This window comes from Paramormyrops kingsleyae, chromosome 25, assembly GCF_048594095.1.
Source record: "Paramormyrops kingsleyae isolate MSU_618 chromosome 25, PKINGS_0.4, whole genome shotgun sequence".
Classification (NCBI taxonomy): domain Eukaryota; kingdom Metazoa; phylum Chordata; class Actinopteri; order Osteoglossiformes; family Mormyridae; genus Paramormyrops; species Paramormyrops kingsleyae.
The window spans coordinates 4779606-4851694 of NC_132821.1; the positions used below are offsets into that span (position 1 = coordinate 4779606).

The 72089-nt window shown below is 42.4% G+C and overlaps 1 protein-coding gene across 9 annotated transcripts; it reads left to right on the forward strand.

Moving 5' to 3' along the window:
- The first annotated feature begins 946 nt into the window (after positions 1–946).
- LOC111834456 (glutamyl aminopeptidase-like) lies at positions 947–53826 on the forward strand. 9 transcript variants are annotated; one of them, XM_072707696.1, is made up of 22 exons: positions 947–1261; positions 3327–3418; positions 30325–30987; positions 33519–33660; positions 34247–34378; positions 36540–36660; positions 36913–37067; positions 41267–41380; positions 41472–41606; positions 42229–42294; positions 42514–42579; positions 42685–42845; positions 43445–43527; positions 43670–43803; positions 43924–43979; positions 44134–44284; positions 45060–45133; positions 45370–45471; positions 45839–46012; positions 46958–47098; positions 52902–52983; positions 53298–53826. In XM_072707696.1, exons 3-22 carry the CDS (start codon positions 30359–30361, stop codon positions 53445–53447), a joined length of 2868 nt encoding a protein of 955 aa, XP_072563797.1. In that variant the 5' UTR covers positions 947–1261; positions 3327–3418; positions 30325–30358; the 3' UTR covers positions 53448–53826. The 9 variants fall into 9 exon arrangements, with proteins under 9 accessions (XP_072563797.1, XP_072563801.1, XP_023649535.2 ...); XM_023793768.2 differs by lacking the exons at positions 947–1261; positions 3327–3418 and adding an exon at positions 13505–18527 and having other exon boundaries at positions 30325–30425; positions 30519–30987; XM_072707699.1 differs by lacking the exons at positions 947–1261; positions 3327–3418 and adding exons at positions 18608–19370; positions 19477–19617.
- The last annotated feature ends 18263 nt before the right edge of the window (positions 53827–72089 follow it).

A 72089-nucleotide genomic window follows, 5' to 3' on the forward strand; every position in this document is an offset into this window, starting at 1 on the left:
AGCTTCTGCTGGTGTAGCTCTTAGGGTCACTGAGGCACGCAAACCCCCTGACCACAGTAAGGTGGCAATCCCTCAGGGGGAAAACTGAAAAATAAAACAACAAAAAATAAAATAAAATATTCCTCATCAGATTAAAACAACTAAAAACATGACATTTACCTTAAATGGATGGCCTATATCAAACATATTTGAACCCAACAAAACACTTTTCACTATTGCCAATATTAACAAAACTAAAAAGGTAGGCTAAGTTATAAAAAAGAAAAAACCAATTCACCAAGTCTTGAAAAATAAAACTGAAAATAGAATAAAAAATAAAATAAAGAATAAAATATCCATCCAGATCTTTACAACCAACAACATAAAAATTTATCTTAATTGGATGACCTAATTCTCAAATAAATTTGCAAAATAAAGTAATAATAAAATAAGACCTCTCTATATAGCCAATATTTACAAAACTAAAAAGGGTTGGCATAGTAATTAAAAAAAAAACAATTCACCATGTCTTTTCATAAAATTCTCAAACTAATTTGTAGAACACAACTGATTTAGAACAGAACATTTGAACTTTTTTCTTCTTTTTTGTCTTTTTGTCTTCTTTTAAGCTTGTTTGTTTTGCAAACAACTGAACTCCCTGTTTGCAACTGAACAGCTCCACTCTTCTTTCTCCTCAATCCACTGTACAACAACAATCTCCTGTTTCCCTTTGCAAAAACTCTTACAAATTCATCCATATCCAAGTTATTTGTTATGGACTTCTCATGGGCCAAGATCACCAAATTCCTCTTTCTTATATGTAACATGGTGCGACGATAGGGGGTTAGGACCCTTGACAAAGTGGAGAAGGAACTCCTTGTTGGAAATATAATTTGACAATGTGTTGGAAGTGTTGAAATACTGCCATCTAGTGTCCAAATTTATTTTTGGTGTACTTCCGGTTCGTTGGTCACTCTCAATAAAGAAAACTTTAACAGGTTATGGGTCCAGTCACGAAGCTACTAAATAGTGTTTACACTGAATTTTGTGTACTATAAATAGTGTTGTGGGATTCACAATGGAAGATAACCTGTTTATTGAGAAGCTGAGTGGACCATAGAATTGGGCTACGTGGAAATTTCAAATGGAGCATTTGCTGAAAGCTAAAGGACTATGGGGCATGATAATGGAAACGGACAACTTAGCACCAGACGCAAACGCCCAGACACGAGCAGAATTTACAACACGGAAAGAAAAGGCATTTTCTGTGTTGATCCTGAATGTAAGTACGCCCCAGTTATACCTTGTTACAAACTGTCAGACACCGAAAGAAGCATGGAATACGCTGAAAGGGCATTTTGAGAGAGATACTCTTGCAAATAAGCTTTTTCTAAAGAAAAAATATTTCAGGTGTGAAATGAAACACGGAGAAACCATAACTGAGCACTTAAAACGAATGAAGGAGCTAACAGATAAGCTAGGCGCAATAGGTGCTGTGATTGAAGAGGAGGATCAGATCGTAACACTGCTAGGTAGCCTGCCACCAAGCTATGCAACACTCGTCACTGCGCTGGAAACAAAGATGGACAATTTGACATTGCAAATAACAGACCAATTTTTGCAAAAAAGAAACTACTCATAACTTAAATAAATATATTCTGTACAAACAAATGTTATTTAAAAAAACATATTTTAAATTATTAAGAATAATATACAAATAAAATATAGAATAAATCACACTAAAGAAAATTAAATTATTTATTTCACTGCAGAACAGAAAACACAAACTGAAACTAAAATCTGACATTTCTGGCCTTTCTAGATGCAAAGTCCTCGATAATGGCATCATATGAGATATGCTCCCCTATTGAATGATTAATGCTTATGACCGCAAGGCCAGTGAGCCGTTCCTGAGACATGGTTGACCTCAGGTATGTCTTGATTAACTTTAGTTTGGAAAAGCTCCTCTCTGCTTGAGCTACAGTCACTGGCAGGGTAAGTTCAAAGTTTACTGTACATTAAAGTTCTCCGTAGATTACATGTAAAATACAAGACAATTGTTTTCGACACAGATGCTTTTTGCTAATAACTTATGTTTGTGCAAATCGGTTGTTTAGCAAACTCAATTCTATCAATGAGTTAACTTACCCTATGGTTTATGGTCTATGGTTAAATCTTTAACCCCCAGGACAGCTTAATAGCTCTATACTTTACTGCAACCGTAACTAAATTGACCAATAAACAAATATTTCATAACTTACCGTGTATAAACCTTCTTCGAGAAAAGATCCGTTGGTTTTCTTTGCTTCTGCGCGCCACTTCTGACCCAAGGGAGCATGCGCATAGATTGCCTGGCTTCGTGGAGTAAGCTTTACTTGAGTTTGCCATTTTTGCATTAGTTCATTAAATGACAAAATACAAAGTAAATAATGCTTGGGAATTTCCATTTGAGTTTACTCTATTTGAATACTATGTATTAAAGTGCAATAAATTACATCAAAACCTCAAATAGTTTATTGAATTAAACGTAACATTTTCAAATAAAAAGACAAAATAGAATTTGTTTGTAAAATGTACTTAAATTATACTATATTTACAATCACAAAAAATATTTTTTTACAGTGTATATATAGTTCTTATTTTCTTTACTTAAGCCAAATTCATGTGCATGAGTATCAAGGACTACATCACAGTTAACAACAACTGCAATATTACCAATACAATCACACATACACATACAATGAGCATAGTAAACTTGCATACATTGTTGTGTAAACGTTAAAGTTAATAAATATCTTAGTTTGTTCTTGTTACGTTCGCTGCCCGAGCGGGGAGTGGGGAAGTAAATACGGGAGACGGGAATCCAAATGAACGGGGATTTATTCTACATAACGCAGCACAAGACAAACGTTATACTACGACAATGACGGATCTGGGGAACACTGACTCAGACACAGACTAAATACACAGGATACGCTGAACAGAACAGTGGCCTGTACTGCAAAGCTGGGTTACTGGCTTATCGGGGTAACTTGTTGGATTTAAGGTACCACAGTTTAAATGGACTTCATATTCGTTCACTTACATTTTGCCCAGACTACCTTAAATCCGACAAGTTACCCCGATAAGCCAGTAACCCCGCTTCGTAGTACAGGCCACAGGCAACAGGTGAATACAATCGGGAATAAACACTGGGTAACGAGGTGGGCGTGGCACACACGAGGATCGTACGAGCCGGGCGTGACAGTTCTTTGATGAAAGACATATAGTTTTATTATACAGAAATGCAATAATTTACTGTTGTGATAAATGATGAAGAGCTGTGTTTATTTTATTCCTTTTAACAGCGTAACTGCATTTCCGCAGTAAACACCGCGAGGGCTCTTGGGATCAGTTCGCGAACCATTCGTTTGAGTCACCGACGAGTGTCCGAAAACCCGTAAGTTCGATTCGTTCATCGAACGGGCTCTCAGGGAGTTGCTGAGAGCGTATATCAATAGACTAATACAGCAACCGGAGTCTTTAACCCACATTTTTGTAGAAAAAACGTGTAAATAAATTCGAAGGCATTTGAATTTAAGTGTTTTATTTGTTGGTTTGTGTTATTGTTTAGTATTACTTTATTATGTTACTATAAAAATATAGGTTTCACGCCCATGGGAGGAAGGGCGGACAGATGCAGCCCATCAGCATCTACGTAACAGCCCTTTAAAAGAAGGGCAAACCCAGAACACCTCGCAAAGTATTGCTCTGATGTATTCAAGCCTTACCAAGCACTCTTTTGTCCTGCGTCTACCTGCTTTCCCTTGCCTTGCCCGTCTTCCTGGTGTGCGAACCTTACCCTGTTTACCTTCCCTCCTCAGTCCAGCTCCCGTTCCTGATTCGCCCGTCCTGCTGAAGCCTGCTCCTTCTGTTCGTCTCCCCGTGTGTCTCCTTGTCCTGTGCATCCTCGTCGTACGGATCCTCTAGTTAACGACCCACGCTTACGGACCTCGACTACTCTTACCGCCTGCCGCTTCCACATCTGTTTGCCTGCTAACTTCTACGGTGACAGCTGCCTTGTCTCGTGTATCCGATCCGGTCACCCGGACGGCTACGCTACTCCTTCCCATCTTGTCAGTGCTGAAACTTACCTGTTTGTTCCGGGCATCTGGCTTATTAAAGCACATCTTTCCCTGCATTTCTGGATCCTTGTCTCCCTTCCTAGCTCGCCATAACAATAGGCCTATACTTGTGATAATTTGTTTTTAAAATATTGGCAATTAAGCACGAGTATAAGTGACTGAACCACAGGTATAATAACAATAATAATAATAATAACATTAGCACAAATAAAATATTTATTACAGGACATATGCCTTGTTTAAGTATGATTTGTTCTTACATTGTTGATTGCATTCAGTCTAGTCTTTGGAACCATTAATTTCGCTGGAGAAATATCACACATTTGCACTTTTATTTTAATACAGGAAAAGACGTGCAAGTAATTGGACCCTTGAAATGACATGAAAAGACAAAGTACAGTAATAATACTGTAAGCAGTCATACAATAAGCACAAATAAACGTGTACAAACAGTTGTATAAACGCCAAATGCAATAAGTGTGTTATTTTAATGATTATACATAAATGTAACAACTTACTGCTTTCATAAATTGGCAATAGATGCATTTATTTTACCCTATTCATTAGCGTAACTGCATTTCCATAATAAACGCCGCAATGACTCGGTTCGCAAACCGTTTGTTTGATTCACCGGCCGAGTGTTCGAAAACCTATAAGTTCCGATTCGTTCATCGGACAGGTTCTTTTGAGTCACCGAGTGTCCTAAAACCCATAAGTTCGATTCGTTCATCGAACAGGCTCTCGGGTTTTTTGGAGTCAGCGAGAGACCAGGTACTCGGCTGTTCGGGTGTTCTTGGCACCAGACGGAAGTCTACGAATGCAAAAGTGACGAAAGTAAGTGACGAACATAAGAATAAACCTAAAAGTGATGACAAGTGCAGACGGAACATGAAAAATAAATCCGAAATCACGGGGGATGCTTTTGGATGTTGAATAGTCAAAGATCAGTTTTAAAAACATTTTAAAATAATTTTAAAAATCGATTCGTTCAGACTTACGAATTGGTTCAACCCGTTCACTAAAAAAAACGAGTTAAAAAGAACGATTCATTCGCGAATCAGCCATCACTAGACGGAACCCCTGCTGGCCGCGTACGCGCTAGCTTACGTTCATCTTGCTATATGTTTTATTATTCCTTAAAACGTAATTAAATGTGTAATGTATTTTTATTCTATTAAAGTTTAACGGCAACCCAAACCATGTGGCCCCCTTCACGTAGCATAAGCATGTATGATACCATATATGGACATAATTCCCATATCCGCAACCATGGCATAAGCATGTATGATACCATATATGAACATAACCCCTCGACCAATCAGAATAAGGGACACGCCCCCTGACGTTAATGACGTCATAGGCGGGGTGATTAGGCCCCGCCCAAGGTACCAGGTAATATTTTTTATGGAGGACAGGTTGATAGCCATAATCAGAAATGATCCAATAATAATATGTTTTTACAGATTTAATTTACAGCTGAGCTCATGAATGGCAATTTTATGTAAAGCATCGGCAATTAAAATATAAATTGAACTGACCACAATTGCCAGTAGGTGGTACCCTCGAGCCAAAATAGTAGTCTTCAAAAATCAAAAAAAAAAATTTCTATCCTACCTGGCTTCTGATGAACCACACCAGTTCTCAGGTAAATACCAGGAGCAGGTGTGGCTCATCAGAAGCCGGGTAGGATAGAAAACCTACTGGATAGTAGCTCTCCAGTACCGGAGTTGGAGACCCCTGCTCTACACGGTTTACATCAGCTTCTTAAGAGTCCTAATGATTACATTCTCAATGCGTTATGAAGTGCTAAATAATATTCCATAAAGGTCGCCGGTTCCACAGTTCGGGCCTCAGCAGAACAGTTACATCTGTGGGCCCTTGAGCAAGGCCCTTAACCCCCAGCTCCAAGGCCCCCACTACAGGTGGCTGCCCTTCACTGCCAGGTTTGCACTCACCTATAAACTATACCACTGGGCTCATAGAGGGTGGGGCTTATAGCTCTAACAGAGCATTTGAGACAGCGTTAATGGGTGCGTTTGACTTGGGCTTAGGTCTGTCTGCAGATGACGGGACGTGGAGCAAAATCTGCCGGCGGCCGCAGGGGTGGAGTATAAACTGACTGCAGCCAAGTTGGACAACTTCTACTCCTCGTAGTGTGCGAGACCTGACTGCAATGACAGCACTGCCAGAAGGGTGTAGATAAATCTATACAAATATCACCTGCATGCACATTATTTTTTTTACAATAACCAACTCCTGATCTAAACTGTTAGCAGTGTATTGTGTATAGTGGCCCTGTGTAAAATGATAGCTGCCAGGAAAAAGATCAAGTACATGTATTTCAAGGATTCAAAGTTTTTATTGTCATGTACAAAGTACAATGCAATTCTTACTTGAAAGCCTTCTTCACAGACTGGACGATTAAACAAATAAAGCAGCGCAATATTATAATAACTAACGATAAATAAACCACTAACTTACGTGTACTATTGGAGCATTTATGTAATTTAGTTAAACTTTATTTTACCAGGTAAATTAACTGAAAACCAGATCTCACTGCTTTACATGATATTCTGGAGAAATAGCAGATAACGCATCAGAACTTCCTGGGATACAAATGCCATGCGTGTGACTAAAATCTTCAGCCAATAAGGGCATAGTTGTGTTGTCACAGGCGGTTTAAAACACACAGTGGACAGATTTCTGATTCTAACTCTGATGTTAGCTACGGCCAGGCGCGCAGTTAGCACCAGGGACGGATGGGATGGGTCCCCTTCAGATTCAGAGTGACTTTGATCCGTCCCCCCCACAGACAGATGGATGAAGGGCTAGCTGAGGGTTTCACAGAGGCAGAGGTTATACGTAGTGTGTTAAGAATAATCAAACCTGGTACCTTCAAAGACATGTTGATGACCAAACATACATTACCAGTCAAAAGTTTTCCCAATTTTTCCTTTTTTTTTATTGAAAATTATGCAGCTTAATGTCTCATTACACTCTGAAATGAAAGCATAGTACAAATAAGCAATTGGAGTTAAAAAAGAAATCATGGAATCAATTTATAGACCAAAATGTATTCTAAACTTTTGACTCATCAAAGTAGCCACCTTTGGCAGATATAACAGCTGAACAGACTCTTCGCATTCTTTCTACAATAGAAATCAAATATTTTTTAGAAAGTTCTTCCCATATCTGTTGCAGAAGTTCCTATAAATGTGTGGCACTTGTACAGTACACTCTAAAAAATAAAATTGACATTTACTTAAAATTTTTGATGCAACATTTTTACACTTATTACAATATTGAGTAGATTGGAAACCAGTCAAATCTCTTAAATATACTTCATCAATTGAATAACTAAAGCTTAAACAAAATAATTTGAAATGAATAATTGTACTTGGTACAGTAACATAAAAAATTGAGTAAATATAACTGAAATTATAAGTAAAAAAAAAGTAAGGTTAAGTGAAAACCACACAAAAAATGAGTAGATGATACTGAAATGCTTAGTAGATTTGTTCCATTTACTTAATTTTTTAAATTGACCTTAATCAAAATTGGCCTTAAAATTAAAAAAATTATTGTATTTCACTGGTAAGTTAAAAAACTAATTACATGTAGGTGTGTGTTTTATAATACATGTTTGAAAAATGACCACGTTAACATTTTTCAAAATGAAACATTTATTTTTATCAACATGGCAATAACTCCAAACAACCAAGTACTAAAAAGAAAAGAGCCTTTTCCCCTGTTAGCTCAAAGCCTTTCCTACTTGAAGGATAAATTGCAAACCAGGAGAGCAAACACAAAAGCTCAGATTATAAAACAAAATTAACAAAACAATGAAGGCAGCTCATGGTTTATGTTCCATCCCCCAGTAAAATACAGAAGAACTGTCATGACACAAGAACAAGCTTAGACCCTCCCTCAGGCTAATAGCCTGTATGAAAAACATCTTTCAGGTTATGGTTATTTTTTATAACAATTCCCTTTGCTTTTTTGACACATTTGAGATTTTGTTGCTCCAAAAATGCTTTTTTAATAATGGAAATGTCATCACATCAAGGCAATGCATTAATTAAACCTTTTCATGGATATCCATTTAAGAAGTCCCATTTTGTGAAATGTAGTCATCTACAACGCACAGAGGTGATTTTTCAGTCTCTGAACCTTGACTGAAAGGTTTGCAGGATCCAGCTCCAGGAACACTTTTTGAAATACCTCAAAGCAATATATTGAGACTCTTGGGGTATTTCAGTTCCAAAGCATAGGCTAGTCCCAATAGATAGCAACAGGCTCTGCTGAGATCCCCACTTTACGAGTGACCTCATTTAACTGGCGATAATCAACACAAAGCCGCAGCCCCCCATCCTTCTTTCGTACAGGTACAATCGGTGCTGCCCATGGACTACGGGACGGCTAAATAACATCTGCCTATAACATCTGCTTTATCTGAGCATCCACTTCTCTCTGTAAATGCAAAGGGACTCGCCGAGCCGGCATTTTAATAGGCCGGGCCTCCCCAGTGTCAACTGTGTGCATCGCCAGCTGCATTCTACCCAAATCAGCCTCCCCCATGCTGAAAACATCTGCACGCCGATGTAACATTGCCTGAACTGCACAAGATTCTGCTAAACTGAGTCCCTTTTTATCCAAGCCTAGATGTTGGAAAAGTTCCTCACCCGTCCACCACCGCTGGGGCCCCCCACCCTCTGTCTAACCCACTTCAATGTCTGTAACCAATGAACCCACTTTCATTCCCCGCCGAAGTTTACACTCATCTTCGGTCACGTTAATCACTCTTACAGGTACAGCTCCTTGGGTTACACGACAGACAACCCGTGCCACCAAAACATAATGTCGGCTGGCTAGTAATGGAGCAGGTTCCAGCATCCTCACTAGGGGGTGGGCAGAAACCACTTTGACTGTCCCCGGGATGACCACCTCACTCTGTGGGGGGACCGTAACATCAGTACTCAGGGTCACTATCCAGGGCTGTTTAATTCTACAATGAATTTCCCGATACTAGCTCAATAAAACCAAGGCTATGAATACCATCGATAATATCCCTCATCCCTAATAATATCCCTCATCTCTTTTAAAACTATAGGTAAGATGCCATCAGGCCCCTGCGATTTATTTATTTTGAGTTTAGCTAGGCTTAGTATCCCATCAACCTCAGTTATACATATATTGGTCATAGACGATGCTGTATTCGTATTAACTGGTGGTAAGTTACTTGTGTTCTCCATTGTGAACACCCTTGAAAAATAATCATTAAACTCATTTACTATGTCAATTTCATTATCAATTATAAGTCCCTTACTATCCTGCAAATTAGTGATTTCAGCTTTTAGTGCTCTCTTGGAGTTAAAATATTGGAAGAAACCTTTACTGTCATGCTTAGCCTCCAATGCAATTTTTCTTTCTACATCCCTCTTGGATAGCCTAATGTCATTTTTTAACTCTGCCTGTAGACTTAGATACTCCTGCTTAATTTTGAAATCATTAGTTATTTTCCAATTGTGCAACAGAGCCCTTTTCCTCCTGACTTTATTCTTAATTTCCTTAGTAAACCACCTTGGTTGTCGTTTCCTAGATTTAGTTTTGCTGGAAACAGGTATGAAGTCCTCTTGCACTTGCAACAATGTGCTTTTGAAAAATTCCCATGCCTCTTCAACTGTTTTGCTATTTAACTCTGTCCAGTTTACAGTTTCTAATTTCTGTCTCATACCATTAAAGTTAGCCTTCCTAACATTGAATACTTTTAATTTCGACTTTGCTCTTCTGACACTAAAATTAACTTCGAATTTAACCATGTTATGATCACTACCGTACAATGGGTCTCAAACCTCTAATTTTCTAATCCTATCCTGGTTATTACAGAAAACAAGATCAAGAAGGGCTTCTCCCCTGGTAGGAGTATTAACAAACTGAGTAAAAAAACAATCCTGTACTAATTCCACCATCTCAAGTTCATTTACAGAAGAGCCAGAGACTGTGTCCCACTGTATCCCAGGTAAATTAAAATCACCCATAACCACCACATCATTTTTATTACTCATAATCCTGATATCATCATATAACATTCTGCTTTCCTCAACAGCTACATTAGGTGCTCTATAACAAACCCCAACAATTAGGCCATTTGAATCTTTAGCATCAAGTTTTATCCATACAGCTTCTGAATTTTTATTTTTATCAGTGAGTTCCCTTGCCTGCAAGTTTTCTTTTACGTATACTGCAACACCACCTCCCTTCTTGCCTATCCGGTCTCTACGGAACAACGCATAACCATCCATATTATATTCATCACCAGGGGCGCTGCTAGAGATTTTGGGCCCCATGAAAGCATATCATATTAGGCCCCCCAGTCTAAACCAATCCAGTTATTTTCCTAATTTTTTAGGGCCCCTGTCGCTCGTCCTAGCTTTCCTCCCCCTTACGGCGCCCCTGTTCATCACCATCATTGTCACTCATCCATGTTTCAGTTATTCCTATAATGTTGTAATTGTCTGAAGAAATTAAAGCCTCTAAGTCATTAATTTTGTTTCTAATACTCCTAGCATTCAAATACAGACCACTAATGGTAGGCCTTTTACAGTGTCTACTTTTAATATTTATTTTGGCTTTCCGTCTCTCCCCACATAAATTCTTAACTGACCTCCCTGCCCCCCCCAGTCCCTAGTTTAAACATTCCTCAACTATTCTGCACATACGCCTCCCCAATACACTGGTTCCCCTATGGTTCAGATGCAACCCGTCCGGCTTGAACAGGTCCCACCTGTTCCAGAAGGTCTTCCAGTGCCCCATAAACCTGAACCCCTCTTTCCTACACCACCATTTTAGCCACGCATTTAATCCCCTTATCTCAGCTAACTTTGCCTGACTTGCACGTGGCACGGGGAGTATTTCAGAGAATACCACCGTGGATGTTCTGCTTCTAAGCTTATCCGCGACTTCTATAAATTTATCCTGCAGAACAGCCCTGCTGCCCTTTCCTATGTCATTGGTGCCAGCATGCACCATGACCACTGGATCCACCCCGGCTGGGGCCAAAAGCCTGTCCACTCGATCTGGAAGGTCCCCTACCTGGGCACCAGGCAGGCAAGACACCGTACGGGACCCTCTATCATGGGTGCACACATAACTATCTACACCTCTTATAATTGAATCCCCTACTACCACAACCTCCCTCCTCCTGGGGTTAGGTGGCTCCTTGGTGCCCAAGGGCCCACCTGCCTCCCCAGTCTCTTCCGGCTCTAAAGCTGGAAGCACCTGAAAGCGGTTAGACACCGTTACTTCAGGTGATGCCGCCTCTGTGAAATGTGTACGCCCTTTTCTACGTCTACGACCTACGTTCACCCAGCTCTCTCGACCTACCTGTTCATCATTCTCCCCCCTCCCCGCTTGTGACGTACACACAGTCTCCCTAGAAGGCGTATTAACTCTCTCCTTTAACTCATTGTTATGTTGGATGAGAGCCAGTCGCTCCTCTAGGTCACGAACCTGGACCATGAGTGAGTCAACTAACCTACATCACTCGCAGATGAAGTCCGACTGGACGCATGCATCCAGAAGGGCAAACATCTTGTAAACACAACACTGAGCTGGCCCCATAATTACCTAACTCACTATGTCCCCGTCCTTTACTCCCAGCCCAGTATATTAATATAGAGTATTTAAACTTTTAGTTGATCTAATTAACGTACAGTTAAAACAAAGTGCCGAGTACACTAAAACACTAAATTAACACTTGCGTTAAATCGGTACTTTATTATAAATTATCTGGCAGCGTCAGCGATAACAACCTTTAAATTAAACTTTTAAAATAACCAAATTAACAGTTACTTACCCGAGATTAACTTCCTGCTGAACCACGTTTAGCTAAACTAAAGCGAAGTTGCTCTAGGGAGGCCAAAAAACCACTAAAAACCCTCTCAAAGCAGGCTACTGCCGGAGCGGGAAAAAAAGTGGAAAATGTCCTCCCGGCCCCGACCGGCGACCGAGCAAAGCTCAGGAGCAACTGTCCTTTTAGAGTTAATGTTACCGATGTTCGATAATATTACCCGCGGGTGTTTGATGCGAAGGACGCAGACAGAAACGCCGCTCGCGCCCGCAGTTGTCGGTAACAATCCCACCAATAATAGGGGGACTGTCACGGGCCTTTAATGTAACCACTTCTGCACGCAGGGCCTGCACCTCCTGTCGCAAACCCTCCACCACCCCCAACAATGTCTCCATCTGATCCTTATTCCACCCTAATCCACTTATACCAAGTACCTGTGCTGCCGAAGGACCAGCATGAGTCTAATAGACTCGATTTCAGTTGCAAGACTGATGGCATCCTCCAAAGTGGAGGATTTGGCACTACGTAGCTGAATACGCAAGTCTCCAGCCCCCACAGTAACCACAAAATGGTCCCGTGCCAACATATCTTGAGTAGCATAATCAACCAGTGGGTAACTGGTTAACGGATAGGAAGCAGCGAGTAGTTATAAGAGGCACAATGTCACAGTGGGTCTGCGTTCATAGTGGGGTACCGCAGGGTTCAATTTTAGGACCACTATTGTTCCTAATTTACATAAATGATATAGACACCAATATATACAGTAAACTGGTGAAATTTGCAGATGACACCAAGGTGGGTGGTGTAGCAGATACTGAACTAGCGGCTCAGCAGCTACAGCGGAATCTTAATTTAATTAGTGACTGGGCCGACACCTGGCAGATGAAATTTATCATAGATAAATGTAAGGTACTCCATGTAGGGAGCAGAAATATACAGTACAGGTATTTTATGGGACCTACTGAAATAAAGGTAGCTGATTATGAGAAAGACATTGGTGTGTATGTTGATGCTTCCATGTCTCATTCTCGCCAGTGCGGGGAAGCAATAAAAAAGGCCAATAGTATGTTGGGGTATATCTCCAGGTGTGTGGAGTTTAAGTCAAGGGAGGTAATGCTAAGATTATACAATTCCTTGGTGAGACCTCACCTAGAATATTGTGTGCAGGTTTGGTCACCATATCTTAAATAGGACATTGCGGCCTTAGAAAAGGTGCAGCATAGGGCCACAAGAATGATTCCTGGTCTTAGAGGAATGTCATACGAGGAAAGGTTAGTTGAGCTAAATCTGTTCAACCTCAAGCAAAGGAGACTGAGGGGGGACATGATCCAGGTCTATAAGATTCTAACAGGTTTGGATGCTGTTCAACCGAATAGTTACTTCAGCATTAGTTCAAATACAAGAACTCGTGGCCATAGGTGGAAATTAGTGGGAGAACATTTCAAACTGGATTTAAGGAAGCACTTCTTTACACAGCGTGTAGTCAGAGTATGGAATAGTCTTCCTGATAACGTAGTGCAAGCTGAATCCTTGGGTTCCTTTAAATCAGAGCTAGATAAGATTTTAACAACTCTGAGCTATTAGTTAAGTTCTCCCCAAGCGAGCTCGATGGGCCGAATGGCCTCCTCTCGTTTGTATAGTTCTTATGTTCTTATGTAAGCTTGCATAACAAGCCTTTGCAAAGCTGTGCCAAATTCTCTAGCTGATTCTTGAGGTAAACGAGTGCGAGATGAAAATTCTGCACGACACCAATCAGTACTCCCACTGGGTTCCATGCACGCCTGCATGGCCCCCTTTAAAGCCCCATAGGTAGTGTGAGCCTGCGGGGGCAGCCCCGTATAGACTTCTCGTGCCTTACCCGAAAGTAAAAGAGACATAAAGTTTAACTTGACTTCTTCATCCCACCCATTAACCACTGTAGCCATCTCAAATTGTTCTACCCAATCTGACCATTCCCGGTTTACACCAGTGAACGGATCCGGCATAAAAACCGGCCAACTGAGGGCACGAGCACTTACTCCCGATAACTCACGCTGTCCGAGTTGACGGAACTCTGATGTGGAGCTGGCGGAAGCCGACGCTGCTTGCTCACTTTGTGACATGATGAAAATTCAAGCTGTTTCATACACAGGGGAAGAAAAAAAAAGGTTGGCAGTATCCCACCGCTGCCACCAGTGTAACAAGTAAGCTCGCTAGAGTGGCCTGCCGAAGTTCGCTGCCACCACCTTTTTAATTTAAAGAGGCTGGGGAGGTCCAGCCAAATAAGGATGCCAGAATATGAGAAGATCTTTATTAAATATTCCCCGGATTACAACCCCTTCCCGAGGGCTAACACACATCTCACCAGGAATGATACAACCGCAATTCCCCCCCACTCCACTCAGAATCCAAGTGTACAGCACAGCAAGCTTAAAATCACAACGCTCGTGCAAACCCTTAAACACGGCAAACAAACCATTCCCGATGCACCTTCTAACCCCGCCCTCCTACTGGGGTAAAATTCATACACACATACATACTCTCATTCATTCCAGAAATACACTATTAAAAGCGGTTACTCCCCTGGGAAGAAGCACACCCGCCCCCCCGCATTCTCCAGGGAAGGGAAATTGAGGTTCCTTAATCAACGGGGCTCGTCTCAACCCGCTGTACCTTGCTGCCAGCCTTTTAAACCACAGTTTCTATCCTTCTCAAAGCATTACCCCCCCGTAACTAACTAGCTTCATCCGCGACCGGTCTACCACCGGCGACGGACACACCCTGGTTCCTTTCCCCACATGCTGACAGCTGCTCCAGCGCCCCAAAGTTTCTTTACAAGAAAAGAAAAACCTCTCCCCCCCCCCAAATAGGCATCCTCTTTATAACTCCCCCCCCCTGCCCCAATCCTAGTCACCGGTGTTCCCCATTAGCATTGCAAGGAGCGACCACGCCCAGAGCCGTTCACTACAATATATCCACAACATTGATGTGCAAGTCTAAAGCAACATGGAGATTGGTAGTGCAATAACTCTTTGTCTTTTTGTCTATGAGTCAATGTGTCTGACCCACTGATCTTTGGATTATTGTATTTGGGCTATATTTTGGCTGAGTGGAGAATCTCAGCAAAAAAATTCCAATACTCATGCTTACATGCAACCCTTCAGTGTCCTGAAAACAGCAAATAAATAAATAAATAAAACAGCACTACTGCACAGTTCCCTCAATATAATTTTCATTTATCACATAGGAACTTGTGATCCCATTACCCACAATATAAAACTTTTAAAATCCCTGAAAGTGACTTAAAGCACCAACCTTTAATTCTTTGATTAGGGCATTTGCATCTTCTCCCAGATGGTCAATGACACATCTGATGATCACCTCTCTTGTTTTCTCAATGGGAATGTCCCTCTGTAAAACACAAAGTCTTACCTCTTAGTAAAATATGCAACACTGCAAATATGCCACAGAAGAACAAGAGTTAGCCACTGAAGATTGATAAATACAAATGTTTGAAATATCAAGATGTAAACGATTGAGGGGTAATTCCAAAGAAGAGGAAGAAATAAAGGTAATCTGGAAAGCCAAATGACTAGTCAATGAAGTTTCCAAATCAACATACAATAAAAGAGGAGAGAGTCCAAGTGGAAAAAAATGTCTGATTAGAATTTATAAATGTCTAAAGTAAGGAGAGATCTTTCACAAAAGAAAAATGTAAATAGGACAAATTGAATTGTGGTTAAGGCAGGGTTAGAAAGATTTTAGAGATGGGATATGTGACTTTTATTACCTGAAGTAGAATATTTATCTGTGCCCGATGTTGTCCTGCAGCGCACTTCTTGGCTTGTAACAGGGACAGCAGCTTAGGGGAGTAGAAGTCCAACATTGACATGAATTGTGGCTCAAGGTTCAGTGTTGTGATTCTATGAAAAGAGGCATGTGGGACTGTCCCCAGGTGGGCCCACCAGCCACAAGGGGAATGTCAGGGATTCGGTGCATTGTGGATCGGGTGGCGGCCAAGGGACGCCCTGGCGGTCCGATCCCCAGCTGACAAAACTGGCTTTCGGGACATGGAATGTCACCTCTCTGCTGGGGAAGGAGCCTGAGCTTGTGCGTGAGGTTGAGAGATATCGACTAGATATAGTCGGGCTCACCTCAACGCATAGCGTGGGTTCTGGAACCAATCTCCTGGAGAGGGGCTGGACGCTCTTTTCTTCTGGAGTTGCAGCAGGTGAGCGACGCCGGGCTGGGCTGGGGCTACTGGTGGCCCCACAGCTCGGTGCATTAACAACAGAGTTTACCCCGGTGAACGAGAGGGCTGTTTCCCTGTGCCTTCGGGTCGGGATAGGTGTCTGACTGTCATCTGCACTTATGCGCCGAATGATGGTTCAGAATACCCGGCCTTCTTGGATTCCCTTAGTGGTATGCTGGTTAGCGCACCACGAGGGGATTCCATCATTTTGCTGGGGGACTTCAACGCTCACGTGGGCAATGACAGTGTGACCTGCAGGGGGGTGATTGGGAGGAACGGCCTCCAAGATCTGAACCCGAGTGGTGTTCTGTTATTGGACTTCTGTGCAATGCATGGTTTGTCCATAACGAACACCATGTTCGAGCATAAGGGTGTCCATAAGTGGACATGGTATGAACACACCCGGGACTACAGGTCGAAGATCGATTTTATAATCGTACCATCTGATCTGCGGCCTTCTGTCTTGGACGCTCGGGTAAAGAGAGGGGCAGAGCTGTCAACTGATCACCACCTGGTGGTATGTTGGCTCAGGTGGTGGGGGAGGAAGCCGGTCAGACCTGCTAGGCCCAAGCGTATAGTGAGGGTCTGCTGGGAACATCTGTCAGAGGCTCCTGTTTGCCAGAGCTTTAACTCGTGCCTCCGGCAGAATTCCAACTGCATACCGGGGGAGGTTGGGGACATTGAGTCTGAATGGACACTGTTCCGGACCTCCATTGTGGAAGCAGCTGTATAGAGTTGTGGCTGCAGGGTGGTCGGTGCCTGTCGTGGCGGTAACCCCCGTACCCGATGGTGGACACCTGAGGTGAAAGGGGCTGTCAAGCTGAAGAAGGAGGCTTACCGGGAATTATTAGCCGGGGGGTCTCCGGAAGCAGCTAACAGGTACCGACTGGCCAGGCAGAACGCGGCTCAGGCGGTCGCAGAAGCAAAAACCCGGGCCTGGGAGGAGTTCGGTGAGGCCATGGAAAGTGACTTTCGGTCAGCCTCAAAAAGGTTCTGGCAAACCATCCGGAATATCAGGAGGGGGAAGCAGCTCCTGGTTCCTACTATTTATAGTGGGGAGGGGGTGCTGTTGACCTCACCTGGTGACATCACCCGGAGGTGGAAGGAATAATTTGAGGACCTCCTCAACCCTTCCTCAGATACATCTGCGCGCACTGCCTTTGAGACATCTGAGGGCACAGAGCCCGAGGTGTGGATGTTGTGGGGCTGTCGTGGCTGACACACCTTCTCAACAGCGTGTGGAGGTCAGGGACAGTGCCGCTGGATTGGCAGACCGGGGTGGTGGTCCCGTTATTTAAAAAAGGGGACCGGAGGGTGTGTTCCAACTACAGAGGGATCACACTTCTCAGCCTCCCTGGCAAAATCTATTCCGGGGTACTGGATAGGAGGGTGAGATCGATAGTCGAATCTTGGATTCAGGAGGAACAATGCGGTTTTCGTCCTGGCCGTGGAACACTGGACCAGCTTTATACCTTTGCAAGGGTACTGGAGGGGGCCTGGGAGTTTGCCTATCCAGTCTACATGTATTTTTTGGATTGGGAGAAGGCTTACGACCAGGTTCCCCGGGGTGCTCTGTGGGGGGTGCTTCGAGAGTATGGGGTCCGGGGTGCACTGTTGTGGGCGATTCGGTCCCTGTATGAACGGAGCAGAAGCTTGGTCCGCATTGCCGATAATAATTCGGACGTGTTCCCAGTGCAGGTTGGGCTCCGGCCAGGGCTGCCCTTTATCATCGGTCCTGTTTATAATATTTATAAATATTATATTATATTCTTATTCATGAGTGAGGGCAGGCGAGATCGGGAGCTGGACAGACGAATCAGAGTGGCATCTACAATTTTGCAGGCACTTAACTGGTTCGTCGTGGCTAAGAAAGAACTGAGCCGAAAAGCAAAGCTCTTGATCTATTAGTCCAACTTCGCCCCTACCCTCAACTATGGTCAATGAATGACCGAAAGAATGAGATCGCGAATACAGGCGGCCGAAATGAGGTTTCTCCGCAGGGTGTCTGGGCTCTCCCTTAGGGATAGGGTGAGAAGTTCGGATATCCGGGAGGGTCCCAGATTAGAACCCCTGCTTCTCCAAGTCGAAAGGAACCAGTTGAGGTGGTTTGGTCATCTGGTGCGGATGCCTCCTGGGCGGCTACCCGGAGAGGTTTTCCGTGCATGTCCTATAGGGAGGAGGCCCCGGGGCAGACCCAGGACTCACTGGAGGGATTATATCTCTCGGTTGGCCTGGGAACGCCTCGGCGTCCTCCCTGAGGAGCTGGTAGAGGTAGCTGGGGAGAGGGAGGTCTGGGTATCTCTCCTGAAGCTGCTACCACTGTTACCTGAACCCGGGACAAGCGGTACAGTAGGTAATGGATTGATAATTAACGATTTTAGTCCAAGATACTGATAAGTATAGATACCTATTTCTCAAATATTTTGATTCAATTTCAAACAAAATATTAAGTACATATAAAAAAGTTATTCTGTGAACTAAATACTGAAAATTTTCTCTGAAATAAATACCTTACTTTAACACAAAAACACAAGTTAAACTTCCATCCATCCATTTTCCAACCCGCTTATCCTACTGGGTTGCGGGGGGTCCGGAGCCTATCCTGGAAGCAACGGGCACGAGGCGGGGAACAACCCTGGACAGGGGGCCAGCCCATCGCAGGGCACACTCGCACACCATTCAGTCACACATGCACACTTAAGGGCAATTTAGCAACGCCAATTAGCCTCAGTGTCACGATCCGCTCCGTTCGATCCCGATGTGTGCCACGCCCACCTCGTTACCTCGTGTGATTACCAATTGTGATCATCTGTGTCCTGTTATTTCTGCCTAGTCTTTTGTATTTAGTCCGAGTCTCAGTCTGTCTTCCCCAGATCTGTCATTGTATTGTCTCGTTGGATGTCCGTGCCTGTCCGTCCCTGAGAATAAACCCCGTTTCCCTAATTCTGGCTGCTATTCGCCTGCTTCCTTGCTCGCCTCCCCGTCTGACGCTGACAGAATGACAGATCTCCACAACAATTCACTGCAGCAAGCCGAAGACCAACGGATCGGCTTGCTGCAGGAGGTGATATACTGGCTGTCCCAACCCGAGGTCCAGGAAGACCCCGCTGCCCGGGACCTAGCCAGCCGGAGTGGAGACCTCCTGAGTGAGGCACCCCCACCCGGAAACGCGTACCCCCTGCAGGAGGTACGCGAGAATCTTCGGCTGCTAATACAGCGCGTTACAGACCGGAGAGCCCAGTTGGTCGCATTGTGCTGCGCTGGGGCTGCTGTACCGCCTTCTGTCCCCACAGAAACGGCGCAGCCGCTTCCTTCCACCGCCACAAGCCGGAGGCGGAAGAAGAAAAGGAGAGAGCACAGACAGGAGGAGAGACCGGCGATCTTTCTGGGGGCTTGCTCCCTCTCCGCTGCCACCTACCCGCTCAGCCCTGCTGGTAAGCCTCGTGATGAGGAGAAGCCGCCTCCATTGGAGGCGTATAATTACCGGCCGGCGCGCCTGGGTCAGGGTGGAATACGCGCTGTTAGGGAAGCTATTCCCCGGGTCGCTAGAGCCCTTAAAGGGAGGGCGCCTACGCGCTCAGCACCCCTCCTGCCTGCTCCGGACCTGTTTGATCCGGACCTGCATGTTCCGGATCTGCCCGCGGCCGCGCCGCCCGCGGCTGATGCCGCCGCTCTGCCCGCGGCCGCGCCGCCCGCGGCTGATGCCGCCGCTCTGCCCGTGGCACCGCCTGCTTCTGAGGCCGCGATGCCAGCAGCTCCGCCTGTCCTGCCTGACCCGCTTGTCCTGCCTGCTGCAGCTGCCGCCGCTCTGCCCGCGGCACAGCCTGCTGCAGCTTCCGCCGCTTTACCAGCGGATCCGCCTGTCCTGCCTGACCCGCTTGTCCTGCCTGCTGCAGCTGCCGCAGCTCTGCCCGTGGCACCGCCTGCTGCAGCTTCCGCCGCTTTGCTAGCGGACCCGCCTGTCCTGCCTGCTCTGCCTAGGGCAATGTCCGAGGCGGCCGCTGCGGCGCCCCCTGCTGACCGCGTGATGGCGGCGCCCGCTGCGGCGCCCCCTGCTGGCCGCGTGATGGCGGCGCCCGTCCGGCCGGCACCTGAACTGCCTGACCTACCCGTCCTGCCCGGCTCGCCAGCAGCCACACCCGCGGCTTCCCCTGCTGGCCATGTGATGGCGGCGCCCCCTGCTGGCCGCGTGACGGCGGCGCCCCCTGCAGCGCCCCCTGCTGGTCGAACGCCGAAGGCGCCCTCTGAGGCGGCCCCCACTGGCCCAGTGACTGAGGCACCCGAGGTGCCCGCAGAGGCGCCCCTTGCTGGCCGCACGCCCAAGCCCGTCTCGCCTGACCTGCCCGTCCAGTCCGGCCAGCCCTGCTCGCCGGTCCTGCCCGTCTCGCCTGTCCTGTCCGGCCAGCCCTGCTCGCCGGTCCTGCCCGTCTCGCCTGTCCTGTCTGGCCAGCCCTGCTCGCCGGTCCTGCCCGTCTCGCCTGTCCTGTCCGGCCAGCCCTGCTCGCCGGAACTGCCCGGCTCGCCTGTCCAGTCGGCCCAGCCCTGCTCGCCTGTCCAGTCGGCCCAGCCCTGCTCGCCTGTCCAGGCTGCCGCTCTGCCCGCGGCCCCGCCTGAGGCTGTCTCTCCAGTCCTGCCCGCGGCTCTGGCTGCCCCGCCTGCGGCGCCGACTGCCCCGCCTGTTGCCTCCTTAGAGGCCCTGACTCCCACACCCTTGCCTCAGCGAGGCCGACACCCCCCAGGACCCCGCCTGTCCGTTTCCCGTAAGGGACGGGGACATAGGCGTAGGGCCCGGGTCCCGCCCGCCCTGCCCCCTGGCTCGCCCGTTCGGCCCCTGGCGGTGGCTCGGTGGCTGCCTGCGGGTCCTCCGGCTCGGGGTCGGCGGTCCCCTCCGGGTCCCCCCCTGGATCCTCGGTGCCGGTCCTCGGTCCCGCCTCCGGGTCCTTGTCGGTAGCCTCCGGGCCCCCCTGCTCCAGCTGGGCGTCGGACGGCGCCTTCGCCGGCTCCGGCGGCGCCTCCGCCTGCCGCGGCTTCCCCCTCCTGCCCGCCTGCACTGGTGTTCCCTCCTGCTCCCTCCGTGTCCCCTCCGTCACTCCCTCGTCCCGTTCCCTTGGCCCCTGGGTGGTCCCCTTCGGTTCCCTTCTCCCTCTCGCCTGCGGCCCCTCCGGCCGCTGCCCGTCGCCCGCCTGGGTTCCTTCGGGCTCCCCTGGCTCCTCCTCCCTTTCCCTCCGTCCCGTCTGTTTCTGCTCCTCGTCCCTCTGTGTCTCCTCCGTTCCCGTCTGTCCCTCCTGCCTTCGTTCCTCGTCCCTCTCTGTCTCCTCCGTTCGCTCCTGGCCCTTTTGTTCCTCCATTTTCTGTCCCCTCTCTGTCTCCTTTCTTTGTTTGCCTGTCCGCGTTCCCTGTCCTCTGTCGGGTCTTGTCGTTTTTCTGGTCCTTGTTCCTGTTCTGTGTCTCTGTCCTGTTTCCGGTGTCTCGTTGATGTTTTGCTTTTGTCTTCCAGGTCCTGTTCCCCCGTCTCGTCCGTCGCCTCCCCTCGAGCGCGCCCGGTGTGCGCGCCTTTGGGAGGGGGTTCTGTCACGATCCGCTCCGTTCGATCCCGATGTGTGCCACGCCCACCTCGTTACCTCGTGTGATTACCAATTGTGATCATCTGTGTCCTGTTATTTCTGCCTAGTCTTTTGTATTTAGTCCGAGTCTCAGTCTGTCTTCCCCAGATCTGTCATTGTATTGTCTCGTTGGATGTCCGTGCCTGTCCGTCCCTGAGAATAAACCCCGTTTCCCTAATTCTGGCTGCTATTCGCCTGCTTCCTTGCTCGCCTCCCCGTCTGACGCTGACACTCAGCATGTCTTTGGACTGTGGGGGGAAATAATTCCTTAAGTGATATTCAGAGATCTTATCAAGGTCATCTAACTTATATTTATAGTGAAATTTACTAAGCCTCTGAATTACTTTTTATGGTGTAGGTTGGTTTGCTTTCACACTTCTGCCCAGTTCATCCCAAACCATTGGATTATGAACTAGCTTTGGGAAAATCCAAGCTCATGGATCTGGCTCTGTGATCCATTACAGAAAAACCACAAATTAAGCATGACAAAATAATTGCCTTGACAGGAATGGTCTCACCATAAATTAATAAAACTACACAGCTAGTCTGAACATTGTGTATTTATTGCACAACATAAATGTTTTTCCATGTATGCAGTTCTGATAAATAGAATGAGATGGAACATGCTTATCAGTTTGTTCCTTATTACTAATAAAGATTAAAAGATTGTCTAGGACCAAATATTTCCTTACAGTAGTTGTAAGGAAGTCCCGATATTAAGATGTATTTCACTATAATATTACAATTATTAGAAATATTTGAAGTATTAGAAATATTGTTTTGTGTGCTGATTACAGTATTTTGAGGAAAATGTACACTTTGCTTTGTTTCTTTTATATGTGTTTTCATGTTGTGAGATGGATGAATTAATGAAGTAGACATAAAACAATATTACATTTTAGACTGCACTCTTAGCAGACAATGTTTACAAAATAAATCTTCCCAATTACAGTTCAAATAACAGTTCTTGTCTTCAGTCCAATTTATGATCCAACGTGCTGATTTTAATTATTATAGATAGAAAAGAAGAGAAGCTTTCACTGTTCAGATATGAGCCGCGGGCACTCTTCATAGGTTAGGGTGACCAGATAATCCATGTCAGGGAGGACACTCTGAGCTAGGACAGGAATTGTAAATTACCATTTCAATTAAACGGACCTGGATTTCACTTGAGCACTCAGCTCTTGCTGTGTGCTGATTGGTCAGTCTCCTATAATCATGCATGTGTCACTAATGCTAATGTGAAACAGCTGGATGAGTCTTTCAGTCAAGGAAACAAACCAGTCAAAGCACAAGAAGAGCTAAACTATTTAGCCGAGCACAGGAGCCTTTCAATTAGAAAGTAGTTTGTAAAACCCGAAGTAGCTCAAAGTGTCCTCCCTGACATGGATTGTCTGGTCACCCTATCATAGGTGATGGTCGTCTGAAAGCATACTTTCACTGATTGGATATTGTTATGGCTTTGTGCCACATGCTACCTGGGTCTCGGTCTATGGTCTTGGTCTCGGATCCGTCGGTCTTGTCTTGGTCTCGCTGTCTTGGTCATGCTGTCTTGGTCATGCTGTCTCAGATCTACATAGTGGTCGGGAAATTTGGAGCGAAAAGTATCTGACACACAACGTAACGTTCCATAATGCAACATTATTATTATTTCGCCTTTCGCGCCCTTCAAATGCAACCAATCAATGACATACTTGCATTTTGTTGTGATTCAGACATTGGCGCTCATCCAATCAAAATACGCGTTATACGCGCAAAATAAGTGTAGCGCTTGTTAAACGTCAGTTAAATGTAGGGCTGCACGATTTGGGGAAAATATCGAATCGCTAATTTTCTGACAGGAATTGCGATTTAATTTTTTTATGTCAAGCTTCAGTTCAATATTCAGTGTGTAGTAATTTTAAAACATGACGCAGCATGAGATACCATCGATCAGTATTGAGTATAGGCTATTAACTGGTCTACGTTCTAATGCAAGGATGAGAATTTAAAGATGTGATGTGTAAAGTTAAATAAAGTAATAATGAAAACAATTATAATATTAATATATTATAATAATTATATTATACTTATTATTATAATAAAAATACCGATCTTGCAGCTAGGTATAACGCTTATTACCCTCCTAATAACACTAGAACCGCCTTTTCCCACGCCAATGAAAAAGCAAGAACTACTTCGGTGTATGCAGCCCTTTTGTTTGCGCTATTGTGTTGTTAAATGCTGTTATTGACACTAATAACACTCAAAAAACCATAGTATTCATAACAGAGTGGCTGTTCTGTCCTGAAACCGTAAAGCTGGAAATTTTTAAACGTAGTATGCATTTTATAAAATGCTGAATAAATAGAAGTCGTTTATTGGTGATTTCATGTTGGTCGAAGTTTCCGATTTTTGGCAACTATACGGTTATTTTCTATACAAATCAATTACGGTGAAACAAAAAATGTACGTGTTCATGGTTACAAACTCTTTAATTCAGACTCTCACGCAAGAAATCTTACGGCAAATCTATATTCCATTCAGAACTTAAATTAGCTGCATTAAAAACGTTACTGCATGCAGTTTGCAAACCTTACAGACTATTTGCACGGTAATAAAACTACATACTGTACATGTAAATGTGTGTGCAGAACAGAGAACAATCTCACTCCATGCAGCTGACCAAAATTGCCAACCCTGCATTTTATTTTAAATGAGAAGTAAAATGCAGCTTATCATTCCTTTGCTTTGTTACTCGGACAAATACAAAACGAATGATTAAACATTATATGCGTCTCTTTTTCTATGTTTTCTAAATAAGACCGCGTGCCCATACCCAACTGTAATAGCGATTAAAGCGATCTATTATTTTAGTATTTATGTTAAAGCAAGACTTTTATTTTATTACTGTTGTGTTGGAAACACTTAAATTTAATAAGCACAAAAACATGACATAAACACGACTGCATTGTGGGTTTTACGGCTTTTTTGGAGGTCACCGACTCCGCTGCTCTGAAAATTACTGACTGTCTCGTTGTTTTGATGGGTTAGCGGAATATATATGTGCTATTGCCTATTAACAAAAACCAAAGGTATGATACGCTGAAGAATATTGCAGCTGGTGTTTAAAAGGAGCACGCCGGTTCTATTGATGATAGGACCTTTCTGAAACAATCTCGGACCATGATATAGAAAGGCAATTCACTTATAGCTCAGTAGCGGAACCAGTATTTTTCCCCACCGCGAATGTAACATTTTCCTTGGGTTTCACGTGTTTGCTGTTTGTGGGCCTATACGCCTTCTTGGGCCACTTCTGATTGGTGAGCATGACTGGCACGCTAGAAGCACGGCGCTTGTGATTGGTGAGAATGACTGTCACACAGGGAGCACGGAATGAATTTCTCACAGCAGGGGGTAGCATGGTGATGCAGTGGTTAGCACTGTTGCTTCCTACCTCTGGGACCAGGGTTCGAGTCTCTGCCTGGGTTACATTTTGTGGAGTTTGCATGTTCTCCCCGTGTCGTCGTGGGGTTTCCTCCGGGTACTCTGGTTTTCCCCCCACAGGTGTGTGTATGTGTGTGCCGTGAAATGGGCTGGCCCCCGATTCAAAGTTGTTCCCTGCCTCATGCCCATTGCTTTCAGGATAGGCTCCAGACCCCCCACGACCCAGTAGGATAAATGGATGGATGGATAGATGGATTCTCACAGCAGTTTTAAATCCTGGGTCCGACGTGCTGTATAATGTATATCCTAAATCGCAATTTTTGCAACTTTTTTAAACTGTTGTAAATCACGATTTCAATTTGAAATCGATAAATCGTCCAGCCCTAGTTAAATGTGTAATCACATGCCACTGCAGACATCAAGATGGCAGAATCTTTTAAGCACTTGTCCTTATTATTAGGGATGCACCGATCCACGTTTTTTCACTTCCGATCCGATTCCGATACCTGAATTTGGATATCTGCCGATACCGATACTATTCCGATACCAGATTTTATGAGGCTGTAATAAACTTCTCTACAAGCAAGTCTATGAATGAGGTTAGAAAACGGCAGAAATCCCATCCTGAAAACAAATATGCAACTTTAAGGGTTTAAATGGATATTTATTTAAATTTCAAGACAGGATTACTAGATACTAGTGCAATATACACCATCAAAGAAACAAACCCTGTCATATGAATTAAACAGCACAGATATAAATCACCACTAGGCAGCAACACAGTGCTTTTTCAGGTGTTTAATTATATTTGTAGTGTTGAACGTCGCGACGGAGGTTCCACCTCTCGGAACAAGGGCTTTGCAAACATTGCACGTTGCTGTCTTACTTTGCGGTGTTTCGACCGTAAAATGTTTCCACACAGCGGACATGTTGTATGGCGCTCAATGCTAAACTGCTACCTGCAAACTGCAGAGGATTTCCTGAAAGGAGGCGTGTCATCTCTCTCAGTGTCTCATTGGAGCACAGACACGTCACCTAGCCCGGGATCACTTGTGAAGTCATTTCAGCAGACAGCATTGTAGACATAACTCTGGATCGGAAATTTCTCCAGGTTGGATCGGAAATTTCCGATCCGTTAATTAAGCTGGTATCGGAACCCGATACCGATACTGGATCGGATCGGCCCCATCCCTACTTATTATTATTAATGCACATTTTGATATGCAGTTTGAATTGGTATATAGTATTTGTAGTTTGCATTTGATTCATGTGACGTGTGCGCATGTCTTTATATTGTTCGATTACAGTATTTTATTTAAAATGGTGTTGTTTGACTAAATAAATGTGACCATTGACTTTTAAATAACATCTGCATATCACGTTGTGTTGACTTAGGCCTAATCCATTTCAGGGATGTTGATATCATACAGTGTCATTTGGCTAGTACTACTACAATGGGACATGATGCAATTTCAAGTTTATAATTGTGTATCTTCAATTTGATGTTACAATTTCATCTACAAATGAAGTATAATTGAAATCAGTTACATATTTCCCATCCTTTCCCACTGCGCATAGTGACGTCGGAATGACATCTTTAAAATGTCGTTTTTGGACGTCCAATTTTGGTCCACTGAAGGGGTTGTTTTGTAACGCCAGGCGACGTCTTTTTTTGACGACTAATGAACGTCTAGTATTGACGGCCGTGGGACCTCCATGTATGGGCTATTTATAGTCCAAATATGGTCGTTGTGGACGTCTTATAATACCAAAAGCAGACTAATTTTAGACATTGTGTATGTCGTGTCTCGACTAAATTCATACATAAATGAACAATTTCACCATGCTTTCAATTAAAACTTAAATTTAAATAACGTATTGCTGCGACGGGCAGATGGAGGTATCGCGAGCAGAGAAACACGGAGACTACTCTGTCGGGAAACATCCACTCAATTAATAATCCGTACAAGGATTACATCAGGCACCCAAAGAGCACCAAACATAATTCTATGTAAGAAACACAAAGTTGTCAGACAACGAACTGTAATACGCATCCACGGTGGGACATTTATGTAAGCTAATTACACACGAGAATCAGATCGGGTACACACAAGACACATGTAAACACATGCGCAACAATAAGGAATTACCTATTAATTAACAATAACAGCAACAACACAACAATGGCTATTTACAACTGCACGCGGGGCATGCTGGGACATGAGCCCCGCCGGTGCTACAGTGTATACAACAGAACACTACAGAGCTAAAGTATCATGAAAAGTAAAAAACATAATTTAGCATTAACCTGGTTTAGCAAGCTGGATGTTAATTTGTTCGACCGGGCATCAAGCTGCTGCCAGATTTTGAAATCCCGCGTTCTGCACGTGCACAAAAGTGTCCGCGAGGGACGTGGATAAAACTGTTACAGCTGCTCTGCATTACTCAGTTTTCATATGGTTTAAAAGAACGAACATAAAAAACAATGCACGATATAATTTATTGTCATATCAGCGCAAATGCACATAAAATACGTACGCATTGGCATAATAAATCATGTTTGTTTCGAAATAATCATCTGTATTCACATTTATTATGTTGATAACAACAATGTTGATATTTGTAAATAAAACTATATTTCCTGCACCTGTCATAGTCGTCCAAATAACGTCAAAAAAATTACGTTCAAATGTTGAATGTCATATTGACGTGCAAGTTGGGTCATGGATGGACGTTCAAATTGTGGACCTAGTTTGGACGTTGTATAGATGTCCAGAATTGGTCATGGACTGACGGACCTAATATAGACATGATCTGCACGCCTATCCGACGTCCAATGTTTAGTGGGTTAGAGAGTTGTTGGAGGTGTTAGCTGTTTTGTCAGATGATTTTGGGACTAGTCAGTCTTTTTTTTCAGTCTCAGTCTTGGTCTCGTCTTGACTTTGTCTTAATCTTGACTCGGTCTGTCTTGGTCTTAGTCTTGGTCTTGATACCCTCTGGTCTTGGTAGTGTCTTGGTTTTGGTTTAGGTGGTCTTGACTACAAGTCTACTGGTAAGTGAGCTAATGATCACAGATCTTGTTAAGGATGACCCTAGCAAGGACCTTACCTGGAACTGAGAACAATGTTATCCCTCTTTAGTTGCCGCAATCCAGGCAATAACCCTTCCCTTTCCAGGTAGGGACTAGAAGTCCCATTTTCCAATCAGTTGGGATGACGCCTGACTCCCAAATAGAAGCAAAGATTACCTGCAATGCCAGGAGGGCAGCCTTACCACCAGCCTGGATACACTCCGGATACCACAGATCCCTGTGGCCTTCTCTGCCCCTAGCTGGTTCATCACCTGTGCAATCTCAGTGAGACTGGGTGATTCACAGCTAATCGGAGGATCAGCCCCAAGAACCATAGACCCAGAGACGTACAACATCCTAGGCGGAGGGTCAGCTTTAAACAGCTGCTCAAAGTAGCCTGCCGAGTGGGTCACAACTGCAGTGTCATCCGTAAGAACCGTTCCATCACCTACTCTGACTTTGACTGTCTGAGGAACAGATCTGGATACGCATAATGCTTAAATTCCTCTGTAAACTGGATGTGGGTTGTTGGATCACAGGTGGTATGCCACTTGTTCTGACAAACACCTCCTTATGCCCTTGCAGCCATACGTCTCACTTCCCAGTACAGACTGGGGGAACCCCAGTTAAAAATTCCTTGAACTGCTTTTGCTGCCCAGTTTAAAACTTTTGTTCGAAAAGTAATCCAAAACATGATCAAATGTAATAAGTTGCATTACTTTGATGAAGTAATCAAAACAGTTAATTACTTATTACATATCTAACAGGCTAACTAGTAATCTGTAACCTATTATATTTAAAAAGTAACCTTCGCAGCACTGTTCATACCTATTTCACTAGAAATAGCAAAACAACTAACTGGTAAGTGTATCGTATTAAAATTTGAAATACTGAAAATAAAATAATACACACCGCACTCCCTCCCCAAACAACCTATATCTCAGCTGGGTTTCATACTCCCTTTATGAAATTACCATTTAAATTCTGAAACTTCCCATAAGGAGTAGATATCTTTTAGTTGCATTTTAGTAGCTTTTATCAGAGATAACTTTTGGTACGTTTTGACAGATTCAACTTAATATGTTCTAACAGGTTTTAGAGGAACCCTGTGTTAATAATAGTAAAAATATTCCGTACAAAACAAAATGTTCTGTTTTGTTAATTTTTCAACACGTGAAAGTAGTGGACAAGTATGGTGTCAATATACCCCACAATACACTGACACTGTCCCCTGAAACTTTCTTGCTCACAGATCTATAAATCTTACCATTTTAATTTTCACCGAGGTAATGTAGAATGCAAGTGATTTCATTTGTTCACGTTTTGTTTTACAAAGCTAAATTTCTGTTAACTACAGAAATAAGGACTACATTATCTTTTAAACTACACATCTAGACAGACTGATAAAGTTTAGCAAAGGTCACGTTAATTCTATTCTCCACAAATGGATCCAAATATTTCTGATGTGAATTTTATACTGGGCTCAAAGTACTGATCTTTCTCTAAACTAAATTGCAGTAGTGCTGTAAAAGTTGTCTTTGTAAGTCATTTTTATCTTGACCATGCGTGACTTTGCTGTATTATGGTACGGTAATTACATGTCCCCAACCGTGAATGCATTATGCCACTATGAACAATTTATTTTCTCCTTTCACGCAGGAGAAGCGCTTTTTGTGTTTGACAGCTGTGGACACATGACTGCGACTCCCTATTGCTAATTAACATATCACTGAGTTATGTTTAACCCGGGCAGGGTATGAACAGAGATAAAACACCTTTTCCTTTCCCACGCCAGACCTTCATCTGTTTGGATATTTCCGCAGTGCCTATCCGTGCCTCACTAATTCTCTTTCCTCAGTTTTCTCCACCTTATTTGAAGAGTCTGGTGATTGAAGATAAAGCTTTTTGTTTCCAGGGGTGAGAGAAAGAATCCCCAAAGGGGCTGAATACCATTGACTTCAGACTGAAAGGGGGGTTCTGTGTTTGTAGTGCTGTTGGGAGAATCCTTGTAGAATTTTCAATTATTTAAGTATTTCTTTCAGAGATCTGCCTTAGTGGCCCCTAATCAACTTCACCATGATGCAGTATGAGGATCCGAATGATCTGAAGGATCCGAAGACTCCGAAGCGGTATTGCATGCAAGGCAAGCATGTAGCTATCATCTGCGCTGTGGTGGTCGTCTTGACTGTAACAGTGGGCCTGGCGGTGGGCCTCACCAGCTCCTGCCGCCCCTCAGAGGAGGGGATGCCCACACTGCCGCCAACCCCGGAGGAACGTGGCCCGTGCCGGGCCTCCAATGACACCAGCGGAAACTGGACGAACTTCCGGCTGCCCAGCTATGTGATCCCGGAGCACTACGACCTCCATATGGAACCCGACCTGGAAGCAGACAGCTACACTGGCACCGTCTCAGTGACCGTGCGCATCACCAGTCCCACTCGCCACCTATGGCTCCACATACGAGAGACTTTCGTCCGCTCCCCCCCACGGCTGCAGAAGACCAGTCCCAGCAGCCAGAGTGATGTGGCCCTGAGGGGCTGTTTTGAATTCAAGCCCCAGGAGTACGTGGTGGTGGAGGCGGCAGATGAGCTGCCGGTCACTGGCCCTGACGAGTATTATGTGCTGACACTGGACTTTCAAGGCTGGCTTAACGGGTCCCTGGTGGGCTTCTACAGAACAACCTACCAAGAGAATGGGGTGACCAAGTAAGTACCACTGGGCAGAACCATTACGCAGTCAAGTGCTACAGAACCGGGATCGGTATATATAATGTCACCTACTTTAGTTAAGAAATGTTAAGTGTTGAAGTTTAATGACGGAATTTTCTCAAAAATGTATGTTGCTTTGAATCAAAGTGTGTGCTAAATAAGCAAAACATAGATATAAAATATTAAATGGTCTAATATGCTGCAGGATTAGTGTAACGGGGAGGTAAATTAAACTTTATCTGTCACTTATCAAAGATTCTGACAAAAAGAATCTGATTCTGAACTAGACAAACAGAAATTATTGATGCATTAAATAATTTCCATCTGTCTAATGCTTGTGGTGATCTGTTGTGTGCTCTGAAAAGAAATAATACTCTGTGAGTATTATGAATCTTTCCAACTTCAGTAACTTTTGGCAGACTTGCATTCAAGTTTGTCTCCGTTAATTTAACATTAAGATGTAGCGAGTTCCTCAAGGGGCAGATTTAAGCCGACCTGTTGCGGGCTACAGCTCTGCGCCCCACATATAATGTGTAGAAATTCCAGCCTGTTTTGGACACAGCACAACAGGGAGTTGGTGGCCCAGTCACACTGCTGTGGGAGTCCGCTCTTTTGAGGAGGGCACCCCTTAGGCCAAGTAGCCCGTGTTGGGGTATGAATGGAAGCCATTCAAAATGGATACCTCAAGGATATCATAGGTATGAAAATCACCTGTGAGATTATTCGTGGAATATCTTGACCAATACTGGCTATTTATTCATAGCATGATTGGTTAGCGGTTAGCACTTCAGCCTTATGCCTCCAGGGCTGGGTCAAGATTCCCACCTTGGCTCAGTGTAGACAGAGTGTTCTTGTTCTTCCTGTGTTTTCTCAGTTTTCTGTGCGTCCTCTGGACTCCTTCCACAGTCCAGTAGCATACAGTTAGATGATTGGCTGTCTCTAGGGGGCGGTGCGTGGCTTAGCAATGTCTGCGATCTGAAGGTCACTGGTTTAAACCCAGCCTTGGCAGAATAGTCACCTGCAACCTTAACCTGCAGCTCCCTGGGTGCCACAAGCTTTGCTCGCAACTGTATGCAGAGCAAGATGAGGCAAAAGAGAATTTCGCTACGGGGGATTAATGAAGTACCTCTGTTGTATTCTAAATTGCCTCTAATGTGTCATGGTTTGTGTGCCCTGTGTCGGACTGGCGTCCCATACGGGATGACCCCGGTTTCGTGCCCTGTGTCGGACTGGTGTCCCATACGGGGTGACCCCTGTTTTTCGTGCCCTGTGTCGGACTGGCGTCCCATACGGGGTGACCCCTGTTTCGTGCCCTGTGTCGGTCTGGCGTCCCATACGGGGTGACCCCTGTTTCGTGCCCTGTGTCGGACTGGCGTCCCATACGGGGTGACCCCTGTTTCGTGCCCTGTGTCGGACTGGCGTCCCATACGGGGTGACCCCTGTTTCGTGCCCTGTGTCGGACTGGCGTCCCATACGGGGTGACCCCTGTTTCGTGCCCTGTGTCGGACTGGCGTCCCATACGGGGTGACCCCTGTTTCGTGCCCTGTGTCGGACTGGCGTCCCATACGGGGTGACCCCTGTTTCGTGCCCTGTGTCGGACTGGCGTCCCATACGGGGTGACCCCTGTTTCGTGCCCTGTGTTGGACTGGCGTCCCATATGGGGTGGCCCCTGTTTCATGCCCTGTGTTTCCTGGGGCAGGCTCCTGGTTTGCCGTGATCCTGTATTGGATAAATGGTTATGGCAGAGGGGCGGGCGGGTGGATAGATGGTTATTTAACAAATGTACATAAACGTGCAGAAAATGAATCAGAGGTATCCTAATAAATAACGCCTAAGAAAATGAAAGAAATTACAACATTTATAAAGTGGTTTGAATGATCAATGATCTGCCTGACCTCAAGTTTTCAATACATCATGATCTGGGTGTAGTTTTAAAGCAAATTATATTTCTTAGTGAGCTATTGTCTGGCCATTTCTCAGTCTGACTGATAATATCTCCTAAGAAAAGTTTCTATTGGAGGAAGGGCTACACATGGGTGTAATTCTGCAGTGTATTTGGCAACTCAATTCCTAGAAACATAAAGCAGTTACCATATGAGTGCAATAAGCTTCATTATTGCTGTATACTACAAACAAGCTCAATGGGTTAAAGTACAGTGGGCCAGTGTCTTTTCTGCTGGTCTTAGGGGTCTTTGTTAGCTTTCATATGCTAGTAAATGAATCACTGTGGTTTGTGCTGTAAGATTTGGATACCACCTGTATATGGTGGAACTGCCAGTAAAATTTGTATATATTTTCCATTTTACCTGTTCCTCTTTGATTTATACTCATCTGTGAACCCCAGGGCCTAACATTTATATTTACTCTTTGAAAGAAATATGCACAAATAATATTCTGTTTAATTATAGAAAAACAATCAAATGTTTTTTTCTTTCTTGCTATAATGATCATTTAGGTTGACCGGCACAATTATGAAATATTGGAGAATTCTGAACTAGAATATGAACGCGAACCCATTTCACTTTCAGAAAAATTGCTGCCACTGACCATGAGCCAACAGACGCCCGCAAGTCCTTCCCATGCTTTGATGAGCCGAACAGAAAGGCCACGTTCACCATCTCCATTACCCACGACAGAGCTTACAGCGCGCTCTCCAACATGCCCGTCCAGGTACTTATTTTTTTCACTTTGTTTATCATTGTTTTGCAATTTTTTTCAGGATGGCAGGTGTATTGTGTTTCAGAGGCAGGCTATCTTCAAGTCCCACCCCAATGTACCGACGTATTAAAAAAGAACCTCAGCTAGTTTAGGTACTGGTACTTAACCGAAAGTCAGTGGAAAAGGGAAAGTATAGAAAGTATTGTACCAAAAGTATGGTGCATGCCGCAGTGGAAAATCACTCTATGTTGCATGGATGAAGCAGAAAAGCATAAACGACGCAGTGAAACATAACATGTTTATTCCTAAATGCCTGTAGCAGACACTGAATGCTAGGGTTGATATATTGCTTGTTAATTTCAAACAAACTTGAGTTAAGGTAAATTATAGGCCAAATCCAGCATAATACTTTTAGCAATAAACAGTCTGGTCCTGCTGTTTTTGGGAGTCAGAGCTGGGGAGAAGTGAAGCAATGTCTCATCAAAGGATCAAAGAGAAAGCAAGGCTGAAGTATGATCAATCTTTTATGTTTGTCTCCCCTTGAAAGCACAAAAATAGCGATGTATTAATTTGGCCTCCTTTTTCATTTTTTCTCCAGAAAACGGAGGAAGTCCCTGGCAACAAGATTAAGTCATCCTTTGAAAAGTCAGTACCCATGAGCACCTATCTGGTCTGCTTTGCTGTGCATCAGTTTGTGTCTGTGGAACGAAATTCTTCACGTGGAATTCCAGTAAGTCTTCTCTTTTTTGTTCTCTTTCTAAGAAAAAATTGAAATATCAAGGAAGATCTTCCATGTTAAAGAATGACAAATTGCCAAAATATTGTTTAAAGACCTCATTTGGCAGCTTCAACATCAACCTTTCTGCTCTGGCCTCATGGAAATCAGTTTCCTTACTACATAATAGTATCTTTCAGTGTGTAAACTCATTTGCAAACCCAACATGCCAAATGTGACTCTTGTAGTGCCTTGATTCCACATGAAAACCATAATGAATCACAGAATAATCTAGCTCAGCTTTTGGGTGAGGGAATGGAATGCAAGCTGGCAAAGAAAACAGAATGAATATGAAAAATGAATTAAACAGGACAGCAAATAAGAGAGCAATGTGCAGATTTTTGAGGCTCATTTTCAGTGAATCACAGGTTTTTTTATACGTCAGTGACACACAGTGGGCATCTGAAAACTTATATTGAAATATACAGTATACACATATGATTGTATACTGTATGTTAAGTCAGAAATCAGCAATCTGGTTTTGCTTTCATCAAGCCAATGTAAACATCCTTCCTACAAATGAATATTATATTATTTTTTTTATTGTAATTACAATTTAATAAATGGTCCAAAGCACGTTTGGGTCGATATCTCCTGTCCTGTTAGTCTTACAATCGAAATTCTTTTTTCTACATATACAGACAGCCTTGCTCTACCAACTTGCCATTTGAACTATGAAGCTCCGTCTAGATTTTTTTGCTAATTTTCATAATTTGCAAAACCTACTTCTGCCTTAAAGTCCTACCCTGTCCGACCAAATCAGAGTTTTTATTGTAATTACAAGTCTTTAATCTGTATAAATGTGGGTTAAGAGAATTGAAAGTTTGGTTTTTACTGCACCTAAAAAGCAATTTATTTTAACATACTGCCTTATAGCATCTTTTGAAAAGTGAAAAATTGCACATGCTGTATATAAAATTATATGAGATAACTACTTTTTAAATATTTACAGGTAATCTGGGATGTGCAATGAACATATGAATTGAAGGAACAAAGAGATTAAATTGTTAAACTGGTGCCAGGCTTTAGTGCTTCAGATGTATGTGGAATGGTGTAGGTTGTACAACAGATGGGCACAGATTAAGTCTTAAAATCTCACTGTAATGCCATTCCTCTGTCTGTCCTTCCAGCATGCTTTTTCCTCATTAGATCTTTACCTCCATTTGATTTTGCAATACAGGAGAATATACTCTGCCAGAAGAACTTTACATGAAAAAAAGGTTATGCATAATTTGTAGCTATAGGTTAGGTGATTCAAAGGTCAGTACCAGTACCAGACTGGTAAAATGTTGGTAAAATGACTAGGTACAGTACTTCAGTCACTTAGTACATCAGTAATACTAGCTGTTCAAAGTAAGTTGCACCAACTAGAATCATTTAAGAGGATCCATACTTTTGTAAATAGGTGGTCCGTGGGTTAAGAATGTCCGACTTACAGACAACTCATATTTGCGAATGAACTGCCATAAAGCCTATTATAATGAAAAAAACTGAGTTAAATACAATGATTGATAATTATACTGCTTTGCGACTCCAGTAACATTGCGTGGCTTCAGCGGTTCATCAGCTGGAAGCACGGTGCAGTACCATATGTAGTTACTGTTACTATTACTCCTCCTCTTCTTCTTCTTCTTCTTATTATTATTATTATTATTATGTCTTACCTACTATCATCTCTTCTCTTTCTTCTATTTGTGTCGCACTGTTTTTGCAATGCCTGCACTTTTTGCACACTTGCACTTTATGTACTGTAGTCCTGTGTTGATGTAGGGTTATATGTAGCACCGTGGTCCTGGAGGAACACTGTCTCGTTTCACTATGTACTGTATCACTGTATATGGTTGAAATGACAACAAAAGCCACTTGACTTGACTTGACTATTATTATTATATATTATTAAGATGTTTTAGTGTATTTGGAAGTGTCAAGTGTTTGATATGCATAGAAACATTTGACTAACTGACATTAAATTAGTACCAAAGGTACCTGTCCCGACTTACCTACAAATCTGAGATAAATACTGGCTTTGGGAATGGATCTTGTTAGTAATCCAGGAACTGCCTTTAAGGAAATAGTGCTATCTGCAGTGTTCTGACTTGTACTTTTTTTCTTTCAGTTGCGTATCTATGCCCAGCCATTGCAAATCAATACAGCAAATTATGCTGCAGATACCACGAAGATAATATTTGACTATTTTGAGACATACTTCAACATGAAATACTCCATGCCCAAGCTAGGTAGTATCCACTGAGCTTCACCGTGCTTTGTGTCCTTGTGCCTGAGCAATTTTTCCTTTCTTCATTTGCTTGATATGAATAGTGCTTTCACAATTCTTGCATTGTGTATTTCTGGTTTAGATCTAAGCAACTGTACTTAGTTTCATCAAAGCTTTTTGAAATCAAGCAAATACTTGGAAGAAGATTCCACACAATTTGGTTAGCGAGTTAGCAGATATGTTGTGGGATAAATAATGTGGTCGCTTTTTACAGACAAGATAGCCATCCCAGACTTTGGCACAGGGGCCATGGAGAACTGGGGGCTCATCACCTACAGAGAGGCGAACCTCTTGTATGATGAAAAAGATTCATCATCCTACAACAAACAGCGTGTGGCCAGTGTTATCGCCCATGAGCTGGTTCACCAGGTAAGGACCCTAATACCAGTACACCAAAGAGGAAACAGTGTTTGATGTTTGTAGACTTCAACCCAAGTGGTTCAAGTTTCCCTAAAAAAATAATTGTAGTAAAAATAGCCTAATAAATGAATGATTAAAGAGTAATATTTTGAATGGCGATTGGCGCTGGGCAATTAATCAATTATGATTCAGTTTCAGTTACAATGGGGCTTTAGGGGATGACAGGGTTGTGCAGTGGATAGCACTGTTGCCTTCCGTCTCTATGATCTGGGTTTGAGTCTCTGCCATGGCTTTATGTGTGTGGGGTATTTTCATGTTGTCATGGGGTATATTCGGGGTACTTCAGTTTCCCCCGACATTCCAAAAACATGCTGAGGTTAATTGGAGTTACCAAATGGCCCATGGGTGTGCTTGTGTGAGTGTGCCCTGTGATGGGCTGGTGCCCCATTCTGGATTGTTTCCTGCCTTGTACTCATTGGCTCTGGACCCCATGCAACCTTGAATAGAACCCATTGTTTCAGAAAATACATGGAAGGATTTTGGCTTCAAATGATTATCAAAACAAAATAGTCAAGAAAAAGCAGTTACTGTGCTGCATTATTGTTGGCAATGATGCTCCCCCTATGTCTCGTGTTATAAATCCAGCACACCCCTTTCCAGTCCCATCTTATTTGCCTCTAAGTTCTATTGCATTTAGAATTCAAGAATATCCACAATTGAAAAAAACACTTTTTGAAAAGTTGAATAAATGCATGATATTTCCAAAGTCAGTGAGTAATCAGGTTAAATGATCATGATCATAATAATGACCAAAAATAATCGTGATTATGTTTTTTCCATAATCGAGCAGCTCTAATGGTGGCATTATGGTTAACATAATCTTGTATCATAGCTTGACACTTCAAATGCCACGAATCATTGTGTTCTAAGTTTCTTGAATAAGGAATTGTTTAAGGAAATGCTCTGCGCAATTTGGAAAAAAAGTAAGCCTAAACATAAAAATACAAGCTAAATGGTCATATTAGCAGAAACAGTAATGGAAATGATGGGAAGCGATTTTTTTATAGCAGAAAATCTTGAGTAGTGTCTGATATTAAAAGAAAACAGCAGATGTATTTTTATTCATTGTGAGCAAAAGTCACCCCATAACCACATTCTTTTATAAACATTCCATTTAAACCTGGATTTCTGGATTATAAGACAATTATGCAAGAATTTAATTAAAAGCAATATAATTGGCACCTCTTACATTTATCTACATTTAGGAAATGATCCCTTTTCTCTTATAGAAATTCACATGCTCACCCCAGTTAAAAAAAAAAAAACAATCTAAAAGACGGAAGTTCTGTTTTCCGGAAACCTGGTAGCTAATTCATTAATCAGATTATCACATTCCTGTATATCTTATTATTTATCACCAACTGCTAAAAACATCTTTATGGCGAGATACACCATCTCTGACTGCGTGATAAAAATGGTGAGACTTGCAACATAGTTTTATTAGCTCTCCAAGGCTGAGTCAGGCTGAGATTTCTGCTGACCTTTCAGAGATATATGGTAAAGAGTTGATCTGTTCAATCATAGGTGTGTTTTAACAATGCTTTTTCAGAGTCCTTGACCCTTAAGGGACATTTTTAAAAACTTTATGGTTGGAGTAAAATAAGGAAATGTTTCAGTAAACAGTTATTCAGCATTTATCACAAGCCAGTGAAAATGTGTTTATGCACAGCCAATAGTTTCTTACGTTTGTTTTGCGTTCATTTTTGGAATTCTCATAATTGACTGCATGCATATGATGTGTACAAATCTTTTCACATAGCAAATAGTTTTTCCAGCAAAAGAAGTTAGGCAAGATAAATATTTTGATTTTGTTACTTAATAATTATAACCACTTGCTGTTCATGTCCTTCTGCTGAAATAGTTTTCGGTTGAGCCAGGAAATGGGCTTCTGAGTACTAGGGGCTTAGACCTCAAAAGGGAACTTTAGTGTGGGCCCTGAACTTGTCTGATAGCAGCAGTGTTCTATATGTGGTGTTTTGGGGGCTTTGGGTGGTGTGTAGTTCTCGGAGTGTGACTGGAAGGTAATGGGGTCAAATCCCAATGCTGGCGGAGGAATCGTATTGCCATCGAGCCCTTGGGAAAGGCCCTTAACCCCATTTACTCCAGGGACCATTTGCTTTATACAAATGCATCTAAGTAAATTAATATAAATAAAATTCTAATTCCAAAATGTCAAATGTGGACTGGCATGGTGATGCAGTGATTAACTGTGTGGCTTCATACCTCTGAGATCAAGGTTTGAGTACCCACTATGGCTCCGTGTTTGTTGTGTTTGAATGTTCTCCCTGTGTCATTATGGTGTCCCCCACCACAGTACCAAAAACATACTGAGGTTAATTGGAGTTTCCAAATTGCCCATGATGTGTCTGTGGCAGAGAGAAAGGCTGTGTCCACATGGCAAGCAGCAAACTACTAGGTGAAAAATTCACTTTTGCATTCACACCACCAGTGGGGAATGGCCCGGCGCTTGTGAAAGGCGCTGGATGGGTTAGTACTATGTCATGAAAGAGTGCTTGCCATAACAAAAAGTGCGATTGTAAAGTGCTTTTCTGCTTGAAATAAAATGATTTACATTGTTGATTCATACAAAACAGCATTTGTTCTCTTGCTGTTGGATCAAAGAGTGCATATATAAGTGTGTTTACTTTTGCTAAATATGCTTACAAAAAACAACCTGCTATCCCTGTCTCTGCATTTAAATACCTCCAAGCATAATTTTTCTGAATTAAGTCTCAATATGATTTTAAAGTGACGTAAAATTATTCGTGGTACTGGGACAATGCAATTATTAATTTCTTCTCCATGTTGTTAAGCGATTTGGTTTCCAAGTTGCTGAACGTACCAGTCACAGTCCTAAGTTTATATCTAATTGGATAGCGCTTTGCTAGAGGTCAGCGAGCGAGGTGAAAGGAAGATTTGAAGTTCGAGTGGTGCGGTGTAGCGGCAAAAACTGGGTGGAGGTTGGCGCTCGAGGCAGCATTGCACTGGCAGGGAGCGGCTCCGTTCCCCCATTGACTTACAATGGTGCCAAAATTTTGCCCATTGCCATGGGGTTGCAGCCTCATTGAGTGTGTGTGCCCTACAATGGGTTGGTGCCCTGCTCTGGGTTGTTTCCTGCCTGAAGGCTCCAGGATAGGCTCCAGACCGTGAATAGGATTACAGAAAATAGATGGATGGAAATATCAAATAAAGGAAAAGGGGATGATAGGGAAAAAACAGAGAAAACAATACTACTGTCAGGGTCTGTACCGTCCAACCCCGCCCTCTGCGACCCTTCCCTATTTGGCCAGCAGGCAGTGCTGGCCATTCTACCTCTCCCCCTCTCTGTATTAGTTCCTAGTCTTCCCTATGTGTTTTCTCCATTCCCTGAATTGCTGCACAGTGTAGTGGGCTGGGTTTGTGGCTCAGCTTGTAAACCTGGACGTCATGAGTGCATTTTTGTTCCAAGTTTCCTAGTGTTGTAATTCCTAGTGTGTGATTAGTGTTCCTAGTTTCAGTTTTCTATGTCCTAGTTTTCTATGTTTCTTTGTTCTGTGTTTATTTAGTGTTACTGCTTGCAGCTGTGTCTCGTTGTTATTCTGCCTCATTTGATTGGTTAATTGATTATGACTTACCTGTTTCTTGTTTGCTCCAGTTTTCTAGGTGTATTTAAGTTCTTGCCTTAGTTAATTTCCTCATTTGATCATTGTGTTAGGATGTGGTCGGATGTGGTCGGATGTGCTCGGATGTGCTCGGATGTGGTCGGATGTGGTCGGATGTGCTCGGATGTGGTCGGATGTGCTCGGATGTGGTCAGTCTCGTCCTCTGTTCCTTTGACTGCTCCTGCTCCCCATTTGTGTTATCCTACAATTTCTTGTAGTTCTTGTTTTCCCCGTTTACTTTTGACCCCTCATGGTCCTTTATTTTCCCTTGTGTGTTCAGCTTGTTTACTGAACCCCTTTTTGTCTTGGAGCCACTAGTGGATCATCATCTTTTTCCCTCCTGCACCATGCCGAGCTGTAACAACTGGCATGTAATGTGCTGCCACGTAACACCCATGAAAAGATAAGGTTGAGAAAAAGAAGGCAGAAATGTGAATTTGAAACTCTGGCCCTTCCAATATAAAGCCTATCTATAGAGTAACCTATTGCATTAACATCCATTTACAGTGGTTTGGCAACATTGTCACAATGGATTGGTGGGATGATCTCTGGCTCAATGAAGGCTTTGCCAGTTTCTTCGAATATGTTGGAGTGAACATAGCAGAGCCAACATGGGAAATGGTGAGCCTTTTACGGATGTGTCAGAATTTATTGAAAGCACTCTGACATACTGGAAGTGGCAGAGGGCTGAACACTCTTATCTCTCTGACAGCGTGACATTATGCTAATCGACGACGTCCTGCCTGTCATGGTTGACGATGCACTTCTCTCGTCTCACCCAATCATCGTGAATGTGTCGAGTCCAGCTGAGATCACATCAGTGTTTGACGGTATATCATACAGCAAGGTAAAGCTCTTATCCAAAAAATACAACCATTAACAACTGTAGCTACCAAGAGTCTGACGATTGCAGCTTAATAGTTATCTGTGTTGGGGAGTAGCTAGTTACATGTAATGGCGTTATGTAATTAAATTACAAAATAAATGTAATTGTCATCCATTATAGTTACTGAGAAAAGAGATGTAATTAAATTAGTTACTAATCAGAATGTTGGCAATTATAAAGGGGTTCAATCTGAATATTCTTTTTAGTAAATATGTAGAATATAACATTCATTTTGTTACTTTACATCTTTTTGCCCTGCCGAAAGGCCTTTTTTCGGGGATATATTCATACAACACAGGTCTGCAAAGCTGTTGGAACTTTTCAGCTTTATTGTCCAATTTCACACATTTGTTGGAAAAGCAATGAAAAAGTAATCAAATCTTAGTAGATTTTTGAATGAGGTAACCAGTAATCTGTAACCTATTACATTTCAAAAGTAATATTCCCAACACTGATAGCTATTACAATCATTTGCACCATTTTCAATATCAAAGCAATCACTGCTTTATTATCAAATATGTGTCATATAAGTTAACATTATTAATGTACAACATTACTTATTCTGCCCTCTCTCTGCCTGTAGGGGGCTTCTATTTTGAGGATGCTGGAAGATTTAATGGGCTATGATATTTTCAGGCAAGGTTGTCAGGTAGGTTTCTCATTAAAATAGCATTTCTTCGTATAGACTGACAGAAAGTTTCAATCCATAACATTCATTACTGAAAGCTGGGGGTTTGACACTTATACATCTAAAAACATTGATAATTGGAAAAAAGTTACAAAATAAATAAAATCTTGTTTTTTGATGGAACAGAATGAAGATTTGGCTTTGAATGTGTAACTTATTTATTTTTTTTATCTTCCCCAGCAATATCTACAAGACTTTAAGTTTAAGAATGCTAAAACGTCTGATTTTTGGGCTACTTTAGCAAAGGTAAATGTTAATCCTATTGTCTCTTTCTGTTTACTGTCATGCCCACCCGCATGCACAATGCGGTGTACTAAGTTTATGAGTGATTGCAGTGCTGTGGCTGTACAGGTTAGTGGATTACCTGTAGCAGACATCATGGACACATGGACCAAACAGATGGGCTACCCTGTGGTGGACGTCACCATAGTTGGGACACAAGCCACACTAACGCAACAGCGCTTCCTGCTGGATCCCAATGTAGATCCCTCTCAGCCACCTGTCCCGCTGAGGTAAGCCGGTCACTGCATTGTATTGTTTCAGCAGCGTTCCCATGAGGCACTTTGAGACTCAGAAGAGCTGTGCCCCCACAGCGCAATTGCCTTTCTTCAGAAGATAAGACTCACGTTTAACTACATCGCCCATAATGTGTGAATGAAACTCACAAAACTGCAGGATTCACTAACTTTTAGTAGTAACTGCTACAGCATGCTTAGAAGAATGATTGATTATTTAATTTAATTATTATTATTTTTATTCACAAATTAGACCAATATCAGTGGAGTGTTAGATTGGCAAAATTTATTTGAATTTTAAAATTAATTTTATTTAAAAATACATTTTAATTTTACCAGTCCAAATGGTACATACTATATTTATTTTATATACTCCTGATGCCAAGCATCTTTTTTCAAAATAAGGCCTTTAAGCCAATTGTGGCTGCTGTTATACCGGCATGGCTGACCCCTTCCTGACATCACTCATTCATAGACTGGGATTCCTCCCACACCGTAAATTGAGAGCCCTGATTTCTCCCATTAAGAGATTCACCTCTGCTATGCCACACACTCAGTGAAAATGAATCATTTGGCTATTATTCACTTCTTTATAGCTACAAATGGACCATCCCTATTAAATGGGAAGCTACCGACAGTAAGAAGTATGATAGCACAATATTTGATAAAGCAAATACAGGTAAGAACAAATCATTATTTCCAAATTTATAAAAATAATAGATTTTTACCATTTTTTAGTCTGAAACCACAGTAATTTTTCATAGTCTAATGTGGATGTGAGCAGTTCTATATCCTAACCAATGACTTTTTTTTTGGTTCAGATTTAATTCTGCCTGACTATACAAATGCAGATGGACTAATAAAATTAAACAAAGGTCACATGGGCTTCTACAGGACCAACTACAATAGCAACATATGGGATAGCGTGAACCAGTATCTTACCACAAATCATTCGGTAATTTTGTTTGATCAGTCTTTTTTGGATTGGCACTAATACTGTTATGACTGCCCTTGCATTACTATGCTTTTGACACTGCAATCAGCACTGACCCATAATGTTGTTTATATTTTAAAGGTATTTACAGCAGTGGACAGGTGTGGCTATATTGACGACATATTTGCTCTGGCTCGGTAAGGGTCCCTATTGAAGATACATTTTGCCGTACATTACATATAGCTACTTCCTACACAATAATGTGTTTTTGTTCAAGTGAAGTTTAGAAATAAATGATCAAAAACGCATCATTTATTGGTGTTGAGTTTCTTCACTGCTGCTTTAAAACAGGGCAGATGTTGTGGACTATGGGGCCGCCTTCAATCTGACTAAATACTTGAGTAGTGAGAAGGATTACATCGTTTGGGCGCGAGTGGCATCCTCAATCTCATACTTGCAGGACATGCTGATGGATGATGATGATCTCTACCCTAAATTTCAGGTTGGACTTGGTGAATAAGAGTGATGTTTTCCGTATGTAGGTATATTTGTTCATTGAGTGAAAGATTTGGTAACATTTTCTGTGAATGCCATGTCTACAAGAATCTATGAACACATTATAATGCATTCATAGAGCTTTATAAACATGGCTATTAATATTTATAAAAAGGTTTAACACATTATAGCCATGTCTATTATGTATTATGAATGCTTTTTGAAGCTCTCATCTAATCTATGCACTCATTCATTCTTAAACAGACCATTATAATCTATTATGAAGGTATGTATAGTGCATTATATATGAAAGCTTAACTGGAGCTTATGTAGTGCTACAATCAAGACTATAATGCCTTATGACTCTTAATAGAAGATGTTGTAATACTTTAATTCTTATACTAGCCATTATAATGCATTATGAAGGTATCTATAATGCATTATAAATGACAGTTTCAAGTAAAGTGTTACCAAAGATTTTGGTCTTTTGAAATAATCCTAACCCCTCTGTGGTGCAAAGGTGCCCCCTATCAGCACTATTGTTTGACTGTCGCCGCCATTAAAGGATACCTTCACTCATTTAAAATATGCTGAGTAATCACCTGTTAAAACAGTACCACTCAATTCAGGTGACACTTATTCACCATATGAGAGTGAAACACATTGGTATCTTAGGAATCAGGAATTACTTCACCAGCTGAAACAACCCTGTGCCACGCCATTAAAGACCACAGACTTCACTGCTAGTTCCTATTTAATCACATTTCTTTCTATTCTCAAAGAAACATTTCCGTGATCAAGTTCTGACTGTGGTCAGAGAGCTAGGCTGGACGGACACTGGAAGTCAGATTGAGAGGTGAGAAAGTTATAATCAAAATGCAGATTCTGAGGTACAAAACAAAAAGCATATTCTGAAAGCCATCTGAAAAAGTTCAGTATTCTGAGATATTGTATTACAGATATATGATCTTCAAATGTAGCATAAAGTTTAAAGACTGAGGGCTACAGATATGCATCACAACACCAGTGTCAAGAACCATGAGTTATGTGAATTTATACAAATCTATCTCCTTTGTTGTCCCTGACCTACAGACTCCTGAGAGAGACTGTCCTGGGAATCGCCTGTGCAATGGGTGATGAAGAATCTCTTAATATGTCCTCCACTTTGTTCACACAGTGGCTTAACGACAAAATGTAAATATGCAAATTTTATAGTTGTCCATTTAACACTACAGAGGGGAACGATTTTAAAAACATGAATGAATGCAAAGTAAATGCATATGTAGCTAGAAAGTGGATGGATGTGAAAATAATGTGCCATGAGTGAATACATTTATTTGACAAAATCGACATTATTGTGTGGCTTTATTTGATAATGATAATGTTCTGCTTCTCAAAGAATAAAAAATCATCAATGGTCTGTCAATCAAATGGTAAAACACCCAATTGGAATAGTGTGTCTTTATCATTATGACAGGATGTGTCTAATATCATCCTTCATTAACAATAACTTACACTTATGCAAATGGGAAATAAAACATCATTTAATTTTTCATTACAGTAGTCTAGGTGTCAATCTTCGCCTTCTGGTTTATCGTTATGGTATGAAGAATTTGGGCGATGAGGCATCGTGGACCAAAATGTTTGACCTGTACCAGAAAGCGACTTTGGCCCAGGAGAAGGAGAAGCTGCTGTATGGGCTGGCGTCAGTGGAGAACGTGTCACTGTTAGACCAGTAAGCAGATAATCACCAGGAGATGAAACATAGCTCCAGATCTGATAGCAGGGACCTGGTAACCATGTTAACAGCAGATGCAAAATCAGTCTTCTACATTTTTGGTTCTATTCATCGTTGCACTATGCCTTAGAAAGTCAAAAATGTATTTATGAGTTTCACCATTGAATTTTATTACAATTGACCAGAGGTGGATAGTTCAAGTCCAGAAAGCAAAAATCCAGATCAAGATTTTATTTCACCCAACCAGTTGAGTACTCTGTGACTGTGACTCTTTATACTCAAGTGGTTGGTTGAAACAAAATCTTGGTCTGGATTTTTACTTCCTGAACCAGTTCTATCCACCTCTGCAGTTGACGTTAGAAATTTTAAATGGATTTGTAAGAGAGAAAAAAAAAATCCCACATATTCTAGTCAACAAGTGTCAAACTACAGTCCTGGGGGGCCGGAGCCCTGCACATTTTTGGGTTTCCCCTCGTTTAACACACCTGATTCAACTCCTTGCAACTCCTTGTGCTAATTACCACACAGCCCTTGAGCTGAATCATTTGTGGAGGAACAGGGAAAAAACTAAGCGACACAGGGCTCTGGCCCCCCAGGACTGCAGTTTGACACCCCTGTTCTAGTCTGATCACACAGTCTACTAAATTAAAACTGTATACTTCCTTCACCTGGCTGTTTCCCAACAGGAAAAACAAGAAGCTAAACTGAAGTACAAGGGTTTATGTCCCATTTTTTATTGTTAACCATATCACTTGAGATCTGAGGAAATTGATTTACTGCATCTGTTAATAAATAACCCTGGAATATTTATAAAAAAAATAGTATCCACAAGTACATGTAAAAACAAGATATAGGAAAATGATCAGATTGGAAAATAGGAGGAATCAAAGAGGATGAATCTATTGCTTCTTTTTAAACGTTAAAACTATTTTTTAATTACAGGTTGCTTGAGGCAACAAAAGATGAGAAGATAATCAGAAGTCAGGATGTGTTTACCGTGATCAGATACATTTCTCTGAACAAATATGGGAAGACGATGGCGTGGGACTGGGTCATACTGAATTGGGAGTATCTTGTCAACCGGTAAGAATAGCTCTTTTTAATGAATTTGTTTCATTTAGTGAATCAGCTTAACCTTTAACAGGATCAATATCAATTTTTTTTTTTTAGGAAAATTTCCCAGCTGGATTTAGTTATAACACCACCATAGATTACAAAAGCACACTGAGATTACTGGCTACTGTGAGCATTTAACCTATCAAGCTGACTAACAGCACCTCACAATACTTACATATGTTCAACATTTAACATACAACTGGGTTTGGGTGCTTACATTTACACTTAAATATATCATGTTTAAAAAATTTAATAAATGGGTAACACTTAACTTGAAGCCATCACCTACAATGCAATATAGATACCTTCATAACGGTCGATATAAAAATTTAAAAAGCAGTACAGCGTCTTCTATTGACAGTCATAAGACATTATAGTGTTGATCACAATATTTCATAAGCTCCAATGGAAATCTCATGGATAATGTATTATGACGGTATCTATAGTACATTACAATGGCTGGTATAAGCATTAAGGATGCTTTGTACTGAATTATAAAGGTATCTAAAATGCATTATAGATGAGAGCTTCATAAAGCATTCGTAATGCAAAATAAATATGGATATAATATGTTATCCTTTTTAAAAATATGTATAGCCATGTTTATTATGCTTTATGAATGCATTATAATGTATTATGAATGTGTTCATAGATTCTTATAGACATGGCATTCATAGAAAGGGTTATTAATGAATGATTATACCCTGATTTGGGATTGCAAATACAGCAGAAATACTGTATTAGAGGGCCTGTCACTGTGAAATTCTGAAATCCCGATATTTACTAGTGGAAGAATCTAAAACAATGGTTACTTTCTGAACCAGGTCTATCCACCTCTGCAGTTGACATTAGAAATTTTAAATGGATTTGTAAGAGAGAGAAAAAAATTCCCATTCATTCTAGTCAACGGGTGTCAAACTCCAGTCCTGGAGGGCCGGAGCCCTGCACATTTTTGGGTAACCCATCTGCTTCTGGCTGACTACCTGCTGTGTGTACAAAAAACATGACAGGAAAAAGACAGTAATTTTCTCTCCATGACAAATATCCATCCATCCATCCATCATCTACCGCTTGTCCGGGGTTAGGGTTGCGGGGGCAGCAGCTTCAGGAGAGGCACCCAGACCTCCCTCTCCCCAGCTACCTCCACCAGCTCCTCGGGGAGGACACCGAGGCGTTCCCAGGCCAGCCGAGAGATATAATTTCTCCAGCGAGTCCTGGGTCTGCCCCGGGGCCTCCTCCCTGTAGGACATGCACGGAAAAACTCTCCGGGTAGCCGCCCAGGAGGCATCCGCACCAGATGTCCAAACCACCTCAACTGGCTCCTTTCGACGTGAAGAAGCAGCAGTTCTACTCTGAGGCCCTCCCGGATGTCCGAACTTCTCACCCTATCCCTAAGGGAGAGCCCAGACACCCTGCGGAGAAACCTCATTTCGGCCGCCTGTATTCGCGATCTCATTCTTTCGGTCATTACCCATAGCTCATGACCATAGGTGAGGGTAGGGACAAAGATGGACCAATAGATCGAGAGCTTTGCTTTTTGGCTTAGTTCTTTCTTAGCCACGACGGACCGGTTAAGCGCCTGCAAAACTGTAGACGCCGCTCCGATTCGTCTATCCAGCTCCCGATCTTACCTACCCTCACTCGTGAACAAGACCCCGAGATACTTAAACTCCTCCACTTGAGGCAGTACGTCTTCCCCAACCCGAAGAGGGCAAACCACCCGTTTCCGGCTGAGAACCATGGTCTCGGACTTGGAGGTGCTAATCCTCATCCCTGCCGCTTCGCACTCGGCTGCGGACCGCCCCAGTGCATGCTGGAGATCCCCAGCAGATGAAGCCAACAGGACGACATCGTCTGCAAAAAGCAGCGAGGCAATCCTGAGGCCACCAAACTGGACACCCTTCACACCCTGGCTGCGCTTAGAAATCCTGTCCATAAATATTATAAACAGGACCAATGACAAAGGGCAGCCCTGACGGAGCCCAACACGCACCGGGAACACGTCCGACTTATTACTGGCAATGCGGACCAAGCTTCTGCTCTGTTCGTACAGGGACCGGATCGCCCACAACAGCGGACCCCAGACCCCATACTCCCGAAGCACCCCCCACAGAGCACCTCGGGGAACCCGGTCGTAAGCCTTTTCCAAATCCACAAAACACATGTAGACTGGATAGGCAAACTCCCAGGCCCCCTCCAGTACCCTTGCAAGGGTATAAAGCTGGTCCAGTGTTCCACGACCAGGACGAAAACTGCATTGTTCCTCCTGAATCCGAGATTCGACTATCGATCTCACCCTCCTCTCCAGTACCCCGGAATAGACTTTCCCAGGGAGGCTGAGAAGTGTGATCCCCCTGTAGTTGGAACACACCCTCCGGTCCCCTTTCTTAAATAAGGGGACCACCACCCCGGTCTGCCAATCCAGCGGCACCGTCCCTGACCTCCACGCACTGTTGAGAAGGCGTGTCAGCCACGACAGCCCCACAACATCCAGAGCCTTCAGGTACTCCGGGCAGATCTCGTCCACCCCCGGGGCCCGGCCACCACGGAGCTCTTTAACCACCCTGGCCACCTCAGCCCCAGTGATGTGCAAGCCCCCCCCAGCACCCTCAGGCTCTGTGCCCTCAGATGTCTCAAAGGCAGTGTGCGTAGATGTATCTGAGGCAGAGTTGAGGAGGTCCTCAAAGTACTCCTTCCACCTCCAGGTGATGTCCCCAGGTGAGGTCAACAGCACCCCCCCCCCACTATAAATAGTAGGAACCAGGAGCTGCTTCCCCCTCCTGATACTCCGGATGGTTTGCCAGAACCTTTTTGAGGCTGACTGAAAGTCACTTTCCATGGCCTCGCCGAACTCCTCCCACGCCCGGGTTTTTGCATCTGCGACCGCCCAAGCTGCATTCCGCCTGGCACGCCGGTACTCGTCTGCTGCCTCCGGAGACCCCCAGGCTAATAATTCCCGGTAAGCCTCCTTCTTCAGCTTCATGGCCCCCCTCACCTCTGGTGTCCACCATCGGGTACGGGGGTTACCGCCACGACTGGCACCGACCACCCTGCAGCCACAGCTCCGTACGGCCGCTTCCACAATGGAGGTCCGGAACAGTGTCCATTCAGACTCAATGTCCCAAACCTCCCCCGGCATGCAGTTGGAATTCTGCTGGAGGCACGAGTTAAAGCTCCAGTGAACAGGAGCCTCTGCCAGACATTCCCAGCATACCCTCACTATGCGCTTGGGTCTACCAGGTCTGACCGGCTTCCTCCCCCGCCACCTGAGCCAACTCATCACCAGGTGGTGATCAGTTGACAGCTCTGCCCCTCTCTTTACCCGAGTGTCCAAGACGGAAGGCCACAGATCAGATGATACGATTATAAAATCGATCATCGACCTGTAGCCCCGGGCATGTTCGTACCATGTCCACTTATGGACACCCTTATACTCGAACATGGTGTTCGTTATGGACAAACCATGCATTCCACAGAAGTCCAATAACAGAACACCACTCGGGTTCAGATCAGGGAGGCCGTTCCTCCCAATCACCCCCTTCCAGGTCACACTGTCATTGCCCACGTGAGCGTTGAAGTCCCCCAGAAAAACGATGGAATCCCCCCGCGGCACACCAAATAGCATACCGCTAAGGGAATCCAAGAAGGCCGGGTTCTCCGAACTGACATTCGGCGCATAAGCGCAGATGACAGACAGAGACCTATCCCCAACCCGAAGGCGCAGGGAAACAGCCCTCTCATTCACCGGGGTAAACTCCGTTGTTAATTCACCGAGCTGTGGGGCCACCAATAGCCCCACCCCAGCCCGGCGTCGCTCACCCGCCGCAACTCCAGAGTAAAAGAGCGTCCAGCCCCTCTCCAGGAGATTGGTTCCAGAACCCAAGCTATGTGTTGAGGTGAGCCCGACTATATCTAGTCGATACCTCTCAACCTCACGCACAAGCTCAGGCTCCCTCCCCACCAGAGAGGTGACATTCCATGTCCCGAAAGCCAGTTTTGTCAGCCGGGGATCGGACCGCCAGGGCCTCCCTTGGCCGCGACCCGATCCACAAAGCACCGAACCCCTGACATTCCCCCTGCGGGTGGTGGGCCCACCTGGGGACAGTCCCGCGTGCCTCTTTCGGGCTATGCCCGGCTGGGCCCCACGGGCCAAGGCCCGGCCACCAGGCGCTCACCAACGGGCCCCTCCCCCAGGCCTGGCTCCAGGGTGGGGCCCCGGTGACCCTAGTCCGGGCGAGGGAAATGGGACTTTGCTTTTAAACTTTTTCATGGGGTTCTTTTGGACTCATCAAAGCTTACGATAAAGCCAATGAGATACAGCAGCGAAACCACAATATGTTATATTTATATATTTATAAATATATTTATGTACAGTCCTGTATTACAGCATATTTGAGTTATACAGTTCAGTGATTTAATTTCAGTACTGTAACTTGAAAAGCATTTTAAACAGCTGTACTGTATTTTGAAAGGGTCAATAAAATTCAGTAAATAGCGATGCCATCCGTTTTACTACCTTAGATTCATGCAGTAAATATACAAATGTCAATTAGATGGTAATCTGAGACATAAAGAAAAAGAAAAAAATCGGTTATATTTATCATCCGCTTATAGTGATCAATTTCACCCAGACAGACGTGATCATTATAAGCGGATTCCACTGTATTATTAAACATTTTGGTCATCATAATCAGAATAACTGAATACAACCTGTGTTACTTTACTGTTTTCTACATATATGAATGTTAGAATATTATGATAAATATTAATAATCATTTTTAGGGCATATCACCCAGCCCTAGTCAAACCTGATCCTTGGAACAAACAGTGAGGGGGTCTGAGAAAAATCCTAACGACTAAACATACTTCTTACGCCCAGATCGTCTGATCCTTGTGTGTGCCATGCCCCCCTCATTACCTCGTGTGGCTGCCCAATTGTCATCAGCTGTTCCTTGTGCTTTCCTACCCGTCTGGTGTATTTAGTCGACGTCTGTACCTGTATTCCCTAGTTCTGTCATTGATGTTGTCCGACGTAGTGCCTGGTCCTGTCCCTGTCTGCCCATCTGTAATCAATAAACCCCGTTTGCCTGTCAGTCCGGCTCAGCTTGCCTGCTCGCCTGCACCGATCGTAACAGTACTGAGCATTTTGTAATGTTGCACCCCATTACAATAATGTTTATTTCAGTGTGATTTGTTTATTAAAATTAGATTTCAGTTTGCGGTCCTTTCAATTTGCTGCATTTTTCATGTTATGAATTTATTTAAAGGCAGTTCTAAGGGAATTTTACATAAAAATGGAGCACTGAATAAAAAAAATTATTATATTGAGCTAATTATTAGTATTAGTAAAAAATTATGATAAAATATTTTGCCACCTCACCGAGCTCTAGTTCCAGTACTGAGTAAAGCACTGTATCCCAGTCTGAGATTATTGACAGACTTGAATCTACTCATGCCAACCTTACCATTGTTCACTGTTACCATTGTTCGCTGTTACCATTTTTCCCTGTTACATCTCCAAGACTTTATAATCCTTGTCACACAAGTACCTCAAAGTGACCTGACTTGTTTCCAGAATGAGCCATACATATTTGGAAGCACCTGCTTTTGTCATATTATAACCCCCTATTTACTAATTTCCCTGTTTTGCATTAAGTAGTATTTGGATTTGAGTATAAAATCATGTTGGCTGAATTAAAATTCATCCATTGGGGTACTATCACTGTCACATCGTTCACATTTTTCACTGTTGTGTTTAAACCTGATTCAGGTACACCATCAATGACAGGAATCTGGGTCGTCTTGTGGCCAGGATCACCCCAACATACAATACAGAGCTCCAACTCTGGCAGGTGAGAGGAACAGGACATTGTGGATCATGGATAAAACTGCTTTTCTTTGATGGTCGAGATCTGTGTGATGATTTAACTAGCTTTATTAGTATTATTGTTCATAGTTTACTGATGTCACCAAAAATTAGAAACAGCGGTATACATTTAAAATAAAATTAATTATATAAAACAAAAAGTACCAAAGCCAAAAATAAAAAAAGCAAAAAGCACCAGGCTTGGTTTCTACCTTTAGCAGTCTCCAGTTTAGTGAGTGAAGTTCATTGTAAAGTCTAAGATTCAACCGGTGAGGTTTCTCTTTGCCGTTTTTATTCTAGATGCAGAAATTCTTCCAGCAGTATCCTGAGGCAGGGGCGGGGGAGTCCTCCAGACTGCAGGCTGTGGAGACAGTGAGGAGTAACATAGACTGGGTGAAGAGAAACAAGGCTGAGATCAACCATTGGCTCAACAGCAATGTGGCTTATTAACTGATGTACGTCATACATGCTAAACCGACAGATTTCCCATTCTTAATGTATGGAACTTAGTTAAACTAACTTAATTTCTGTTCATATGTAGTAAATCCGTTCCAGCTTGGTATTTTTTCCCATACACTGAACATAAAGGATTGCCATGATATTCTGAAGTTTAAACCTTTACCTGTGGAGATCCAATTCCATTTGCAACTTTAAAATGTATAAAGTGAGTCTAAGTGAAAGCCATATTCTCATTGCTAACACAGAGTCTGCAATCAGGTTAAAAAAAATAGCAAAATGATATCATTATTTTTGCTCATGATTGATTGTATGAACTTGCATTAGTATGAAATATTTTATCACTTTTTAAAATTAAATAATACAAGTGTGATTTTTTTTATTCTTCCATCATGGACAAAGACCTTATGAGCAGACCTGAAAAGTCTTCAGTCATACATAACTGCCCCCTTACCAACAGATTGTCACAAACTGGTGTTGAACTATCTCTTCTTTAGCTAGAAAACTGCTATTTTTGGCATTTTTTAATGTTTTTAGAAACACTGGCAGCATAAAACAGTGTCAATGCCCAGTTCATATATCTTATGGTAGATTTCTAGCATTTAACTAAATGTACAAGATCTAAAATTAAATTACCTTCACCCGATTCTTTCCTAACGACGAGTGAAACTAACGAATATTGCACCGCCGGGCCGACCGAGGCATCGCAAGCACAACGAAGGTTTTCCTTGTCGTCGGGATAGGACACACTTTCACACTTTCAGTTACAGTGCTGAACAGTAATGTAACAGGCACCCACTAAACTCAGTAGGAAAACACAGGGAGGCCAGACCATCTGGTACACATGCGGTGGGTAATTTACACAATGTTAAATTCATGCGAGGATCGCACAGGGTGCACATAAAACACGGGCAAACACAATAATGAAATACAACTATAATTCTAACTACAACAACAATACAACAGGGGCTATTTACAACTGCACGCAGAGCATGAAGGGACATTATAGCCCCGAAGGCGGTACACTATGTAATATCGAAGCCTTGCGAAGCCCTGGAGGCTTTCGCCAAATTGTGCTGGAAATGTGTTTCATAGCTTTTTTTTTAGTTCAAGTGCGACATCTAGTGGCCATACACAATATTGCAACTTTTTGTCAAATACGTAGTATCGTGTGCTTATACAACTTTTGCAATTTACAAATATTCATATTAATTTATGCATAATGTTATTGTTCTCATATCACAAAATTGTTGTGAATAAAGAATGTTACAAATTATTTGTAATGTCATATTAGTTTAATTTAATAAGCTAATAATTTAATGTCCTATTTATGAATTATGCTTATGTGATATGAACTGTGGGTTTGAGGTATGCGATTGTGTACAACTCGTCAGTCTCACCAGCCTTAGAGAAAATCCTTTCGCAGGGGACAGAGGATATAGATGTGCACAAGTAGTAAATTGCCAGTTTGAATTGGTTGGGAAACTGAATCTTGTGTTTCAATGAGTGGACTGTGTTGGGTTGGTGCTTCTATAATACAATCCATTACAGATTACTGAATACATGCTGTAAAATGTAATTTATGACGTACTCCGTTACATTAACCAAGGTTAGTAACATAATCCAAATACTTGGGATTACCTATCAAATATGAACCTCTCAGTGGCCAGCTAGATTTTGTGGTTCTTTAGGAAAAAAAAGTCACTCACAGAACTCCCACAGAAGGACCCAAAATATAATAAATATGGAAAAGAAACAAATCGAATTCATTTACAATTTATTTTATGTTCAAATTCTTTTAATACGTCAAGTTAAGATTAAATTGTACAATAATTCAAAGTGGATCAATACCCCCATACTTTGACATCGTTGAAGCATGGCACATGTGCTAATCCTCCGTGGGTCCACCTTCTGGTTAAGCTCCAGCGTTGGTTGGACCACGTGTCTGGAAATTGCACAGTTACTTTTTTGCACTAGTACGTGATCTGAACTGTCCCACCCTTTTTCTTGCCCAATTCCAGATATCCTCCAGGTCTGGAACTTGTCCAAGTGATCTTTTTCCAATTAAAGTAAGCATGTAAGCAAATCAGGGCATGTCTCTTATACTGAGTTGGGCTGCACAAGCAATCATGTTGGATGCCCCATCTGTCTACTGTCCACCAATCTGTACACTGAAAATAATAACATATATAGTGAGGGAAATAATTATTTGACCCCCTGCTGAATTCTTAAATTGACCCATTAATAAAGAAATGAGAAGCCTATAACTTGACTGGTAGGTTTATTTTAACAGAATATAAAAGAATAGAAAAGATAGATAGATCAACAAAACAAGCCAGAAAAATCATTATATAACAGTTACAAACCAATTTGTCATTTATCTAGAGAAATAAGTATTTGATCCCTTGCTTTAGTACTTGGTGCCGTAACCATTGTTGGCAAGTACAACTGTCAGATGTTTCTTGTAGTTGGTCACCAGGTTTGCATACAGCTCAGCAGGAATTTTCATCCACTCCTCTTTGCAGATCTCCTCCAAATCTTTAAGGTTTTTAGGCTGTCACTTGGATACACGAAGCTTGAGTTCCCTCCATAGGTTTTCTATGGGATTAAGGTCTGGAGACTGGCTAGGGCACTCCATGACCTTAATCTGCTTCTTCTTGAACCAGCTTAGGGTTGTTGTCTTGCTGGAAGACCCACCCACAATGTATTTTCAGTGCCCTGGCTGATGCAGGGAGGTTCTCTTCCAAGATTTTACACTACATGGCCCCATCCATCTTTCCTTCGATGCAGTGCAGCCGTCCTGTACCCTTGGCAGAAAAACACCCCCAAAGCATAATGCTTCCACCTCCGTGTTTGACAGTAGGGATGGTGATCCTGGGGTTACAGTCAGCATTCTTTTCCCAAGTAGAGTTGATGTCAAACGGTTCAAATAATTTCACCAACAGTTGTCAGTTTCTCACCAAGCTGCTTGCTGATGGTCATGTAGCCCATTCCACCTTTGTCAAGGCCAACAATCTTGTCTCTGACATCCTTAGACAGCTTTTTGGTGTCTCTCATGGTGATAAGATTGAAGATCTAGAAAGGTTAGTGACCAAAGAATACTGTTTAAACAAAGTAATGCCATTAAATGTGAATGCTGGCTTGGTATCTGTTAATGCTTAATTAAGTACTACTTGTGTTGTGTTAATGTATTAATTTCTTGCTGACTTGTGGGGGATCAAATACTTATTTCCCTAGATAAATGACAAATTGATTTGTACCTGTTACATAATGATTTTTTCTTGTTTGTTTTGTTGAAAATCTATCTTCTAATGTTGAAATAAACATACCACTGAAATTATAGACTTTTCATTTCTTTATAAATGGGTGAACTTAGGAATTCAATGGGGGGGTCAAATAATTATTTCCCTCATTGTATTTATGTTGTTACGATCCCCAGTCTAGGGTTAAGGATCCACAGAAAGGTAAGGGAAAGGGAGAGGGGAAGACGAGACAAGCGGGGAACGGGAAAAGGGAAGACAGGAAACAAAGGGATCTTTTTTTGTAGCAAAAAAGCAATAGCGAAAGACAAAGCTTGAGCAAGAACTCAAGCTTGATGTGATCAGTAGGCTTTATCTTCGACCGGAACACAGGGCCAGGGTCAGAGGTCAGAGGGCGGAAGGGGCGTGGCCGGAAACCGGGAGGCGGGCTGAAGCAGCGACTGGTGAGTGGAGCTTGGGGCAGAAGACTCAGGTGTCCTGTACACATCCAAATAGGGATGGGGCCGATCCGATCCAGTATCGGTATCGGGTTCCGATACCAGCTTAATTAACGGATCGGAAATTTCCGATCCAACCTGGAGAAATTTCCGATCCAGAGTTATATCTACAATGCTGTCTGCTGAAATGACTTCACAAGTGATCCCGGGCTAGGTGACGTGTCTGTGCTCCAATGAGACACTGAGAGAGATGACACGCCTCCTTTCAGGAAATCCTCTGCAGTTTGCAGGTAGCAGTTTAGCATTGAGCGCCATACAACATGTCCGCTGTGTGGAAACATTTTACGGTCGAAACACCGCAAAGTAAGACAGCAATGTGCAATGTTTGCAAAGCCGTTGTTCCGAGAGGTGGAACCTCCGTCGCGACGTTCAACACTACAAATATAATTAAACACCTGAAAAAGCACTGTGTTGCTGCCTAGTGGTGATTTATATCTGTGCTGTTTAATTCATATGACAGGGTTTGTTTCTTTGATGGTGTATATTGCACTAGTATCTAGTAATCCTGTCTTGAAATTTAAATAAATATCCATTTAAAGGATTGGCGAAATCTGCCAGACATTCTCTTCCACCCCATTCACTACACTACACACCCAGGATTTCCCTTCCCCCTTACTGACCCAGTTTTCCAGTCTTACAACTGATGAGATCATGAAAGTCATCTCATCTTCCAACCCTACCACCTGCCCACTGGATCCAATCCCTTCCACATTGCTCCAGACAATCTCTCTGGACCTTCTCCCCTTCATCACCACTATCATTAATGGCTCCATAACTTCCGGTCATGTACCAACAGCATTCAAAATAGCCAGGGTCATTCCCATCTTGAAAAAACCCACTCTAAATCCCTCGGACACTTGCAACTACCGACCAGTATCTCTTCTTTCCTTCCTTTCAAAAATCCTCGAACGCACAGTCTACAACCAGCTCTCTCTTTACCTCTCTCAGAACAACCTCCAGGATCCTAATCAGTCTGGCTTCAAAGCAGCTCACTCCACAGAGACTGCCCTCTTAGCAGTAACTGAGAAGCTGCATGCTGCTAGGTCAGCTAAACTGTCATCTGTCCTCATCCTTCTTGACCTATCAGCAGCATTTGACACGGTTAACCACAAGACTCTCCTATCCATCCTTAGGAGTCTTGGCATTGGTGGTTTGGCTTGGCAATGGCTTGCATCCTACCTCGAAGGCCGATCATACAGAGTGACATGGAAAGGACTCACATCTACCCCACGTAGTCTCTTCACTGGCGTCCCTCAGGGCTCTGTTCTTGGCCCACTCCTGTTCTCCCTCTATACCAAATCTCTTGGTGAGGTCATATCCTCTCATGGCTTCTCTTACCACTGCTATGCAGATGACACTCAACTCATCCTCTCCTTCCCTCCTTCAGACTCTCATGTCTCCACTAAGATGTCTGCATGTCTAGCTGATATCTCATCTTGGATGACCGCTCACCAACTGAAACTCAACCCTAGTAAAACGGAACTGCTGTACATCCCCGCTGACTCATCCCCCCTCCTGGACCTTGCGATCTCCCTCAACAACTCCCTGATCCGTCCTTCGGTTTCTGCTCGCAACCTTGGGGTTACCATGGACAATCGTCTATCCTTTTCCTCTCATATCGCCAACGTTTCCCGCTCTTGTCGGTTTCTCCTGTTTAATATCAGAAGGATACGTCCATTTCTTTCCACACAGGCTACCCAGATACTCGTTCAGTCCCTCGTCATCTCCCGCCTTGACTACTGCAACTCGCTCCTAGCGGGTTTACCACTGAGCGTCATTCGTCCCCTCCAACTGATTCAGAATGCAGCTGCTCGACTTGTTTTCAACCTTCCCAAGTTCTCCCACACCGCTCCTTTGCTGCGCTCCCTACACTGGCTTCCTGTGGCTGCCCGCATCAGATTCAAAACACTGATGCTCGCATACAAAGCCAAAAATGATCTGGCTCCATCCTACCTAAAAGACCTCATCACACCCCGCACTGCACCACGATCTCTCCGATCCTCCAGCACTGCTCGACTGGTCCCACCACCCCTCAAGGCACAAGGAAGACACACCTCCCGGCTCTTCTCTGTTCTGGCACCAAGTTGGTGGAATGAACTCCCCCTAGATGTCCGAACAGCTGAGTCACTGAATGTCTTCAAAAGACGACTTAAAACACACCTTTTCCAGAAATGCCTGAATTAGCACTTCTGGCATTATACTTGCATTACTTTAAAAAAAAAAAAAAAAAAAAAAAAAAAGCACTTTTCCAACAGAGTATTAGATCGATGGTATTCATAGCCTTGGTTTTTTATTGAGCTAGTATCGGGAAAAATTCATTGTGGAGTCTTAAAGCACTTATGTAAGTCGCTCTGGCTAAGGGCGTCTGCCAAATGATGTAAATGTAAATGTAAATGTAAACCCTTAAAGTTGCATATTTGTTTTCAGGATGGGATTTCTGCCGTTTTCTGACCTCATTCATAGACTTGCTTGTAGAGAAGTTTATTACAGCCTCATAAAATCAACAATAATGATAATAATCATAGTGATATTAAAGCAAATAGAGCTCTGGTATCGGAATAGTATCGGTATCGGCAGATATCCAAATTCAGGTATCGGAATCGGATCGGAAGTGAAAAAATATGGATCGGTGCATCCCTACACCCAAAACACTTACGGCACGTAACTCTCTCTCTCTCTCTCTCTATATATATATATATATATATATACTGTATTTCTAACTAAATCTAACCAAAAGCTTGGTATTTCACTTAGTATAATTATACTTATATCTAAATCACACTAACTACAAACATTTTTCACTAATACTATTGTAGGTCAAATAATAATAAATAAACTGCTCCCTCAAACTAACAATGGCCCAAACACCCAAAGCACCGGAATTTTACAGGGTTTTAAAAAAAAATTTCCCCTCCTTTGGAAAGGTAACATGGTGGACACGTGACTGGTGTTCTGAAACATTTTGTGAACCCCGCTTCAAAATCAGAAGTTTCATGCTACTTCAAAACGGCTCGATCCTGGGAGCCGAAATTGCCATCTCTAGCGACTACACCTCAAGGAGGAGCTCCTACTGACACAAATCACCATTAGGTGTCAGTGTTTCCCACAATCTTTTTGCCTAAAAAGAGAGCAACCCCTTGATGATATCTCCAGATCTCTGGAAATATTTGTAAAACTGAAATGTATGGTTTTATACAAGCGTAACATAACCTGATCAGTTTTATAGCAGTAGCTCTTAAGGATGTAGAATTGAATATGATTTATTATGATTTTTTTCTTGTGATCATAGAGGACATATCATGATTTCCATGAACACCTTCTCTACAAGATTTTTTGTCTTCTTATTTAATTAAATTTTTGTTTTATTTTAATTTGAAAATCTGATTCAATTTCAAGGCTAATTATGTCTATTAGCTGAACTACCATTTGGGACCCTTCAGCTTCTCTCTCTCAGCAAACAAATCCATGATATACTTAAACATTTTTAACGTACCAGTTGTGCTCCAAGTCAGGTCATTAACAGCTCAGAGGGGTTGTTAAGCTGTCCAGCAGCACACCGTCCAAGCCTGAGATATGGCCATTCTCATATTCCATCTGGATATGTGGCCGGGTACACACCGCTCACATAGCATCTGGTAACTCAGCACATGGCTTTCACTGAACTTAGAAATGTCCCGATGCATGCCAAGCTGTCTAATGTGCTGATTCACGTGCTGTTTTGATGTATATCCCCAGAGTCTAAATTTAATCTCTTGATTCTATCAAGACTACCCTAGTCTAATGTTTAAGAACATCTCCCATTCCAGCTAGCTAACCTTTATGAATGACTTATGCTCAGCAGAGATGCAAGTATTTTTTTTCCTCAAAGTTACTCTTAAAGGGATCCATTCCCATTCTGGGGGAGCCAGACCAGTCTAGCTTGAACATACATGTAGTTTCTCTCCATTTGACTCAGACAAAAGAGCATATGCTCTATGCTCATTATTACTTTTAAAGGCAAGGAACACCAATGGGCTCAAAAATGGTAACAGATTGTTTCCTATGGTGACACGCCATGCAAGTGATCCAAATAAACCGATGAGGCTCTAAAGAAACTAAAGACTTTTCAGAAGAACCACAAATATTTTTATCTTCTTTTCTGTCTTCTGCTGATGGCCTTTTCCCCAACCTATTGTGACAAATTTTAACTTGGGCATAGCCAAACAAAACCTGTTCTTATTGAAATTATCTGGGCTGTTTATCATTATTTGGTTTTCTGTAATTTACTTGAGTAGCACGAATGCCTCACATTATCTGCCTTCTTTTACTCCTTACATTTCCTGTAATATCTCTATTAGCTACTGTAATATTGCAAAGTGTCAAAGTTATTGTTAAAATCAAATGTAATAGCATGTATGCCATGTTATGCTTTGGTTCATATCTGCAGCACCAACCAATATCACCTCCCAAGGATATAAATATACTTCCCATTGGCACCCACAAGGTTTCTGTTTCTGATCATGTGACTTATGAATACATAATGATAATTCAACATGACAATATATTTTGTTTACCATTTCGCAGTTTAGCAGAAAAGCTAGCCTGTATCATGTTGTAGGAATATTTCTGTTCCAATAATGCTACGGTTGCCATTTAAAGGAATGTGCATTTGTAGCCATAATTCAGTTACAGGTAGGATTCAGTAAAAGGGAAGTTATACAGTTAAACCTGAAGCTACATAGTGGAAAGAGGGTGAAGTGGTTTGTTTCAAACCATCTGAAGCAGTGCTTCTGACTTGCGTTAACTGTCTGTGAATGGGAATCACTATTTAAATGACTATGTTACAATTCATGTGTTTTTGGTGAGCATTTTCTTAAAAGTTTCTTAATTTTATTTTTGTTCATTTTTAGGAATTAAATTTCTTTTTTTATAATTTGTTATTTTTGTTTAGTGTATGCTGACTCTGGGTTAGTATTTTGACTTTTTGTAGCATTTTAAGAGACTTTTTAAGAGAATTATTATCTAGTTTAAACTATATAAAGTGATCTCTCAGATAACATACTTTCTCTAAAGAGAATCACCAGCTCCTCTTTGGTCTCCTGAGCATAAAAGGAAGAGCAATTAAAAGAGACATGATATTCCTCTTTACTTTTATGATCAAAGAGAAAAATGCATTGTAACTGACATAACTTGCTTCAAATTCTGGAATTAATTTATAAATGTTTATTTTGCAATTCACTTCATCAAATGAAGTTTGTGGTAATTCTTGAAAGAATTTTCATAGCCATTTCATAAACTCCTGGAATATTAAATTCTGAGTAAATTTTACAAGGTGCATTTTGAATCAATACACTACATTGTCATCACATAAAACATATATAATTGCAAAAGTTTAATCCCACATATGGTGTAAAGCACCAAAAGATGCATTTGTAATATGGATGAAAGGTAGGGAACAAGCCAGGATGGGGTATCAACCCATCACAGGGCACTCTCTCTCACACACACCCACACACACGTACAGGCAACTTGGTAACTGCATGGTTTTGGACTGTAGGGGGAACCTGGAGTTCCTAGAGGAAACCCCACAATGACATGGGAAGAACATGCAAACTCCACACATGGAGCTGTGACAGAGACTCAAGGCCTGGGCCCAGAAGTGAGAGGCCACAGCAACCACCAGGCTTAATTAAATAGAATAACAAATAATGATACAATAATGGTTTTTAAGAAAGCACTGCAGAAGACTTACTGTAAATGACATGGATTTTGAAAAAGTAAACTAGAAGTACTAAAGATTCTTGGTTAATTTCAAAACAACCACTTGCTTCTCTACCCTGAGCCATAGTCTGTTACATACAAACAGACTTTCAGCTCGTTTACTACTTGATTTCTGACATATTCTGATTGGGAGAAAAAAATACAATTGGCCCTAAACCTAGACCCTCAAGAGCTACCAGGACCGGAGAACAGAACTGTCACTCATCAGCAATGAAGCGAGGTGACATCTCCTATTAAAATTGACCCTAATCCAATCGGAAGCCTTCGCTTGGTAATAAAGATTCAGTCTCAAGCCTTCATTTTATCTCTGCAGCTGTTCTTCGTTGGTCGTTGACAGGATTAGGTGCCTCTTATGAGCTGGTCTTGTGTTTCAATGTGAATGAGGCCAGGGAGGAGGTAGGTAGGCGAAGGGCTCGTTTGACAGCTGAGGTTTGGACAGGAAAGACTGGGCAGCAGATGGCACCAGCTGCCACCTCCCTGCAGACTCATAAGGGCTCATTAAACTGGATGTGCCAGCGCCCTTGGAGCACGTTTGTGTTTGCGCTGATGGGCACTTTCAAACAACAGGCTCTGGGTGGAATCGGGTGACCCAGCCCACCTCCAGCCCCAATGCGGGGCACAGACCATGACTTTAATTGTCCTTCTCAAAGTGTGTTGTGTGGCCTGTGGACCTTCTTGTGCTTCATCTTCACATGGTAATGGTATTAAGTATTATTATTTGTTTTCCTTTCACAGTGGGAGAGGAAGACCCTTCTGATCCTGCTTGACCGCCATAATCCTTGTCTCTCTCAGAGTATCTTTTTACATAGGGTGCGGGGGGGCACTAGAGTCTCTTGAGCCTTTTAACTAGTAGCAGGATGGAGGCATTGATATATTTAATGTAGTATAATTTATTGAAAAAAAGTATAACACTAGATACACATTTTTATTCAACACACTTAATTTTTTAATGTATTTTATGTTTTTGCAGATGATTATACAGTTTCACTTCTGGGTTTTTGCAGTTAGGGATCTATATTTAAGAGTCACCATTGTTAATACTAATATTATTTTATTTTCTGTTTGAATGTTAAAATTGCTTTTCCACTTTCATGGGTTGAAGTGTACATGTAGCTTATCCAAGGTTAAATATGTCAGTCACAGAGAGTGAAAATGTAAAGATATATACAGAGCATTATTTTTCTGGCTGGATCTCCAAACTCAAGTTCAAGCCACAAGTGACCATTAGTTTTGTAGGTGTCAGCGGCAGTCAGGCAGATGGGACTTCATGCAGTTGGGGCCTAATGCAGACGGGGTCTGATGTAGACAGAGCCTGATGCAGATGGGGCATAATGCATACGTGGCATAATGCAGACGGGGTCTGATGCAGCCGGAGTCTAATGCAGCCGGGGCCTAATGCAGCCGGGGCCTAATGCAGACAGGGTCTAATGCAGCCGGGGTCTGATGTAGACAGAGCCTGATGCAGACGGGGTCTGATGCAGCCGGGATCTGATGCAGCCAGGGTCTAATGCAGCCGGGGCCTAATGCAGACGGGGTCTAATGCAGCCAGGGCCTGATGTAGACAGAGCCTAATGCAGATGGGGCCTGATGTAGACAGAGCCTAATGCAGATGTGGTCTGATGCAGACAGGGCCTAATGCAGACGGGGTCTGATGCAGCTGGGGCCTGATGCAGCTGGGGCCTGATGTAGACGGGGCCTGATGCAGCTGGGGCCTGATGTAGACAGAGCCTAATGCAGATGTGGTCTGATGCAGACAGGGCCTAATGCAGACGGGGTCTGATGCAGCTGGGGCCTGATGCAGCTGGGGCCTGATGTAGACAGGGCCTAATGCAGACGGGGCCTGATGCAGCTGGGGCCTGATGCAGCTGGGGCCTGATGTAGACAGAGCCTAATGCAGATGTGGTCTGATGCAGACAGGGCCTAATGCAGACGGGGTCTGATGCAGCCGGGGTCTAATGCAGCCAGGGTCTAATGCAGCCGGGGCCTAATGCAGACGGGGTCTAATGCAGCCGGGGCCTGATGTAGACAGAGCCTAATGCAGATGGGCCCTGATGTAGACAGAGCCTAATGCAGATGGGCCCTGATGTAGACAGAGCCTAATGCAGAAGGGGCCTGATGCAGACGGGGCCTGATGCAGACGGGGCCTGATGCAGACAGAGCCTGATGCAGAGGTGCCTTTTCATTGGGGGGAGGTGGCGTCCTGTTTCATCCACCATTGAAGCCCAGCTGTCCCGAACCTCTCCAATTTTCACGCTTCATTGTTTGAATCTGCTTAGTGCCTTGTTGGCAGAGAGGGATCCACGTTCACAAATGTATAATGCTGTGGCCATGCTTTTAACCTATGCAGTTTCGTTTTTATGAGATTACATATTTAAGCCATAACTTCTGAATTCTGCAGTTTACCATTCCAGTAAACTGATATTGGTGAGAATCCATGTTTTTATTGCATTTTTGGCTGTGAATTGAGGTAGGAAATATTTTGATGTAGCTCTTCCTTGATTCCTTCTTGTAAGCCATGGCAATCATCATCTTTTCAGCATACTAAAAGATTGATTATCCTCTAAGATCTCTTTGCCTCGTAAATAGCTGCAAAGCTATAAAGTGTGCAAGGAAGAAGGCCATTGCCAGTTGGAAATCCGAATAGATACAGCCATGAAATGGTTCGGCCAAAAAACTGCAGTAGCGTAATTATGAGTGATACTTTATGAGCTAATAAAATCATAACGTCCCTCAAGCCAAATTTCACAAGATGGTGCTATGCAGCAGTAGCTATCAACTTTATTTGCATTTAATTCATTTCTCATTTAACATATACATTGACAATCATGGTAATTCATTTGAATTATATAATTATCTCAGTTCTTATTTTCAATGGTCTATTCATTTGTAAATGTCATTGGCTGATGTTATAGCTTATCCTCCATGCCTGTAATGCCACAGACAGTCTGGAGCTGTAGCCGGGTCACATGGGCCCAGGGTACCAATCCCTGGATGGGATTCCAGTCCATCGCATGGCAGTTTTTAAGATGACATTCAAAACTGGGTCCAAACTCTGATGCCCTATTATTACAGATCCACCATGCATATAGTGCTAACATTTGGGCGAAGCCTTCATCAGAGTTTGAACAGAGATAAGTTGCAACGTTTTCTCCTAGATATTCTTTCATGTTTGGAGGAAGGAACTTTTGCAAGGACTACAAGTGTAAGTCATATTAGGGCTCTGCCTTGTCCGCCAACTGGCTTGGTGAACATTTTTTTGGCAGACCTGCTTGGGGACCTCTTTCGGATAATGGTTTACAGGGGTTTAACTTAGATTGTCGGTAGGATTTAATTCTGCGCTTTGACTGGGTAACTTTGTAACATCCACTTCCTCATGTTTAAGCTGTTTCACATTATTGGCCTACTTGAGTCTCACCAAACTTAATGTAAGACTGAAACAGACTTACAGCCAGTATTTACTGACCATTTATTACATTTTTACTTCAATCTCAGTTGAGTATTTTTCACATGATTCATAAACTGTTCATGATTAGTAACATTTTTATAGTAACATCTTTACATTCATTTGTATTTACACATTTCTACCGAAAGTAACTTCAGAAACTAAAACTATAGCTTCCTGAGACCCAGCAGAAAAATTGAGATGATGCAAGTTCCAGTTTAACTTGCCGCTTATGGGATGTGCCAAATTTTTTAGGGGCAGAAATGTATTAGGGTCACAGGACTGAGTGTGACCTGGGGAAATGACTAAATGTGTAGTTTACCTAGCATATTATTGATTTGCTAGAAGGAAAATGTATTTGAAGCATTAATGGGAAATACTGTCACACAACAATACAAAAAAATATGGTTTATTAAAGTTTTTAATCATTATATTTCATGGTGAAGTGTAGCATCTTATTTGAAGTATTATTCATACTCAGCAGTTACGCAAGAACAAAGCAGAAGATGACGACATGAGATTCTTTGGTATGTTTCTGTTGGTATGTTCAGCTACACATGACAGCTAGCATCAGTATCACTGACAAAACATGCATCATGCTCCATTTAATGATATACTTATAAAGAATAGTTACCACCCACATTATTCACCCTCATTAAAACAACATTATCTGTTTCATATAACTAATTTATTTAATGAAAGCATCCAGATTTGTCAGGTCTGCCCATTGTGTGCCCCTGTAGTGTGTTCATTGGTAATTGCCCTGCCCTTATTGCCCAGCCCTGATGGCTTTCATGTGCTGCGTCTGTGTTTTACCCTTTATATGTCAGGGCTTTGGCCCTGGTTGGCAGGTTGAGCATTAGGTGTGTGTGTGTGTGTGTGTGCTTCCTGCACACCTATGAATGATAATCATATTTTGTGTACTTTAAATAATAGTAGCAACTATTTCTTTCTTCTTTTGTTTCTTCTGTGTTCCTCGGTGTAAACTAAAAAAGGTTCAAATGTTATTAAGATATTCTGAAATTATTAGGAGATATTAATGGCATCCAAAAGCATTTGCAAGTAATGTATAACTAATGGAAATGATATTCATATGAAGATTAAACACGTCTGAACTAGGAATAATAACTCCAACCCAAATATAGTAGTGCCCGTCTGTCCTGTTTGAAGAGGGGCAGAGGAGGAGGGGCAGAGGGGGAGCTGATTTTTTTGGGGGGTTAGGCAGCTGTGTGTTGTAGGTCAGATAGCCAAGCGTGGAGTTTCCGCAGTGACTGTGACCGACAGGAAGACTTTCCAAAGGCTGAGGATTACAAAGCCAACCTTTATTTCGGCTCGTGGCTTGTGGCTTGTGCTCATGTTACTTGCTAATCTTCCTGTGATGTCAGCCACTCTGAGGAGCTGTCATGTGCTGTGTTGGCTTCTTTGTCCCATATCAGCTGATGAATGCAGCCTTGAACTTGTGCCTCAGGTCTACAACCAAACTTTTTATTGACATAAAAACGTCTGCGATTCTGCAAACTTGGTGAGCAACTCAGTTTTAAAAGGTTCGTAAGGATTCAGGCTTTCCACCAAGCCAAGCAATTTTTATCATGATTGCATCTACCAGTCGTGCTGAGAAAGATTTACTGAGCTCCTTTGTCCTCGGTATGATCAAGTGATGAAAAGCTTATTATTTAATTTATCTTTCTTCAGTTATTGCTCCACTGCAATCGTAATGAATACCAGAATTATTTTTTGTGGGTGTTTTGTGATGCAAAAAGCACTCTCATCCCCTTAACACGAATTAATGGTATCTACAACATGTTAACTTTCTTAATGGTAGCATTTGATAGCCAGACTTTTATGTGACATAACGGCAGGAAACTGTCACTAACTGGGCCATTGATGTAAATAGTGGCAGTTGGCAATTCCCTCAAATTAATAACAATATTAATAAATACCATTATCAATTTTATGACTGGAAAGAATGCACTGCAAAGAATCAATTTCCGAAAGTGAGCAATCAAAAGGGTAAAAGAGGTTAAATTGGAATTTCTGTCAAAACATGAAACTTTTTTGCAGTCAACTGTAAACATCCAGTATTGTAGCCCCAGTTAAATTTGCACTTACTAATTGTCTTTACTTTCTAGTCTACACTGTAGATGGGTCTTGAACCCCCCCCACCACCACCACCAACACCACCCAGGGTTAACTCCCCAGAGAGTGGCAATAGTGGGTCTAAGATGCAGGCCAACTAACAGTATGTGGTACGGCACAATATATCAAACTTATTCATAAATTATTATGAATGTGACAAAATTTCAATTTATGTGTAAAATACAAACTATTCTGACATTTGTAGATTTGATTTTTCAGTGTAGTTTCTTGTTCACAATATTTGGTAGATCTTAATTACACCAGGGTTTCTAAATTGTCCTTAATGTGATTGCATCAGATCCTGAGAGAGTCATCCCCGTGTCGCTCACTGTACACTGGATTTTTATATTATGAATCATGACTGCAACATTGTGGGAAGGAACGAGCCTGAAATTACTTCTTCATTTTATACAATTATTAAATTATCTATTGCATCCATGTCTGTGATTACATTTATGTTCATGCTGCTTAACTATGTACTTCTAGAGCATAGCAACGTGGTAATAAATGAGCATCATTTTCTTTGTGTTCTTAAAGCAATGATTCAGTGAGTAGAATGAACAACATCTTGCTGTTTGTGAGAGGAACACCTAGGTATGTATCATTACTCGTAATTAACCGTAATCGCCTTGATCGTCAGTCAGTTAATGACTATTAACTGTCAGTGTTAGTATCAGCAGCCCGTACTAAAGCCAAAGCTTAGTACCTGCATCAGAAAATGTGCTCTGGGTTTATTTCTGTTGAATTCTGTACAATGCTGTTCCATAGAAGTCAATGTTTTACCGTTAGTGTGTCACTTTTTAAAACATCAAAATGATGATAAATTTTTACACCCATCATAAAATACAAAATCCCCCGCGACCCCAGGTGGGATTAAGCGGTTTCAGAAAATGGATTGATGGATGGATGGATGGATGGATAAAATACGAAGTATGCTTTGATCCGATGGCATTTGTTTAATGAGCCCAGTGAGAGAAGAAAGGAGGAGACTGTAAAAAGAATTACTCATTAATCAACACGTTCAACTCACAGTCAGAGGTAAGAAGGCAGGAAGATTTTTGCATTTTGAAACATTCTCTGTCAGCTTTAACATCAAAGGGGCGTACAGTGCAACAATGTAAGGCAGTTCCCAAATACAATTGAAGTGTTTATGTATAAAAATAAGTTTCAATTGCACTACTGTACAAAAGGATAGATAGATAGATAGATAGATAGATAGATCTAAACTTTAGGATAAATTGTGTACATAAGATTTACATAAAATGAAGCCAAATATGAAATAATAGGAAAGGATCAGGGATAATGAGGTACATGGGGAAGATTTGAAAGTCTATTTTCCGTGTCTGCACTGCCATAATTCCCAAACGTTACCGCAAATGGAAACCCTCTGGTGGGGGGTGTTAGATGATTTATGGGTTGAGCAGGTGTCACGTTATGTTTGAGTGACAAACTTACACAAGGCGAGGGGTGAAGAAGGAGCAGGGCCCCCGCTACATAAACAGCCCCCAGTCAGCGCGTGCAGCACAGCTCACCATCAACATGCTGCTTCCCCTTACCCCTCCACTTAGCACGGACTGTTACGCCCCCACAGGCTCTCTTATATAAAAGTTACCCCTCTCCTGTATAGTCACACAAAAAACACACTGCTAGAAAAGGAAGCACAAAAGGAACCGAACGAGATGGCGAACTACCAGCTACAGAAATGAATAACAGTGTAACTGTGTGAGATATGTATGTTTCTGCAAACATAAGCATCAGCTGAGAAAATAAATTAAATATAGATAACCTAATGTATGCCAGTCAAAACGTAATTATGTAATTAATATTGCAAAAGATAGTAGATGCATATCAGAATCAGAAATGATGCCTTAAAAGGAAATGAAAAACACTAATGCAAAGATGTGCATCTTCTATGAGATGTCTAATTTCGATCAAAGCAAAACAATTCTTACATCCCCCATAAAGATTTTCCCATCAAAGGCTCAGTGATGCCTGTCAGAGAGGCTGATGGCAGACAGTCTCATTTCATAACTAATCTTAAATTGTCATGGGAAGCAAATAGCTCAGAAAAGCCAAACAATGAAAGTCAAATAATGAAAGTATTTTTTTTGCCCTTGCATTTAATCCATATTAATAGATTACTAAATGGACGTAGTATTTCTAGGAATGAGTGGCAGATACTTATATATACTGTTATATCTGAGCCATCAGATATAAATCACCATTATCATATCATGTGTAAATTAGCACCAGATAATTCAAATCCTAATAATATGTAAATAGGTTCAGAATTAACATGGAAGACAATTAAAACACGTTAATAATGACCCTACTGACTCAATATCTCGACATGGTAAAGTCGAAAAAGCGCGAATGACAGACCGAACAAGTCATTAACATTTACTTGGATGCTAAACATTGGGCTAAATCCCTGACAAGGAACAGAGATGCCAGAACCACTTGTCCAGGCCAATTCTTGGCCTCTGAAGACAAATATATAAATATATAAATAAAAACATGATACATATGCACCTCTGTATTTATCTGTAACTTATCCTTTGGGTGTCAACTCATTTTTTGAATTTTAATATTTCATTATAAAGATGACAGACTTTCTATATTTTCAAGGCTCCTAATGAGATTCTGCCTGACTCCCTGTGTTAGAATATGCTACAGACGTGGTGCCACGACTCAACCACAGTTACTAGATTTTACTGCACATCTGTCAGCTGAAGTAAGTCGGAAATGGGGTAAACTGACCTCTATTTCCAAATGAACTATGTCTAGAATCCTAATGTTTGCTAAAGTCAGCAAATACAATAGTGTGCAGCTGTCCTTGGTGACTATCATATGTCTGCTTGAACTGTCAAACTAAGGTTCAGGTCATGTGGAGACTGGAAGTTTATGTCATTTTTGTAAGTGAAGTGGGACTTTTTCTAACTCTTGAAAGGTAGCGAAATTATAAGAATTTGCTGTTGCTTTACCTTAGCAAATGACGTTTGTTTACTTATCTAAGGACATTTTCAAAGATGTAAAAAATCAGTAGAAGGGATGTGCGACAAAGTGAGGCATAGCATCAAAAACTCTTTCATTTACATTCACAACAGGACTTCCCAAGGATTATGTCTGGCTTGATTCATGTATCAGTCATTAACTATATTTATGTGTGTAAACATGGTGGACACTCTAATCCACAGCGATTTATGCATCCATTCAGACTAAACTACGGAAAGTCCTTCTTAGCCAGGCGGAATCCCCCAGGAAACGCATCAGCAAATCCAGAAGTGCTCTGGGCTCCAGTCATCTAGCTCTTAGCACAGTAATCAATCTTTTGAATTAGACATCTTTATTCTTTCAGCATAGTAAGAAATGTCACAAATAAAAGTCATCATTCCAATGTTCAAAATCTCGGGGATGTGACCTAAAGCTTTTTTCATAGTTGATTGGGTTCTACATATGTAGAATTAACAAGACAATGTACAACACCTATAATTAGCATTGAAATATATTGTCATTTATCCTCAATTCATTATGATAAGTA

What these genes read in the sequence shown, in the direction of transcription:
- LOC111834456 (XM_072707696.1), top strand. Translation starts at nt 30,359, where the DNA reads ATGATGCAGTATGAGGATCCGAATGATCTGAAGGATCCGAAGACTCCG. An exon ending in ATCTTACCACAAATCATTCG is followed by an intron (nt 43,804 to 43,923) that starts GTAATTTTGTTT and finishes TATATTTTAAAG; the next exon opens with GTATTTACAGCAGTGGACAG. An exon ending in ACTGGAAGTCAGATTGAGAG is followed by an intron (nt 45,134 to 45,369) that starts GTGAGAAAGTTA and finishes CCTGACCTACAG; the next exon opens with ACTCCTGAGAGAGACTGTCC.